Source organism: Hevea brasiliensis, unplaced genomic scaffold, assembly GCF_030052815.1.
Source record: "Hevea brasiliensis isolate MT/VB/25A 57/8 unplaced genomic scaffold, ASM3005281v1 Scaf260, whole genome shotgun sequence".
Classification (NCBI taxonomy): domain Eukaryota; kingdom Viridiplantae; phylum Streptophyta; class Magnoliopsida; order Malpighiales; family Euphorbiaceae; genus Hevea; species Hevea brasiliensis.
This window is the reverse complement of record NW_026614763.1, coordinates 21,209-93,297: the sequence shown is the minus strand read 5'-3', so window position 1 is coordinate 93,297 and position 72,089 is coordinate 21,209. Positions and strand designations below refer to the sequence as shown.

General features: G+C 33.0%; 4 protein-coding genes, 2 long non-coding RNA genes, 1 other non-coding gene and 1 pseudogene across 14 annotated transcripts; 7 read left to right on the top strand and 1 right to left on the bottom strand.

Annotated features, from left to right (window-relative positions):
* Window positions 1–3,159: 3,159 nt before the first annotated feature.
* On the top strand, window positions 3,160–6,340 carry LOC131176857 (transcription factor bHLH112-like). Its single transcript, XM_058141889.1, has 7 exons — window positions 3,160–3,710; window positions 4,026–4,647; window positions 4,730–4,837; window positions 4,965–5,030; window positions 5,158–5,223; window positions 5,376–5,426; window positions 5,552–6,340. The coding sequence occupies exons 1-7, from the start codon at window positions 3,361–3,363 to the stop codon at window positions 5,696–5,698; spliced, it is 1,410 nt and encodes a 469-aa protein (XP_057997872.1). The 5' UTR covers window positions 3,160–3,360; the 3' UTR covers window positions 5,699–6,340.
* A 13,740-nt stretch (window positions 6,341–20,080) lies between these two features.
* LOC131176861 (small nucleolar RNA R71) lies at window positions 20,081–20,187 on the top strand. The gene has a single exon (XR_009146715.1). It is a non-coding gene; the product is annotated as a small nucleolar RNA R71 (small nucleolar RNA).
* Window positions 20,188–35,714: 15,527 nt separating this feature from the next.
* LOC131176858 (putative disease resistance protein RGA3) lies at window positions 35,715–39,881 on the top strand (annotated as a pseudogene).
* A 4,375-nt stretch (window positions 39,882–44,256) lies between these two features.
* LOC131176859 (uncharacterized) lies at window positions 44,257–46,819 on the top strand. The gene is made up of 5 exons (XR_009146713.1): window positions 44,257–44,889; window positions 45,085–45,272; window positions 45,577–46,013; window positions 46,087–46,196; window positions 46,279–46,819. It is a non-coding gene; the product is annotated as an uncharacterized LOC131176859 (long non-coding RNA).
* A 2,403-nt stretch (window positions 46,820–49,222) lies between these two features.
* Window positions 49,223–52,934, top strand: LOC131168899 (putative disease resistance protein RGA3). The gene is given in 2 exon segments (XM_058141882.1): window positions 49,223–51,063; window positions 51,105–52,934. Coding segments are annotated over 2 exon segments (3,273 nt in total). The 5' UTR covers window positions 49,223–49,387; the 3' UTR covers window positions 52,702–52,934.
* A 3,318-nt stretch (window positions 52,935–56,252) lies between these two features.
* On the top strand, window positions 56,253–58,280 carry LOC131169239 (uncharacterized). Of its 8 annotated transcripts, none has more exons than XM_058141884.1 (5): window positions 56,253–56,324; window positions 57,063–57,167; window positions 57,323–57,599; window positions 57,708–57,936; window positions 58,043–58,279. In XM_058141884.1, exons 3-5 carry the CDS (start codon window positions 57,483–57,485, stop codon window positions 58,225–58,227), a joined length of 531 nt encoding a protein of 176 aa, XP_057997867.1. In that variant the 5' UTR covers window positions 56,253–56,324; window positions 57,063–57,167; window positions 57,323–57,482; the 3' UTR covers window positions 58,228–58,279. The 8 variants fall into 8 exon arrangements, 4 of the variants coding, with proteins under 4 accessions (XP_057997867.1, XP_057997866.1, XP_057997868.1 ...); XM_058141885.1 differs by lacking the exon at window positions 56,253–56,324 and adding an exon at window positions 56,443–56,891; XM_058141883.1 differs by having other exon boundaries at window positions 57,063–57,599.
* Window positions 58,281–58,305: 25 nt separating this feature from the next.
* Window positions 58,306–59,267, top strand: LOC131176854 (uncharacterized). The gene is made up of 2 exons (XR_009146710.1): window positions 58,306–58,434; window positions 58,681–59,267. It is a non-coding gene; the product is annotated as an uncharacterized LOC131176854 (long non-coding RNA).
* A 1,700-nt stretch (window positions 59,268–60,967) lies between these two features.
* LOC110663041 (cysteine-rich receptor-like protein kinase 44) lies at window positions 60,968–64,036 on the bottom strand. Its single transcript, XM_021822254.2, has 7 exons — window positions 63,060–64,036; window positions 62,803–62,925; window positions 62,488–62,609; window positions 62,179–62,389; window positions 61,829–62,066; window positions 61,586–61,742; window positions 60,968–61,437 (listed from the first exon to the last, which is right to left on the bottom strand). Exons 1-7 carry the CDS (start codon window positions 63,868–63,870, stop codon window positions 61,120–61,122), a joined length of 1,980 nt encoding a protein of 659 aa, XP_021677946.2. The 5' UTR covers window positions 63,871–64,036; the 3' UTR covers window positions 60,968–61,119.
* Between the last annotated feature and the right edge of the window lie 8,053 nt (window positions 64,037–72,089).

Here is a 72,089-nt window from a genome sequence, read left to right as displayed (position 1 = left end):
GCTGATCTCAAATTTTTGAGATAAAGACTTAATTGAGATATTCCAATCATTCAATTAAATAAATTCAAAGAATTATTAAATTTAACTTTATAATTTCTTGTCTTACTATTTAATAATAATAATAATAATAATAATAATAATAATATATCGCAATGGGAATGGAATTTGAGATAGGCAAAGAGGACAGACAGGAAGTTGATAGATGGGAAGGCAAATTAAGGTCAAATGAAATTTTAATAATAAGGAAGAAGAAATTGTCACAATCGCCTCCCCTTTGACTCCTGGCGGTGCTCAAGAGGCCCCAGGTGCCCTCGCACGCGCGCGTGCCCCCTTGGGTCCCACGTTGACTCCAATTCAACGACTACTAGAACTGAGCGTTTCACACTTATCTCTTTCTCAGCCAATAGAGGGCTTAGAAACTAGCCTTTAATTTTTCCTTACTGATATTTATTGTTAATTTATAATTTACTCATTTTAGGATTTTGGACTAATATTCAATTATTAAATTTTAATTTTTTTAATATAGTCAAATAATTAATTTCATATACGATAACCTTTATTTCTCTAAATTAAGAGGACATTTATAAATTATAAATATAGATTAATTTATTTATTTATAATTATTTTTATATTTATAAGTTGAGTTTATAATTAAAAAATTTAAGTTAAGAGACTTAACTTTTTACTTTTTTACTTGTAAGTTTTGCGCTTATAAGTTAATTTTATCAAATATTTTACTATATTATTTTCATTTAATTTTTAAAAATTCATCACAAATCTCATTTTAATAATAAATATGCTTAAAATTTTTTTTTATTAAATGCATTAATTATTTATCAATCACTTATAAGTACTTTAATCAATTACATAAATGTCTAAAATTTTAAATATTTATAAGTTGAAATTAGATATGTGTTTATAAGTTGATTTTTATAAATTAAGTCAAACACTTTTTAGAAAGAAAACTTAATTTAATAAATGCTAAGATTGAGTCATCATTCTCTTATAAAAAAAATAAAAGTAAAAAATAACATTTAAATCTATTGATAAGCATTTGTAATTGACTCGTGGGTGTCTGTGACACAAATTCTATGAGTTGAATCTAATCGCAGACTAATACTATGACTATACGCTTGAACAAGTATATAAATATGATTAAATCATCGTCAACTGAGACTTTTAAGTGCTGAAATAAATTAATCATATACAAGAGTCTCTTTCTTGCTTTCTTAATTTTCCATTTTCAAGAATCCTCATGGATCTCGCCTAACTTACCTGTTTCATTCTTCCAAGTCAACTCCCGTCAGCAAGCTTTCCCCTGCAATATCAGTTGTTGAACCTAATTTTTTTCCTCACTACAGTTGCTTTGGATGATCTAATGGATGAATTTGGTTTCATTGACTATAGAATCCATTAGGTGAGTTTACTTGTGTTTGATCAACTGTGCCACTGAATTAGATCACAATTATTTTTAGGGTTAGCTATACAAAATCCCTGAGGATTGCTTGGCAGGCAGTTGTATGCTTATCGTGCTTTATGTGATAAGTTTAATATATGGCCAAATTGAGAAATTAACAGCATAAGCCATCATGGTATTCAATTAATCCAGATAATGAAGCAGATATTATATCTTCTCTCACGCAACTCTTCATCAATTGTAACGTGTAAAAGATGTGACATGCTTAATCATTCCTAAATTACAATTAATTAAATAAATTACATGTAGCTTTTTATTTAAATTTTTTTTATATATTCATAGGAGCTGCCCATTGTATGTATAAAATACGTGTGGCCATGTCTCATAATTAAAAAAGAGAAACAAGCATGATTGACTTTGATTGCTATAAGAAAGTGATTAAGAATTTCTAATATATAATACAATATAATTATGCCATTAATTGCATAATTAATCATAAATATATTGTTACGAAATGTCTCGACATATCATAATTTTTGACATATTATAAAAATTATTCTATAATATACTTATTACTACTTCTAAATAGAGACTTCATGTATCTATATTGTATCATTTACGTAGCCAATTGCGTAATAATGCAATCCATATTACTTCTACTACTACTAATAATAATAATTGCCATTCGTGTCCTTTGGGATTCTAATCATAAGTTTCTATATTCCACATAAAATTTATCCCAATGTGCACATTTTAATCAAATCTATCATATTATTGCAATAAAATAATAATGAAAAAAAATGTTTTTTACATAATTTTTTTTTATAAAAGAAAGGGTTAAATTTAAACATCTAATCTCTTGTCGTTTATGATAAATTTTTGATTATTAAGCTATTAATTAAAAATAAAATTGACGTGCAATACATGTTATATTATAATTGTATGAGAAATAAAATTCAAGTTCAATTTATTAGAGCAGAATATATTATCTCCTTTATGGCAGCTACCTTACAACACTAAATTATAAAAATAAATTAAGAGTTTATCTAATGAATGAATATTCTTAGAGCACTAAGAAGCAATTATTTGAATTTATTAACTTCCGTTTGCTATAAAATTCATTCATCATTATAAGTTTTCATTATGAATTATTCACATTTAATTATAATTTATTTTTAATCATGATAAAATTTTATTAAGTAAAACTATATAACAATATAAATGGTTAAAATAATTTAATTTTATTAAGTAAAACTATATAGCCAAAATCAACCAATTTTGCAACGCAAACCGCGTAAACCAAAGAAAGGGGTTGTCTCAGCAATTGAGTCTCACGCTCCAAGGAATTAGAGTATAAAAACTCAACTTTCATATTTTAGGATGGTCCCATTTTTACTATTGATATTAAAATTATTTTTAAAATTTAAAATTAAATTACAATTAAATAAAAGGACCTTAAAATAATCAATAAAAAATAAGAGCCACTAGATTTAAATTAAATATATTATAATTAAGTCCAAATCTTTGACATGGCATCTTGATTAAAACCCATATATCATCATCTCTCCACATCCCTTTACTTATAAGGAACAAGAATTTTCCAAGAAAAAAAAATATTTTTATATATATTCTAAAAATTAAAAAAAAAAAATTAATTTACAAAAGATTTGAAGTAAAGAAAATGAAGAAAAATTCGATTCAAAATGTCTCTTCTCATTTGTCCAATCCCCTTTGATTTGTCAACTTAGTGTCTGGTGAATTCCTTTGTCCGTACCCTTCAACCGTTTCATGTATATAAATTACACTAGCTCATACACCGGTATATTATATTAATATATATAGAGAGAGAGACAGAGGGAGAAGAGAGAGATATATAGAGCGCTCAAGGTCACAACAAGGAGGAGGAAGATAAAAGAGAAAGACAGAATACAAAGTTCTTGGCCATGGCAGAGGAGTTTCAGACCGGGATTTGCGGCGGGAACTGGTGCAGCTTGTCGACTAGTGTGTTCATGGGTGGCTCATCACCTTGCTCTACGGGGATTAACGCAAATGACATGGGAACATATGGATCATGGATGGAGCCAAGATCATGCAAGCTCGATTCCAATAATATTAGTAATAATAGTAATTCACTCTCTGAGGGCTCAGTTATTTTGCAAGATTCGCAAAAGCCTCAGCAGACTGATTCTGATAGCGCTGGTAGTAGTATTTTGATGGATTCCACCTTGCAAATGATGGGTTTTGGGTTATCATCTTCATCATCATCCTCATCAGATTGGAGCCAAACTTTACTGTAAGTCTTTTATGGATCAAGATTCGAGATTAAGCTTCGTGATATAGATATAATGTTTGGTGTGTTTTTCCCTTCTTTTTTTAAAAAATATTTTATTGTTCTAATTATGGTTGAATTCAAGTATTTAAAGACCTTAAAAGTCCAAAGCTTCAACTACAAGTTAGAAGAAGAATATCAAATGACTTGGTTTATAATTTATGTTTAGAAAAGGAAGTCAATATGATCATTAATTTAGTTTCTTTTTTTTTTAATTTTAATTATCGAGTGGCAAAAATTTTATATCAATCAGATTCGTTTTTGTTTTCTTTTTTGCAGTCGAGGAAATGGAAGAGCTGAGAATTACAATTCCATACTGCAAGAAGAAATGAATTCTTCGGGGATAAACACTTGTTCTCAAATCCGAAAAGATTGGAGTCCAAAGAGCTTTACTAGTACGGGGGAAGATTCAGCCATTAACGCCTTTAAAGCAATAAATCAAGATTTCTCTTTAGAGCAACAAAGGCTAAATCCTTTAAGCAGCCCCGGGAATTCTACAGCAGCAACTTGCCAGGGCTTATCCACAGGATTTTCAATGGGGTCAGCATCTTATGGCTACCCTTCAGCATTGATACAAAGTTTATTTGACCCTGATCCTCAGCCACAGCAATCTCTTTTCAACAACCGGAACATGAACTATTCATCCCCTTCAAATTATGGGAACATCTTGAATGAACTATCCCCTTCTTGGCCTAAACTTGCTCCTTTTCTAAAACCATCATTGCCAAAGCAGCAGCAGCTCCCTGCAGGTGGCTTACACTTCTCTAACAATACACCCTTTTGGAATGCCTCAGCAACTGCTCTAAATGATATTGGAGCCAGTTTTATACCCTCTTCTCAACCTCAATTTCTTGTGCCAACTTTTGATGAGAAACCCAGTTGTCCCAACTTCAACCCAAAGGTAAAGATTTATGATGATTGTTCATCAATAGATTTATAACTAGGGTTTGAGCTAAATCCTTTTGTGGGAACTTATGTTTCAGACTAACAATGAAGAAGTTCGAGATTCAGGATCAGTGGTTAAGAAAGGAAGTGAACCAGCATTCAAAAGGCCTCGAATTGAAACGCCATCGCCGTTACCAACTTTTAAGGTACAACCTATTTGATCCGGCTTTTCACTAGTGGGAAATTTTAGCTTTTTCCTATAAATTTTTTGTTTTCTTATGCTTTTTCCTTTTGTATTTTAAATCAAGTGAATGATACCCTTGTTATGATCAGGTCCGGAAAGAGAAGCTTGGGGACCGAATAACTGCCCTTCAGCAATTGGTTTCACCTTTTGGAAAGGTGAGTCTCTGGATTTATTTATTATTTGTATTGCAAAGAGTACCCCAATGGCCATTCACTTTGTGGCTTTAATTGAAAGTTCAACACTTTGTTTAAAAATTAAACTGATAGTGTCTGTTTCTTTCAGACTGATACTGCATCTGTTCTCCATGAAGCCATCGAGTATATCAAGTTCCTCCACGATCAAGTCAGCGTATGTTGCCTAATCTTCTGCTTAGAGTTAAGATTCAACAAGTTTAAGCGAAAAAATCCTATAGCTACTTAATTTAAACAAGATTATTACTATAGGAACTATACGATTAGCTAGTTCTGATACATCTGCTTTGATTTCGCCAATGCCTGCAGGTTTTAAGTACTCCATATATGAAAAATGGCAGTCCCATTCAACATCATCAGGTGCTTCACAGATCTTTTTCCCCCTTTGGTTCCTGACATTTATTTTATATTAACTTGATGATTGCTTAAAGATTATATATTCTATTTATCACATTAGAATTTGACAGGGTATATTGATATTGCAGGGTGCTGAAAATTTGAATGACCCAGAAGGGTCAAAAGATCTAAAAAGCCGAGGACTGTGTCTTGTGCCTATCTCAAGCACATTCCCAGTAGCCAATGAGACCACAGCAGATTTCTGGACGCCAACATTTGGAGGTACTTTCAGGTAGAGAGAGAGAGAGAAAGAGAGAGATGAACAAAATTAAAGAGTTTGAAACCCTATTGGAATTGGTTTTCTACATATCTAGTATAGTATCATTTCAACCAATATGGGATTGATAACTTCAATACAAAAGAGAAGATTATTAGGAGCTCAATTGTTGTGCTAGCTGTACCAGTCTTGAGCGGAAAGCTAAAGAAAACAAAGAAAAAAGAGAAAAAGAAGAGAGGTAAAGAAAAGGAAATCACCCTTCAAAGATGGACAGGCAATGCTGGGACAGCTGCAAGCAGAATGATGTAGGGCTAGCAAATGATTAGTGACTCTTAAAGATAAATATATAAATATATTTTTATATAGATTTTGTATCCCAAGTATTATTTATATTATGTATAGGTAATTAAGAGGTGGGTTAAGCACAGGAACAAGTGTTAAATTTAGCTTAAAAAAATTAACATTTATAGTTAATTGAGAGCTGAATTTAGCAGATGGGGCAACAATATTAATAATAATAGTTGCCTTTTGTTCCTGTGGATCTGGCACACCACCACCTTTTAATTTTTATTCAAGAAAAAGAAAAAAAAATTATAATTGTACTGATTGGATTCTAATTCAAAAATATAAGTGAGTGGAGCTCATTCGATTGCTGTTATAACTTTTTCATTTGTTTATATGTTTAGAATGTGCTAGTGGAAGTCAGAGGCCAAGCCCACTGTTCCCGCTTTTAAGGGTGTTTTTTTTTTTTATTTTTTTATTTTTATCTGTCTTCCCTTCTGTATTCACAATGAAAAAGAACCTCCATGCTCACGCGTGTCTGTAATGCGCATTACTGATTTGCTCAATAGGAATTCGAATTTAATAACTTACAGTTTTATAAACGACTTCAATACTAATAAGCTAATAAGTTGGCTACTCTCCATCAAAGGTTGTTTTAAAAGTTTGCAGTTAGACCCTTAATTGCTGCTAAATACCCTCTTAATCTCAAACTAATCATTTGCGTTTTGTGTTAATTAAATTTAATTATATAAGAACTTATCCTTAAACAGAGGATTATTTATAATAGTGTACAACTTTATCAAGCATCAATCTGCTGCTGCCTGTGTTTTTTTACCATAACTACTGTTGTCATAACCTATTCTTGTTTTCTTGTGTTCATGATCTGCAAAGGAAATTAATACAAACAAACAATTAACATAATGATTATTTTACTATGCATTTTTGCAAATAAGATGTTTGTCTATTCATTTATTAATTTCTAGACAATATATAAATTAAAAAATCATTTCTCATAAATAGCGTAAAATTAAATTAATTACCTTGATATGATCTAATTATAAATATTTAGGATAATATAATCTCTGTCTATATATATATTAAAAATCAAAATATTGTTTATTAATAGTAAATCTTGGAAAGAAACTTAATAGATTAAGCCATTTAAAATCCACAATAACAAAATCAATTAACTAGGATACACCTGAAGTATTAAGTGAAAACCTCATGAATACAACACAGAAAAGAAAAGCTAAAAAAAACATGGTTCAAGAAACATAACCCATAAACAAGTAAATCGCCAAATTATTTTTGGAAAGAGATCAAATGATAAGTAGTCCAGTTTTAAATAAGTCTAAAATTAATTTTTGAGTCAAATAAGGATAAAACTTTTTAATTAAGTCAAATAAATTATTCTTTTTAAAAAATTAAATTTTTTTTTTGATATTTTTAATAATAAAATATTAAAAATAATAATTTTAAAAATTAAATGATTTTTGTTTATATGTCCTTCAATTTCTTTTCATTTTAAATTTTATTTTAATTAAAAATAAAAAATAATTTTAACGTTTAAAATTAAGAAAAAAATTTTTTTCTTTAGTGAGAATCTATTCATTAATAAGTACAATATTTTCTTTAGTGAGAATCTATTCATTAATAAGTACATGAATTCATTTGATCTAAATTTAAACTGAAATTACGGTTTATTTATTTATTTTCTAATGTTTTTTCTTAGTTATAGAGCTTTATTGGGTTAGCTTTTCGCCAAAGATTGAGATATCTGACACCTTTTCTTATTAATAAATTTTCTTTTCTGCCTATATAGGAAAAGGTAAATAGCCAAATCTTTTTCTGTAAACCCCATTTTTGGATACAGGGAGGACTTTATTAACCCAACAAAAGAAAGAGACTTTTCATCCAATCAAACCAAAACAAAACAAAGCTATTAAACACAAAAGCCATGACAGTATGCAGTTACCTAATTTCAGTTTGGAGCTGCATACTGTCTTACATATATAATGGAACATAGCAATCCAGTTGAATCAAATTGCAGTTTAACCAAAAGCTTTGATTTGCAACTATCTGCGTGCAAAATTCATAGAAAATTAAGTTTAGAGAGGTTTGAGGTCCAACCAATTCCGAACCCATTTCGAAAACATAACACAAGCGCAGTGATTCTCTAACTGTTTGATATAATGAAATATGAGAGTCTTAGTATTTTGAACGATACCCTATTAAGAAAAGGAATTTATAAATTAATATGGTACTTTGAGACGTGCATATAGCAAAGCCATCCTTTTGGTCAATTGTTAGCTTTGTAAAATTCATAGTCATGGATTCCATATAGCTTTGTGCCTTGAAAGTTGACTACACCATTTTGTAGATGCTCTTGATTTATTGCACTTTAAGTTAATGTTTTAATAATTTTAGGGTTTTAGCACATTAACTCAAATGCAATATATAAACTAAATTAATTGTTGAAGAGAAGCCTTATGCAAGATTCATCACTTCATAAATGTAGAAGAGAAGCATTATATCACAGCGAGAAGAAATAACTTAATTTTTTTAGTACAAAAAAGTTTAGGGGTGGGAAGATATCCCATCCCCGAATCACAGAAAACTTACAAACCATTGGGATTTACGGTAAGGTTTAAGTATCGCCTACCTATGAGGAACTCCAACAGCAGCCAGTGAGATTTGAACTTGAGATGAAATACATCAAGAACTGAATCCTTAACTACTGAATATTTCGTGAGCAGGATGCACTTAATTTGTGTCAATGATTAGCATTTTCTTCTCTTTCTATATGTGCAATCCTTGAACAAGTAGTTAATTAGAGTCATTAATTAAGTTGCAATAATTCAAACCTTAAGTCTTATTGGCCTTTTTTTCAACCGAATGAAAAGATACGAAAAGCCTGTAAAGCAAAAATAATTCATTTGAAATGGGTAGAGTTCAATCAAGTATGAAAAAAATAAAAATAAAAAATTCAAAGAAAGCTTAATATTGAAGAATCCCTATGACAAGTGACTAATCATGAAAAAGCACTTTAATAGCTAATATCTTAGCTCGTTGATTGGTAACCCTTGGCATTTTTCTTTATTATCTTTTGTGAGTTTGAAATTGATCGGCTGATGGGTATTATACCATAGCTTCAAGCATCAGTATCAGCACTTGTTGCTCTCGAGTACTCGATGGAGAGAATTCAATTCTTAATAATTTTTCAAGAAAAATAGATAGGAGAGAATACTAAAAAGGAAAAGCATCTGGGTATGGCATCATTGTGATATTAATAAAGCTTATATGTTTTGCAAGCTTTGCTATAATGGCATACCCCTTTCTTTTTTTCTTGTTTTGGCTAATCAAGGACAAACCCTACAGTAGTTGTCTTATGCTTCAAGCTTTCTCATGCTTAAAAAGGGATTTTTCTTTTTGCTTCTTTGAATCTAATCTTGTTATACATTAACGTACCAAAATATATAGCTTAAAGACTTCAAAAGATGATTGAAAGTACCTATGTTGGTTCTTTCATGTCTATGTTGGTTCTTTCATGTGGCCAGGATCTATTTCTATGGTGAGCTTTCTCTCCAACTTTTGTGCCATTGAGTTGTCAAGCTCTTTGACTTCATTGTTATTTCCATTTCAGAACAATATATTCTCTTATATTATTGTCTAGAGTTCCAATTCATCCAAGACTCACAGTGCATGATTTTAATGATAAAGATGGATTTTTTTTCTTTATCACTGTTGTAAAGGTAGCATCAATACAAGAAATGAGAATTTCCTGACATCAAGACACTTGATAATTTGATTTCACAAGGTTCTCACTTCACCACAATTTTGATTCCAAAATGTGTAATCTGAGGATCATTTGAGTAAAATATAATCAAGTTTCTTTTACATCAAGAGTGGGCTTAAAGTTAGATGTTTGAGTGAGACGATTAATTCAAGGGCAAGCCCATCCAATTACTTTAATGGATATTTGAGTTAGATTTTTTCATTTGCCTGCAAAAAAAATTGATCCATTGAATGTTTTTAATTATTTATAACTATATATAAATATTAAATAATAATTTCTATAGCATGTATATATTTTAAATTTGTAATTCATTATTGTTATATAAATATTAATATTTCAAAACCTTTTATAATTATATTAATTTTATTAATAGAAATTAATTAATTAATATAATATAATTTATGTTTTAATTAACTGATTCAATTGTATTATTTGTAAGTCCTTGATTAGAATTATCAATAGTTACTAATATTAATAAGTTCATAATACTTATTTTGTGCTAATAAAATTATATGGAATTTATAATATTAAATTACTTTAAATTACTTTTAATTAATATATATTAATCATAGTTTCACATGTATAAATATGATGTGTAAATAAATAAATAAATAAATAAAGTTATATAAATACCAATTAACAAAGTAGAAAATAAAAAAAAAATCAATTTTATAGTTTCACTAAATTTATATGAGAAACTTTTTTGACCTAGTTGTAGCGAAATTAGATAAGTTAAATTAGTCAATTACGAAATTAGTCTTATACAAATTGAATTAAAATTTATTAATTCAGAAAAAAATAAGATATATTTTAATTTATGATGAAGAATATATAATATTGTTGATTATATTCATAAATACTGAATTTAATTAATAATGCTTTAATATTTTATTATTTGCATAACTTCTTATGTCACGACCCAAATTCTGGACCGGACCGGCACTAGAACTTGGGTTAGCATAAGATTCCCAAAGCTCATAGTAAGCCTAACTATCCAAAACCCAATCATAAGACCCATAACTGTAGTCCAAATTCAAGAAATCAAACAGATAGAGTCCAATCATAAATTGAACTACCCAACGGCGAGTATTAACTCACTCGACCTGTAAACATAAAATAACTCAATTTGGGGAGCTCAACTCACCCTCACAATCTTCAAAACAATAAATAATCAGCTAAGAGCTCAACTCTCTCATCCAAGTAAATACTCATCTCAAACATTCCAACATACACATATAATATGTTTACAACTTCAAAGAAATAAATTATTATAGTCCCAATCAAGATTAGAATACTACTAACACATGCGGAGTTCTAGATTATAAATCAAGGAAATGAAATATAACTAAGTTGCTGCAAATAAACCTGCGAGAAAGGAAGCAGGTTATTCACAAAAAGAATCAACTAATCACCTGAGGAAAAATGGTTGAACAAGGATAAGCGTTCGACTCATAGAGTAAGATATTGATTTTAAATATAATTTCTATAATTATCTAAGTCTAATGCATTCTTATGTATGAAATGCAACATATTCACATAGTTTTAAATAATTCAAACAATATTCACACAAAAGATAATTTGAAGTACTCACACACCCGTGTATCACATCAATAAATATATATGGGAGCTGATCCCTATACAGCTCTCTTAATTTCAATACCTGTCAGTGAGGTTAACTCAAGCCAGACTTTCTCTTAATAATCCAAGTGCGGAGGTTAACGAGATCAACTCAAAGCCATACTCACCCCGACTTATCCACATATAAGGATCGGGTCCCAGTTGATACGGTGTCCGCAAGTGCACGGGTCACAGTAGTATAGTTTTAAAAATTGATATCGATCCCACAGGGAATTGTGCTTAAATTGGAAATAAAAGTATAAGCAAATTAGAATGACAAAAATTAAAAGATATTAAAAATAAAATCTAAAAATTAAAATTAAGACAAAAATTAAAGATGTAAAATGAAATTTGGAATTAAAATTGGTATTTGAGGAATTAAAACTAGATCAATCAATTAACTAAAATTAATTAAACTAGATTACCCAAAAATTAATTTGAAATATCTATTTATGAAATTGAGAGAAATTAAATCTAAATTCAATAAAAATAAAAATAAAGTGATTATAGAAATTGGATTTAAATTGGATTTAAATTTAAATTGCTATTTATGAGGTTTGGAGGATTTATATCTAATTTCAATGAAAAATAAATTGATTCTAGAGATTGGATTTTCAATATTGTTTGCATGTGGTTTTTCCTAATTTAGCCAAACACATGAGAATTGCAATTTTGAGGAAATAAATTATTAAATTTTTGAAACCTTTTTCAAGCATCTCAAAATTGGTTTTCATTAAATCAAACCCTGTTTTCACGGTATTTCAAATCTAACAAAAACCCAATTAATGCTCTAATTGATTTTTGGAAAGTTCCCCTTAATCTTCTTAGCTTATTTCTAACACCAAGAAAATAAAGTTTATTGCAAGATTATCCATCCCCAATATTCACTTTTCAGTCCATCTATTAAGGATTAAAACTTAACTTAATGAGGGCCCATTCATCAAGCAAGGAAATAAGCACACAAGCAATAAATCAAAATATAACAATCTTCATTTAAATGGCTAAATCAGTTCAAAACCACAAAACAAATCAATATTTACAAACCCATCTCTAGAATCTCAATCAACTACTCACAAATCATTGTTTAAAGACAAACCCAAATGAAGAAATGAAGAAATAATGGAAATGTAAGCTAAAGGGTAGAAAAACCCGGCAAATTTGCAGTGAGGATCTCTGTGAGAAAAGTCTGAAACTTGATCTTTCTTCTTCTTTGGAAGAAGATGCAGAAGATGCTCCTCCCTTTCCATCTTTCTATCTTTCTAAAATTGCCTCCCTTGCTCTCTATGCTCTCTATATCCCCAGAAAGTGATAAAATGGGTCTTTATATAGGCTAAGGGATTGTTCTAGAATGGGTAAAAGGGGGAAGGATCTAGAAAAAGTGAGGTAAAAGGTGGAGTAACTGAATGCCACGTCAAAAAATTTTCGATAAAAACGACATAAGCCAGTCGGTTGTGTCATGGGTTGTGTCGCTCTCGGCCATTTTTTTCTCAACTTCAAAATTTTTTTGCAATTCGATTTTAATCTCCTCCAAATGGCTACTCGATCAAAATACATCAAATTTCTCCAGATTTAACCTACAAAACAAATAAATTCCAAAAATTAAACTAAGAAATGTGAAAATTGTAAAATTGACTAAATATATACTAATATCTAAAATAATAGCTATGAATAAGGGTAAATTATGTGCAAAAATTACTCCTAAATGATGATATAAAATGCATGCATCAAATTCCCCCATACTCAAACTCTTGCTTGTCCTCAAGCAAAATTTCATTAAAACTCATTTGGAAGGGAATAGAATCAGTCTTTGAAAACACAAAATTCACTAATCCAAACCACCAACTTACCTCTAGCCACCAACATTCCAAATTCTCACCAGCAAAGCACAAAGAATGAAGCAAGCACTCTCAACTATTACAGAATAGCTAAGAATTAACCAATCAACCCAAGCAACAAATACCAACCAACTACAAGAGTCAATTGTGCCAAAACAAACCTAAATGAAATAGATAGCCAATGTGTCTCAAATAGATGGTGAGTAATGTATGGAAGATTATATTGCCAAACCCATATGCAAGCATAAAAGATCTAACTCTACTAATGTAATAAGCATTTTTCAAAGAATCATTAGGTCTTTTTAAGGGTTGTAATGGGGTCTAATAGGGTAAAATTGTGGTTAACAAAGAAAGGGAATAAGGTAAACAAAATATGAGAATAATATTAATCATGAAACTCAAAGTGCATCCAATATTTTTTTTTTTTTTTTTTTTTTTTTTATATCAAGAGGAAAGAAATTCACAATGAATCTCAAGTGCTATCACAATGATTATACAAAGGGACTATTTTTTTATGCTTATTTTATTTTATTTTATTTTTGTATGTGTCCCTATTTCATGTCACACCCAAAATTACCTTTGGGATATTTTGGTGACCTTTTCAACTTTTGACAATTACTCTAGCACTTTTCAAGATGTTTCAATCCTCCGAGATTTTTTTTTTTTTTTTATTATTATTATTATTATTATTTTTTTTTTATATCATTATCATTTTTTTATGCACTTAATTGCTAAAATACTATTCTCATAGATAGGTGGTAGTGTTTAGGTTTAATGGCTAGGTAAATGATTTGGGTTCCAAAGAAATTAGGAGATTAAGGTTCAAGGGGGTTTGCAAGGGTTAAAATGAAATTGAGGTAGGTTAAGGCTAAATGTGAGGTTTAAAATATGAAGGAATGCCTAAATCATATTCTTATCAAATGCAAGTTAAAAATTTCGCTTTGAAAGATCTAAAATGCTTGTTCTAGGAATGGTGAGACGACAATAACCATTTTCTTCCTTAAAGGCTTATCGGACACTCAAAACTCAAAATAACTAACTAGCACTGCATACCTAAATTGATATATTAATTTTCAGCTATTAAGTAAGAGAAAGAATAATGCTTAAGACTTTGTACCCAGCTGGAACTTTCATTCCACTAACCATCTAAAGGCAAGCTGGATTGCTTGAATAAGTGGCTTATGGAATTCAAAGACTGGTTTAAAAATTCAAAAATTTTAAATGAGTGAATGATATGCATGAGTGTAAATGTATAGTCAACCTAATTGCAACTAAGTATGCGTAACTAAGTATATGAGGCTATATGCAAGTGTATATACGTAGTAATGAATGTGTCACTATATGCAAATGAAAAGGAAAAATAATTTTTGCAAAAATTTACCCTCTCCCCATACTCGGAATGAACATTGTCCTCAATGTTAGAAGAGTGCATGGAATGGGATAATGTGCAGAAAATGGGTAGATCATATGTGCATAAAGAATTATTACCTGTTGCATAGCGATAGCACAACTTGTGTTGACAAAGTGACACAAGTGAGATGAGAATTGTTACCTCATTGAAGTGCAGCCAATTTAATTAGATAAAATTTGGACATTCTTGCACTCATTGCAAAAGAAGCGATTGCAATGGAATCCATTAATTAAATCGATTAATCTCAAAAATGGAATAGGAAGTTAAGCTCAAAAATATAGCCATCAAGTGTAAATCAAGTAGCACATAAAAGCAAGTGAGCAATGTACTAAAAATATAAAGGAAAAATGTATTTTATGAGGAACTAAAAAAACTGAATAAGTAAATGGTTCAAGTAAAATAAAAACAACACAAGCAAAATAAGTTCAAAATATGAAGTAATTAAGCAATGAAATTAAAGACATGAAATGTTTTTTTTTTTTTTTTTTTTTTTTTTTTTATATATTATAATTTGCTTGCAATGCATTGTATCACAGATGCAAAATGAAAATAGAAAAATGTTAAAATCTGAATAAGGAGTATATAAAAAACTTAAAACAAATGAAAGAAAAATTGGGAGTTATGCACAAAAATGCTAAGTTTAGGTCTTTAGCTTGACCATACTTACTCAAAATTTCATGGAGAATGAGAAAGATAGCAAGTTGCTATTTTCTCAATTGGCTCACCGGCTAAATAATGCCTCAACCTTTGTCCATTTACCTTGAAATTACCAGATTTTTCACCAAAAATTTCCACAGGGTATGAGGTAAAACTTTCACAATTTTGAATGGACCTGACCACCTTGATTTTAATTTTCCTGGAAAAAATTTTAACCTTGAATTGAATAAGAGAACCAAATCTCCTTCTTTTAAGTCCTTTTTCTTGATATGCTTATCATGCCATTTTTTAGTTCTTTCTTTATAGATCCTAGCATTTTCATAAGCATCAAGTCTCAATTCTTCTAATTCATCAAGTTGCAAAAGTCTTTTATGTCCAGCAGCTTGCAAATCAAAATTGATTGCTCTAATGGCCCAATAAGCTTTGTGTTCTAATTCTACGGGCAAATGGCATGATTTCCCAAAAACTAACCTATAAGGTGTAGTTCCTATGGGGGTTTTAAATGCTGTTCTATATGCCCAAAGAGTGTCATCTAATTTAAGGGACCAATCTTTTCTGGACTTATTGACAGTTTTCTCCAAGATTTGCTTGATTTCTCTATTTGTGATTTCTACTTGGCCATTTGTTTGAGGGTGATATGGTGTGGCAATCCTATGCTTTACCCCATATTTTCTCATCAACTTTTCAAATTGGTGGTTGCAAAAATGGCTACCACCATCACTGATTATGGCACGTGGGGCACCAAACCTGGTCAAAACAAATTTTTTCAGAAATTTTACCACAACTTTTGCATCATTGGTAGGTGTAGCTATAGCTTCTACCCATTTAGATACATAGTCCACCCCTACCAAGATATATTTATTCCCATATGAAGATGGAAATGGCCCCATGAAATCAATTCCCCACACATCAAATAATTCAACTTCTAATATGGACTGTTGGGGCATCTCATCTCTCTTGGAAATGTTGCCTACCCTTTGGCACCTATCACACTTGCTTACAAAGTCTCTCACATGTTTAAACATTTTAGGCCAATAGAAACCTGATGTCAAGACTTTTTCAACAGTTTTTGAGACACTAAAATGACCACCATATTCAGAGGAATGACAATGGTAAATAACATCATGCATTTCTTCCTCTGGTATACATCTTCTAATTATTCCATCATTGCATCTCCTAAACAAAAGCGGTTCTTCCCAAGAATAAAATTTAACATCATGCAAGAATCTTTTCTTTTGCTGCCAAGATAAATCAGGTGGCAAGACACCACAAGACAAGAAATTCACAATATCGAGAAACCATGGAAGTGAATTCAACACATACAATTGCTCATTCATGAAAAATTCATCAATTGGCACAATTTCATCATCTTTATTTTCAGTTTTATCCTAGAAAGGTGATCACCACCACATTCTCAACACCCTTTTTATCTCTTATTTCCAAATCAAATTCTTGAAGTAATAAAATCCATCTAATCAACCTAGATTTAGCTTCTTTCTTGCTCATTAAGTACTTTATTCTTTGCATGATCGGTGAAAACAATTACCTTTGAGTTGACCAAATAAGAACGAAATTTATTGAGTGCAAATACTACATGAGGAACTCCTTTTCAGTTGTGGCGTAATTGACTTGAGCTTCATCAAGGGTTCGCTTGCATAGTAAATGGCATAAGGTTTTCTATCTTTTCGCTGGCCAAGGGCGGCTCAACGACAAACTCACTTGCATCACACATAATTTGAATGGCAAAGTCCAATCTGGGGGTTGCATGATAGGAGCTGTTGTTAATGCCGTCTTTAACCTGCAAAAAGCAACCATACAATCTTGATTAAAATCAAATTTAACATCATGATTCAAAATATTTGTTAAGGGTTTAGCAAGTTTATAAAAATCTGAATAAATCGCCAGTAAAACCCAAAGATGTCCAAGGAAACTCCGCACTCCTTTGTGATGGTTGGAGGGCATTTTTCAATAATTTCTATTTTGGCTCTATCCACTTCAATTCCCTTTTTGAGATTAAATGCCTAAAACGATTCCCTCTTGGACCATAAAGTGGCATTTCTCCCAATTCAACACCAAATCATTATCAGCACATCTCTGCAAGATTTTAGACAAATTAGTCAAGCATGAATCAAAATTAGTTCCATATACTGAAAAGTCATCCATGAAGACCTCCATAATTTCTTCAATAAAATCAGAAAAAATAGCCATCATGCACCTTTGAAATGTGCCAGGCGCATTACACAATCCGAATGGCATCCTTCGATATGCAAAGGTGCCATAGGGACATGTAAAGGTAGTTTTTTCTTGGTCATCAGGATGTATTGGAATTTGAAAGAAACCAGAATATCCATCTAAGTAACAAAAGAATGAATGCTTGGCTAATCTCTCTAACATTTGATCCATAAAAGGAAGAGGAAAATGGTCTTTTCTTGTGGCATTGTTCAACTTCCTATAGTCTATGCACATTCTCCAACTCATGATTCTAGTGGGTATCAATTCATTATTTTCATTTTTAACATTGTCACCCCACCTTTCTTTGGTACAACATGCACAGACTAACCCACTCCTTTATCGGAAATAGGGTAAATAATTCCAGACTAGTAATTTTAGGATTTCCTTTTTCACAACATCCTTCATTGTAGGATTCAATCTTCTTTGATGTTCAATGGAAGGTTTACTATTTGGCTCAAGGAAAATCCTATGCATACAAACTGTTGGACTAATTCCTTTTATATCATCAATTGCATAACCCAAAACTCTTCTATATTCTCTCAATACTCTCAACAATTTGTCATTCTCAATATTAGTCAAACATGCATTAATTATAACAGGATATGTTTCATTGGGTCCAAGAAAAGCATACGAGGTTGGAAGGAAGAGGTTTAAGATCTACCTTTGGGGCATCCTCTACCTTTAATGATGGTGGTTTAATCTCCAAATTTTGCACTCCTTCAAGTTGAAAAATTGTGGCTTGGGATGTGGTGGAGAGCTTTCCAAGTATTGCAAAAATAGCCATGTTATCATCATCAATGCTCCCACCATGGACTAAGCAATTTTCAAGTGGGTCTTGTGGATAGCTTTTCTGAAATGCTCTTGAACAATCTCATCAATAATGTCTACCCGCAAACAAGACTCAACTTCTTCATGTTTTCTTTTCATGGCTGGATTGATGTTGAATATCATTTGATCATCTCCCACTCTAAGTGTCAATTGCTCACCCTTTACATCAATTAATGCACCAATTTGTTGCCAAAAAGGGTCTTCCCAATAAGATAGGAACTTTTGTGTCTTCTTCCATATCCAAAATGACAAAGTCCACGGAATATAAAATTTTCCAACCTTGATAGGCACATTTTCAAGAATGCCTTAGGATACTTAATTGAGCAGTCACCAATGAGAGATACATGTTTGTGGGCTTCAACTCTCCCATATTCAATTTTTCATATATTGAAAGAGGCATTAGGCTCACACTAGCTCCAAGGTCACATAAGGCATTTGCCACCTGATTATCACCAATATGACAAGGAATGGAAAACACACCGGATCTTTGAGTTTGGGAGGTAACTTCTTACGGATTATAGCCGCATTGCTCTCCCAAATTGATGGTGTCATAATCTTCTAGCCTTCTCTTGTTGGAAAGAATCTCCTTCAAAAACTTGGCATAACTCGGCATTTGGGATAGTGCCTCGATGAATGGCACATTGATATACAATTTTTAGCACTTCAAGGAACTTGCCAAATTGCTTGTCTAGTTTGTGCTTGATGAATCTTTGAGGGTAGGGAAGGGTGGGTTTGTAAGGTTCAGGTGGGATGTATGGTTTCTCTCCCTCATCTTGCTCACTTTTGCTTTCTTCTTCTTTTTCATTTTCTTGCTCTCAACTGAATTTTCTTCTTTTGTGCTTTCTTTTTCTTCTCTCTTGTTTTCACTCTCTTGACCTACTTTCTTACCACTTCTCAAGGTCACCAACTTACATTGTTCATGAGGTTTTTGTGTTTGGCTAGGTAGTTTCCCATAGGAATTGCTTCCTAATGAGCTTGCTTGTTGCGCCAATTGAGTCTCCAACATGCAGTTGTGGACTTGTAATTGATCCATGGTTTGTCTCATGTGTTGCATTTCTTCCTCCAATTTGATATTCATCTTTATTTGTTCAGCAAAAATTTCTCCATCATGTTCTCCAAGGATGGCTTGGTTCATGGGATGGAAGGGATTGTTGTGCTCTTGCTTGATATCCAGGTGGTGTCTGCCTTGTGGGCTGAAATTGAGGCTGAAATTTAGGCTTGTTCTTCTGCATAAACTGCTGGTTATGAGCATAATTTGAGCTTTGGCCTTGTTGAGCAAAAGTTGATTGTGGTCTCCATGTTGAGTTGTTCATATTAGTATAAGAATTTCCCATAGGTTTTAGTAGATAACCTCCTGCATAAGCAGCTTGCTCATGCAAATAATCAACACCATAAGAAGAATAATTAACTCCACAACTTTGAGTTCCATTTGTTAAGGCAACTTGTTTCATAGTTGTATGAGTTGAGGTTTTTGACTTTGTGCAAAAATCACTAAGAAGCTTAGTCAACTGATCAAATTTTGCATTCATGTTGTTATCTGAGTCAAGTTCATAGATCCCTGCTTTCTTTGGCTCATGTGCTCTACGATTTCCCCATAATTGGGTATTATGAGCAATCTTCTCTATTAGATCATAGCATTCTTCACTTGTGATTCTCATGAAATCTCCTCACCTTGTGAATCAATTGTGTTTCTTATGGTGGAGTAACTCAGTGTAGAAATTCTGAACAATCATCCCTTTGGGTATTTCATGATGAGGACATTGCCTTTCAAGCTCCTTAAATCTCATCCAAGATTCATACAAAGTTTCATCATCTCTTGGTTTAAAAGCTACCATCAAATTCCTCAAATGAGTAGTTTTCCTGTGGGAAAAATTGAGATAGAAAAGCTTGAGATAGCTGCTCCCAAGTAGCTATAATAGCTTGTGGGAGTGAGTCATACCACTCCAATGCTTTGAATCCAAGAGAAAATGGAAATAATGTGAGCGAATAACTTCATCGAAACTCCAGGTTGTCTTTGTGTACCACATATCATCAAAAATTTCTTCAAATGAGAATGAGGATTTTCAAGTGGGCTACCTCCAAATTGTGAATTCGAACCATTTGAATAAGACCAGTTTTTAATTCAAATTGATTAGCTCCAATAATAGGTCTGTTATCTCTCACATCAGTACATCTAGGAAAAGCATAGTCTAACATGGATCTTCTTTGAGGATCATTTTGATTAACCACAGCATTTTGCCCGTTTTGCTCATTTGCTCCATTGTTTCCACCAATAGCTCTATTTTGATTCTCCATATTTTCTATTGTCTCCTCTTGCTCAAATATTTGTTGTTCTTCTTTTTCTGCTTCTTTTCTTCTCTTGTACTCCTTTTTGTTGGCTCGATGAATTTTTCAATTTAGGTTGAACAACAATTCGATTATCACTTGTGCTTTTCGATCGTCTCATAAACAAGAAAAGTACCTGAAAAACACAAGGAACAATAGTGAAAATAAAAGAAAATAAAAATTCTAATTAGCTTAAAACAATTAAAATCCAACTTAAAAACAAACAATTCCCCGGCAACGGCGCCAAAAACTTGATACGGTGTCCGCAAGTGCACGGTCACGAGTATAGTTTTAAAAATTGATATCGATCCACAGGAATTGTGCTTAAATTGGAAATAAAAGTATAAGCAAATTAGAATGACAAAAATTAAAAGATATTAAAAATAAAATCTAAAAATTAAAATTAAGACAAAAATTAAAGATGTAAAATGAAATTTGGAATTAAAATTGGTATTTGAGGAATTAAAACTAGATCAATCAATTAACTAAAATTAATTAAACTAGATTACCCAAAAATTAATTTGAAATATCTATTTATGAAATTGAGAGAAATTAAATCTAAATTCAATAAAAATAAAAATAAAGTGATTATAGAAATTGGATTTAAATTGGATTTAAATTTAAATTGCTATTTATGAGGTTTGGAGGATTTATATCTAATTTCAATGAAAAATAAATTGATTCTAGAGATTGGATTTTCAATATTGTTTGCATGTGGTTTTTCCTAATTTAGCCAAACACATGAGAATTGCAATTTTGAGGGAAATCAATTCTTAAATTTTTGAAACCTTTTTCAAGCATCTCAAAATTGGTTTTCATTAAATCAAACCTGTTTTCCACGGTATTTCAAATCTAACAAAACCCAATTAATGCTCTAATTGATTTTGGAAAGTTCCTTAATCTTCTTAGCTTATTTCTAACACCAAGAAAATAAAGTTTATTGCAAGATTATCCATCCCCAATATTCACTTTTGGTCCATCTATTAAGGATTAAAACTTAACTTAATGAGGGCCCATTCATCAAGCAAGGAAATAAGCACACAAGCAATAAATCAAAATATAACAATCTTCATTTAAATGGCTAAATCGGTTCAAAACCACAAAACAAATCAATATTTACAAACCCATCTCTAGAATCTCAATCAACTACTCACAAATCATTGTTTAAAAATAAACCCAAATGAAGAAATGAAGAAATAATGGAAATGTAAGCTAAAAGGGGTAGAAAAACCCAGCAAATTTGCAGCAGGATCTCTGTGAGAAAAGTGCGTAAACTTGATCCTTCTTCTGCTTTGGAAGAAGATGCAGAAGATGCTCCTCCCTTTCCCTCTTTCTATCTTTCTAAAAATGCCTCCCTTGCTCTCTATGCTCTCTATATCCCATGAAAGTGATAAAATGGGTCTTTATATAGGCTAAGGGATTGTTCTAGAATGGGTAAAAGGGGGCAGGATCTCGAAAAAGTGAGGTAAAAGGTGGAGTAACGAAATGCCACGTCAAAATTTTCCGATAAAAACGACATAAGTAGTCGGTTGTGTCGCGGGTTGTGTCGCTCTCGGCCATTTTTTCTCAACTTCAAAATTTTTTTGCAATTCGATTTTAATCTCCTCCAAATGGCTACTCTGATCAAAATACATCAAATTTCTCCAGATTTAACCTACAAAACAAATAAATTCCAAAAATTAAACTAAGAAATGTGAAAATTGTAAAATTGACTAAATATATACTAATATCTAAAATAATAGCTATGAATAAGGGTAAATTATGTGCAAAAATTACTCCTAAATGATGATATAAAATGCATGCATCACCAGTGAGTCAAGCTCCAGCCGCGACTACCCATCCTATCCATATCCACGCACGTCGACACACGCACACCGCTCCAAATTATCTTAAGGTGACATCCATAATGGTTTCATTAAATAAAATTACAATACAAGGTATGCCTAGTATTTAACTATATAAATATCTTTATAAGTGAATGCATGAGCATGCCTTGAATATATAATAATATTGAAATTATAAATAAAATCAATATCTATTCACATATTATCTAAATATCACTGGGGAGACTGAGAAGATGAGGAAGGTTGACTCGGATTACCTAAACAATCACATTCAAAAAATTTATCAATATTAACTCAAAATAAAGAATTAAAGAACCTAAGACATCCTAGGTTTATGCCAAAAATCTGGCAGAATTTTTCTTATAACTAGGACCTACCCAACCTGCAAAATAACTCAATCAACACTTTTTAATCCAAAGGCCTCAGACCACACAACACAACAATAACACAATCTCCCTCCTGGGCCTACCAAACCAGTCAATTCTCACATAATTACACATGAAATAATTATTTAAAAATTCAAGATGTTACATTCTTCTCTCCTTACAGAAAATTCGTCTTTGAATTTTATACAAGGCAGAATAAATACACTGAGTTACATACTAAACATGTATGGGTACTTTTTACGCATATCCCACTCTGACTCCCAGGTGCATTCCTCTACAGATTGACTTCTCCACAGGACTTTAACCATAGAGATCTATTTTGACTGAAGCTGCCTCATTTGATAATCTATTATGGCCACTGGTTGTTCCTCAAAAGTGAAGTTCTCATTTAACTCCACTGTGTCTGATTGCAACACAGAAGAAGGGTCGAGAACATATTTCCTGAGCATGGAAATATGGAATACTGGGTGGACATGAGAAAGGTTTGGTGGCAACTCCAATCGATAAGCAACTGCTCTCACTCTATCTGTGATCTCAAAAGGTCATATGTAACGGGGTGCCAACTTGCCTTTCTTTCCAAATCTCATAATCCCTTTCATAGGAGAGACCTTTAAGAACACATAATCACCCACTGCATATTCCACATCTTTCCTCCTTGGATCTGCATAACTCTTTTATCTGCTAAAGCCGTCTTTCATCGTTTTCTGATCAAAGGAACCATCTCTGAGGTGTACTGCACTAGATCTAAATCATGTACTCTTGCCTCTCTAACTTTTGTCTAACATAAAGGGGACTTACATTTCCGGCCATATAATGTCTCATAGGGTGTCATTCCAATACTAGAATGATAACTGTTATTATAAGCAAACTCCATTAATTGAAGCTGATCATTCCATTGACCTCCAAAATCCATGACACACATGCAAAGCATGTCCTCCAATATTTGAATTATTCTTTCAGACTGTCCATCTGTTTATGGGTGGAAAGCCATACTAAACTTTAGCTGTGTGCCAAGTGCTTTATGAAGTTTCCTCTAAAATCGAGAAGTGAAATGGGGCCCTCTATCAGATATTGTGAAAGTAAGAATCCTATGCAATTTGACTATCTGACAGATGTACAACCTTGCATATTGAGGGACAGAATAGGTGGTCCACATAGGCAAAAAATGAGTTGACTTAATCAAACCATCCATAATCACCCATATAAAATCATATCCTTGGGTAGTATGAGGTAACCCAGTCACGAAGTCTATAGTGTTCATTTCCCACTGTCACTATGGGATGGAGATCTCTTGTAACTTTCCTGATGGCCTCTGATGCTCAAACTTTACTTTCTAACAAGTTAGGCACTAAGATACAAAGTTTGCTATGTCTTTTTTCATACCATTCCACCAATACCTATCCTTCACATCATGGTGCATCTTTGTGCATCCTGGGTAAACACTATAAGGTGTATAGTGTGCCTCTTACATAATTTCATTTCTTAGGTCGTCTACATCTGGCACACGTACCATGGAGCCTTACATAAGGGTACCATCTTCATCAAACCCAAATTCACAATCTTCTCCCTGCTGCACCCTTTTTACTATCCACATTAATTGTGGGTCCTCGTGTTAGGAAACTCCAATTCTGTCCCGCAGATCTAGCCGTTGATGTACGAAAATCCGCAAGTATACGAGTCGTCTCAAGTAATAAAGTAATGAATCAAGTATCGTTCCCACGAGGATTTGTTGTTTGATTACTAAACTATGAATGAAGCGATTATTTGGGCTAATGATTAATGAATAAAAGGTAAATGTAAATGAGCAAAGTAAATGAGCAAGGTAAATTGATTAATCTAATTGAAATGGTAAAGAGCAAACAAATAAATTCTAATTCTAGCTCGCAATTAAACTAAAATTAACAATGGGTAATTTAAACGAAAGTCTAATTATGGTAAAAGTGATTCCAGAGTTGGGGGTTTATGCATAAATTAATTGGGATTTGTCTTGCGTTCAATTTTTAGGGAAAAATAGAGTTTGAAGGAAATTGGTTCTAAATCCCTTTGATATCTTTTTCAAGCAAATCAAAGCGTATTCTAAAATAACCAAACCTACTTTCGTATGTATTTGATTATTTTAAAACCCATTAAGTTTTATAACCAATAGTTAATTCCTCTTAAAGTCCTAGTTTATTTCTAAATCTAGGTGGTTTTAAGTTCCAATCCTTGATTAACTATCAATGACTTTCACCTTTCGGTCCTTCAATCAAAGATTAACACAATACCCAATGGGTACCAACATTAGGCAAGTAAATCAAGCACACAAGGAAGGAATCAAAACTCATATTCATATAAAATAAGGAAATACCCAAATCCACAAATTAATCTAAAACATATTTCCCAACTCAAATCTAAAGAAATTACTCACTCATTATGGTATTTACAAGAAATATAGATGGAAGAATAAAGAAAAACATGATAAAAGGACTGAAATAGGAAAACCCAGGTGGAAGAACCAAGGTCTCTGGTTTCTGGAGCTCCAAACTCGTGCAGCAGCTCCTTCTTCCTAGAGAATGGCGTCTTCTCTCTCTCTTTCTATATAATTTTCTTTCCTTTTTGTTTTTTTTTCCTCCCTTCCTCTTGTGGCAAAAATAAGGAAATGATGAATTTATATGGTCCCAAAAAGCTGCCCTAAAAGTAAATAACAGCTAAGGAGTGGATAGGAAATGAGGTGTAAAATTATCCAAGTCAAGACACTTTCACGTTTCGGGCATTCTCGCAGGGTTAGGCTTAACCCTAAGCAGCTTCTTAGCAAATTTAGCCTCTGGTCGCACTGTCTGCTTAAGTTTAAGCAGACCTTCAGCAAATCTCGGCAGATTTATAGTAAAATGGACTTTTCTGCTCATGCTTGACTTGTGTTGCACCTTAAGCATTGCCGCTTTACCCTGAGCATGACCTTAAGCAAGGTCTCAAGCAAATTTCGGCTGGTTTGCTCTTTCAAGGCTTGATTTCTTCAATTTTCCTCTATGGTTAAAGGATTCCAAATTTCTTCAAATCACTCCCTAATGCACTCATTGATCCTTGATTTGCCACAAAATCCTATCAAAAACAACAAAATTACAAAAATCAAATATAAAGTATCTAAAGTTAACAAATAAACTAAAATAAAGCTAAAAACATAAAATATACTAAAATATAAGGGCAAAATGAATGCAAAACTACCCTAAAATGCCTATATGAAATGAGTGTAACAGCCGTACTCTAAAATGTACCAAAAGTGCACCCAAAGCAGTTATATCCAACATCAATCCCTGATCCATCAGTTCATGCAACTCCTGTATCAATGGTCTCCTCTTTGTTGTTATATGTGCCAAGCTACCATAAGACTTCATGCTCAAAACATCTACCACCACATTACCATACTGCATTAAAACACACCCTAATTCAACTTTAAAAACATATACTGTATACTCTTCTCCACTCATAGGCAAAGTTAACACAGGAGCAGAAATTAAATAGTCTTTAAGCTTCTAGAATGTCTTGTTTTTCTGGTCAGATGACTATGAAGAAAGCTTCTAGAAGCTTTCTTCATAGTCATCTGACCAGAAAAACAAGACATTCTTTTGAGCCAACCGCAGGTCGGAGGAGCTACTACTCGAGAAGATGCATGTAAAGTGCCTGTAATAACCTACTAGGCCTAGAAAAACTTTGCACTTCGATGACTATAGTAGGCCTAAGCCAATCAGTTACTGTTTCAATTTTCTTGGGATCTACTTGAATGCCTTCACTAGAGACCACATGTCACAAAAATGAAATACTTTCCAACCAGAACTCACACTTCAAAAACTTAGATACAACTAATACTTCCTCAAGGTTTGCAACACCATCCTTAAATGCCAAGCATGTTCTTCATCAGTCCAGGAATATACTACAATGTCACCTATGAAAACAATGATAAAGCGATCCAGAAATGGTTTAAACACCCTGTTCATTAGATCTACAAAGACTGCTGGTGTATTAGTGAGTCCAAATGACATCATCAAGAACTCATAATGACCATAACTAGTCCCGAATACTATTTTTAGCACATTCTCACTCCTTATTCTCAGCTAATGATAGCTCAATCGTAGGTCTATCTTAGAGAAGTATCTTGCTCCTTACAGCTGGTCAAACAAGTCATCAATTCGAGAGAATGGATACCTATTCTTAACTATCACTCTGTTCAGTTTGTTTGTAGTCAATGCACAACCTTAATGACCCATTCTTCTTCCTTATAAACAAAACAGAAGCACCCCAAGGTGATGTGCTTGGCCAAATAAAACTCTTTTCCAGAAGCTCCTGTAGCTATTCTTTCAATTCTTTTAACTCCACTGGTGCCATTCTGTAAGATGGTACAGAAATGGGGTTTGTACCCGATATAGTGTCTATGCAGAATTCAATCTTCCTATCAGGTGGCATCCCAGGAAGCTCCTTAAGAAAAACATCCATAAATTCCCTAATAATAGGTACATTTGTCACACAAATACCTTCAACAGATGTGTTCCTCACTAGTGCCATATAACCTTGACAACTATGGCTGACACTAGATTGTATAGAGCTACACTCCTGTCATTATCAAAGCTAAGCTCTTCCACGCCAAAAATATGGAAATACACCTTTTTATTATTTCTTAATCCTAACTCTGTGATTGGTTTCCACCAGCATATCCACTGTAACACCCCTATATTCGGTAGTGTGTTCTACTGTTCCGGTGACTAGTGTCTGTTCGGATAGCTAGAATGCTTGGAACTACACTTAAATATTAGTGAGGAGACATGAAATAATGAAATACAATAGAGAAAAATACAAGAAAAACAAAGGAAAAAAAAGAGTAATGAAATGTAACTAAGTTAATCGAGCCAGAAACAGTAGCGGTGGGTGACCGCACCAGGAAGTTGAGGCGAGGACTGTTGACTAGCCCTGGACAGCGGGAAACCCTGAGAAATATTTTTAAGACTTAAATAAACATCTATTGAAGTATAAATAACATAGGAAATGTCAAAAAAAAATTAATTAATTAGTACAAAGAAAAACCAGAAATCGAGAAACCGACAAAATCGTTACCAGAAAAATCGAATACAACCCGAATAGGGGCATTGTGGTCATTTGACATCCCGAGTTGCCTTTTGACCTAAATTTCCATTAAAAATAAATGATATTAAATTTTGAAAATGTCATGAAAATTAAAATTGTAGTACATTATAGGAATAGTAAAAGAATTGAGGTAAAATGTGTGAATTGTGAAACTTTGATTTATTAAATCTTAAAACTAAGTTAGTGCTCCACTAAGGAGAATAAATGGACATTAAAATAAAACATTTGGGATAGAAGATATCATCATCTTCAACCTCTCACCATTCAACCGAAACCAATCCTCCATGGAAGCTCCATAGCCAAACCTCACGCAAGCCACATGCACTCCCATTCTAAGCTCCATTTCACCATAGTTTCTTCACTAAAGTTGGTTTATATACCTTGGGAAGAGATAGGAGCAAGAAAGAAAGGTTTTGATGAGTTTTTAACAAGCTTCAAAATAGGTAAGTGCTTCTTTTCCATTTTTGCTTCATTAAAGTTTGTGTAGGTGTTGTAGTGAGTTGATTTATGAAGAAAATTTGAGGTTTTAATGAGTTATTGGAAGGTACTGTTTTTGGCAACCATGGAACATCATGGTTAATGAATTAATTTTCATGTAAATGGTATTTTGAGGTATTGATTTAAGTTCTTAAATGTATAGGAGTTGATTTACTATGTATATAGTTTGAATTGTAAGTTTAAAAAGTTAAAATAGAAGCTTGATGTATATGAACAATTGGGCAGCCTTGTGATGCATGGTAGAGTGTTTAAATTCATAAAATATTTTATTGAATTATGGTATCAAGGATGGCAGCATATGCATATGATTTAGTAGAAAATATATATGTAATTTGATGATAGAAGTTATGTGTAATGGTTAGGAGTGTTATGTGTATATGTTGTTATAAATGGACTTTGTAATTTGGGATTTGTATTTGGTGTATTTAAGGTCATTGAATTCTGCCCAAAGTGATGATAATATGAAGTGATAAATGGTTGTGGTATGAGACAAATGTAGAATTTGGTTTGGGAATAAAGTTATAGCTAGTTGAATATGTGATTGGTTTGGTGCTTTAAATATGTGTTAAGGGAAGTATGTGTTTTAGGCTATAAATGGAATTGTGTGACTCCAACTGGAATGAGGCCAATTGGAGGTGAAACTAGGCACAAAATGTGCCAACTTTCATGAAGAAAGCCTATCAAAATTCTGTCCAAAAAGTGACATGAAAATTGACCAAATCCGGATTAGTGACATTGCAAACCTGAAAATTGACCATTTGCACAGCAATCAGTATTTTGGCCATAACTCACTTAAAACAGGTCCAAATGACCTGAAATTTATATGGTTGGAAAGCTTAGACATAGGGCTACATCTTTTGTAGAGATCACAAAATCCAGAAATGACCATAAGCAAGACAACATGCTTGCACAACTTCGGGTATAAAAACTACCAAAATCGGAAATGACCTAAGTTTTCCATTTTAGTGCAATCTTTCCAGCAATAGTAAAATGACCATAACTTGGTCTAGTAAACTCCAAATGACCTAAAATTTGTGGCAAAAGTCCACTAAGACATAGACCTGCAAGTTTGTAATTCTGACTAGAACCCGAAAATCGAGGAAACTAGGTCATCCTGCTAGGTCAAAACAACATACCAAAATTCAATAAATTGCAATAAAATGCAATACACTTGAAAATGAAATTGATAACATATACCAATACTAAAGGACTTTAAAATGTGACATATTGGTAATATTAAAATTTATTCCCCTAGAGTGCATCAAAGGTCAACATTATAGGTTGACTAATGAAAGCAATAGTTTTAAATAAAATTAATTATTGAACCCTATTGTTAGAGACAATTTAAGTGAGTACTGAAACACTTTCAATTGTGTGTTTCAGTTAGCAAAGACTCAGGGAAGGTGAAGTAGACGCTGAGTCAAGGCCAAGAGGCTACTCTTCAGAGGTTTGTGTATAACAGTTATTTATTTTGAATTTTCAATTGAAATAAATTATGACAAATTGTATGTTATTGTTTAAATTGTGAAAAATTTGTTTGAATGATATTTGATGGATACTTATTGCTTGAAAAATATTGCAAATGGTTTGAAACTAAAGCTATCATGTATATTTGATTGAATTCCTCACTAGCTTGTCTAGTGTGTGAAATATTTGAATTCCCTCTCTGAAGTGTTGGCGTGTGTGCCATTGAGGACGAATAGGATGAGTACTCATATAATTGCTAGCTAGCTATGTTATTCCTCATTAGTCATTGGCTTTTAGGAATTGGACTTTGGAATCATAATTAAGCTATGTGTCTGATTTATTGATATTCATTTAGACATTGTGAAATGGAGTTTAAATTCTTTATGACATTATCTATCTTTTGAATTTAACTATGATTTTAAGTATCCACAGTTTATATGATTTATGTTTTATGGTTTTAAATTGCATTTTCTTAATGTTGTGAACCACTGAGACATTGGCTCAGCGATAGTCGCAGGTAGACAGATAGACAGAGCAGCAGAGTAGGCTGCTTGTGTTACTCTTTTGGGATTCTTCCGGTATATTGAGTATACCACCTTTTTTATAGTTTTGTTGTAATGTATGTTGTAAGTATATATAGTGTACTTGGTCTTGAGCAGCTGTAAACTAAAGTTATAAATTATTTTGGCCTATAAAAATGTTGTAATATATTTCTCTTATCTCAGCTTTTGGAACTACTGGAAATTGATGTTGAATTGAGTTTGACAAATGTTGAGAAAATTGATTTGTGTTGAGCCATATTGAGTTTGGGATTGAACAAATATATTGGAAGTACTTTTCTGAGTTTTTAAAGAAGCTATTTTGTTCAAAATATAGATGACACTCTGTCAAAATTTTTACAGAAATTATTGATACTCCACATTTTTTATTTGGTTTCACTTCAGTAAAAAAAAAAAAAGAAAAAAAATTTTAACACCTGTCAAAAGTGCTCACCATTGTAAAAAGAAATAAGAAAAGATTTAAAATCCCTTGTAGTGTATTTAATGGGTTATCAGCAGATGAAGTTTGGTAATTCATTAGGTATACTATGGGATCATGTTATGCCTTACGGAGGGGTAAGGTGTGACATGTTTTAATGGTATCAGAGCTAGTTTTTAAATTATGTTTTGACCTGTAATTTGAATATTCTTTCTTTATAATACAACTGCTCAATGTCATGGTTTGATACATACAGTACATTACATTATAAATATGCACTAACGGGAGGAAATCTCCTTGTGTTATTTGTTCAGGAGGTATAATATCCTCTAATTGATTATGGAAGAAGGGGATCGTTCAGTCGATCAATCAATAGAGGCTGAGGTATAAGCGGAAGCCCCAACCCTTCATAATGTAAATGGATAAGCCGCACCAACCCCTTCAGTACCACAGTTTCCTGCTCAGTTTGCTCAGCAGATAGCTGCAATGTTCTAACAGATGGCTGGTAACATGCCTACTCAAGCCTCACTGCAGACACCAGTGGTACAACCATAGCCTTCAGCTAGGCAGTACGATAAGCTGATTAAATATGGGGCTATTGAGTTCAAGGGGATAGTAGAGCCACTAGAGGCAGAACAATGGTTGGAGAGAATGGATAAGGTGTTCAAGAAACTACACTATGCAGAGGAGCTCAGATTTGAGTATTCAGTGTCACTACTACGGGGGGAAACAACAGGGGTGGTAAAAAGTCTGGTAGGGGAAGATTTTTGGGACAGAAACCTCCTCCATCTGGTCAGACTACCGTAAGTTCCTACCCTCCTCACAATGTGAAACTTGTGGTAGAAATCATGGTGGGGTATGCTATAAGGCCATAGGAGCCTTTATAATTGCTTAGGCATAGGACACTTTGCTAAAGCGCACCAAAGGTGCTGTAGAGTTGGGCCACCTCCTACTCGCAAAAGAGTCGGTTCGAATCCGCCACCAGAGGTTCACAACCACCTAGCAGAGGTAGAGGCAGGGGTAGAGGTAGTCCAGTAAGCAACCAAGGCACAGTGAATCAGTCAGAGCAAGGCAGTGCTTTAGTCAGAGTCTACGCAACGAGACAGAGAGAAAAGGCTGAGACATCTGATATTGTGGCTGGTACCTTCTCAACTTTTAATCAAGATGTGTTTGTGTTATTTGATCCAGGTTCTACCCACTCTTATGTGAGTGTTAGCATCATTGATTGTATTGCTATTTCGTGTATAAAAATGGACTTTGAGGTGCTAGTAACAAGTCTGCTACGACAAGAGGTCAGGGTCAATAGAATGTATAGGGATTGTCCTTTGGTGATCCAAGGACATACTTTTCTGTCTGATCTTATTGAAATTCCCTTCAGAGAGTATGATATCATCTTGGGCATGGATTAGTTAGTCGCATCACGCTATGATTGATCAGAGAAAACGATTACTTTTGGTCTCCTCAAGATGCTGATGTGGTAATACAGGAAGAGCGATTATTACCATCAAACATTATTTCGCACTAGCCTGAAAAATGATTAGAAAGGGTATAAAGCATACTTGGCACATGTGGTAGACACCCAAGTGGGGAGTTTAGCATTGAGAGACATCCCTACAGTATATAACTTTCCAAATGTGTTTCTTGATGAGTTGCCAGAATTACCTCCAGAAAAAGAAGTGCAGTTTGAGATTAATGTTATGCTCGTGTGGATCCAATCTCCATAACACCATATAGAATGGCACCAGAGAATTGAAGGAGTTGAAGGCATGCAGTTGCAAGAACTATTTGAAAAGGCTTCATCCACCTAGTGTGTCACCTTGGAGTGCTGTATTGTTTGTTAAGAAGAAAGATGGCACTCTCGCTATGTATTGACTATAAAGCTTGCTACTCTTTGTTGTGGTTCATGCATGGACATGAAATGGTAGTTATCACCTATTGTAAAACAGAGTTTATCATATGGAATTTTTTTCTTTTTTTTTTTTTTATGGATGTGGAAGTTTTCTTAAAACTACATTCTCCCATATTTTCCGTAAGTGTTTTGGATCATTTGTTCTTTCATAGAATTGGAAAATTCCTGTAAATAATCACTTTTGAACGTGTTTTCTGTGTGTCCAGCCATCAGGTTCAAGCAAATTTAAGGATCATAATCATGCAAGGATGATGCTTAATTACTTGCAAAACCATTCTAATGGAAATATCACAGAAAAGATGAATGTTTCTTGTAAATAATTAAAAGTTTTTATTCTTTTCATTTAAAACTCCTGGCTTAATTTCTACTATTTTCCATCTATTTCTATGTCACATAAATGTTGACGACAAAAACAAGTGCAAAGGTCGTAAAGTTTCTTTTCTTATCATTTTATAAATCTGCTTTAGCTAAAGTTGATAAAGAAAATAGTTTTAGGAGAAAGTGAGGAAAAGGAGCTCACCAACCTTGAATTTTCCATCTCAGTGATTGAAAAAGAAGAAAAATAAATTAATGAGCAAGTGCCTTTCTTTTTCACATCATTATTCAAAGGAAAGAGGAAAAGCAAGTAGGAATTGAGGGGTCATCATAAGAGGCACCCATTATAAGCATTTCCTGCCAAAGAGATGTTAGTTCAACTCTTATATCATCATCATATGATAGCATCTTGGGAGAGCCTGTTATAAAATGTTTCCATAGCTTTGGGCTTCGTAACACTCTCTTCAATTGTGCCTTTATTTTACTTTCTCCGCTCACTTGAAAACCCCAATTGGCAGATGCAATTCTATTTTACAGATGTACTTCTTTTCGATGTGTTTTTCTCAAATATTGCAGAAAGTTGAACCTTTGCCCCTTTTTTTTTAATGATAAAGCGATCGTAGTAAAGCCCCATTGGCATTTTATTACATGTGATATGACCCCACAAGTTGTCCTTTAAAGAAATGAAGAGAGTATCAAGAAATTATTATATATTTCTTTTTATAATAATTAACCGTTGAATTAAGAGAGTTGGAAGTGTGTGAATAAATTTCAAACCCAAGTCTCATACCTTTGACATAAAATCCAAATTTCATGCATATTTGCAATTACTATCATAACAATTACTGAGAGTGTAGCGATCAATGAGCTTTACCTCAACGATATTGTAATTATATACATAATTACATCATTTTAAATTTATGTATAATCATAATTAATTATATAAAAAAAATTATCAATAGCATAGCTTCTTTTCTCATGACTTAAATATGTTCAATAGAGTATATGTTGGCGCTGAAACGCTACAATCAATAATTAAGAATTTAATATTCAATGCTTTAAATAAGTAATTAGATTTTAACTATTTCCTCCCTGCAATAATAATTCAAGTGCAGGACATGAGTAGTGATCCAAAGTCACTTTACTATAATTGCATGCCATTTTCTAATGCAATTATTAAGATTCTCCAATCCAATGAACAAGTTTAAATTTTTTGTTTTGTGGATAAAAAAAGAAGTTTTAAAGTTTTTTTGTCTCATTCGAGGAAATAATTTAAATCTTTACATATTTTAATTATAAATCTTAAATTATTAGTTTAATTATTTTTAAAATTAAAGTTTCAATAAAATTCCCAATTAAAAGAAGAAAAGCTAAAAACAAAAATTTACTACTTGTAAACTATTCATGCATTTTCTTTTATTTCCATTTTACCTATTTTTCCTTATTCTTTGTTTATTAAACAAAAGTTGGCTTATCAAACACCAATTTTGACTTAGTGATCTAAAAACAAGTGATCTGATAGTATCTAAAATGTTATTTTTTCTGAAAAGTACTTTTTTAATGCAAAACCTTAATACCAAACAGGCCACAATCGTTCATGACAAAAACAAGTGTAAAGGTCGTAAAGTTTCTTTTCTTATCATTTTATAAATCTGCTTTAGCTAAAGTTGATAAAGAAAATGCTTTTACAAGAAAGAGTGAAAAGGGAGCTCACCTTGTGAATTTTCAGCTGAGTGATTGAAAAGAAGAAAAATAAATTAAATTAATGAGCAAGTGCCTTTATTTTTCACATCATTATTCAAAGGAAAAGTGTAGTAATTGAGTGGCCATAAGCTAATAACATCATTAAATATTTATCTTTTGGGGATGATGGGTAATTTTAAATTAAATTTAATATTTCAATCTCTCAAATTTACTATTGGTGCTGGATAATTATATATGCTATTTGCTGGTGGATCAAATTATATAAAATGAATCATTTGCCTTTCATTCAGTCAAGAAGATAAATTTATTATAACTATATATTTATTATTCATTCAGTCAAGAAGATAAATTTATTATAAATATAAATTTATTATAAATATTCATTCGTCCATTGAAAAAATTCAGGTAAACTATTAGATAATCCGATAGTTTATTAATGCAAACCACCATAGTTTATTGTTTCTCTGCAATAATTGATTATAGTTTTTATTTTGGGAATCCCAATTGAGGTATAAACGAACCAAGCCAAATTTTCCTTGTATCTATGTTTCCTTTTTCTTTGTTTTTTAAATAAAAAATTCCCCTTTTGGAAGGGCTTCACACGGCTTACCATATCACCAATTTTGACTTAATGGTCTGAAAGTGGAAGATTTTTTCATGAAAAAAAAAATTATTTACTTAATTTATCACCAAGTTTAAATTCCCTTGTTGTTGTTATCTCCACTTTGTAGTCTCCTGCTTATTCCTACTTTCCTACTGTATATGAACTAAGTGTAACGTGTACTTATATATATATATTATCTAATGCAAACAGAATCATCAAGTTGGACTAATCATAATATGGCATCAGAGCCTTTCATGGCACACCATGTCATCCTCTGAAAGTGTTGTTTCTTCTTCGAACACTTCAACCATGTCACAGCCTTTCCCGAATGTCAATCAATATGGAATACTTTGCTTTAATATAAGAGAATTTTACTTCCTTTCCCCCTCAAATAATTCAGTATTAATTGGATTTTGTTTTCATGGAATCCACACAGTTTGCAGTGCCAAATAATTCATTCATTAAATCTGCTTTTACCAAAAGTTGATAAAGAAAATGCTTTTAGGATAAAGAGTGAAATATTTTTGTATTTTGCTTTTTTAATTATATTCTTTCGCACCATAATTTTACTTAAAAGCTGCTGGGAGAATTTTACTCTCTTTGTTTCTAAGATTTATTTCTTTCACCTTCATATAATTAATTCAGTATGTATTGAATTTTCTACTTCAGCTCCACATGGTTTGCAGTACGTTGCAAACAGAGTGGGGTCATTTTCCCTTTTTTTTTTTCACAAGACCCCACACGGTTGTCCTTGAAGAAATGAATATGTCCTTCAAGAGCCTAAATCCTTTTTATATATATTTCCATAGCATTTTAATCCTCCAGACATCTTCATAATCCTTCTCTTCAAACCTTAAACACTTCCCAATTCTTCCTTGCCTTCACTTTTCACTTACTTGAAAAGCAATGGCAGATGCAATTCTCTCCAGCATTGCTTTGGAAATAATTAAGAAGCTGGGTTCTCGAGTTCTTCAAGAGACTAGGCTTTGGTGGGGTGTCAAAGAGGAGCTTGAGAAACTCAGGAGGACAGTTTCAACTATCCAAGCTGTGCTTCATGATGCAGAGAAGCAGTACTTGCAAAATCATCAAGTCAAAGTTTGGGTTGATTCACTAAAAGAAGCATTTTACGATGCTGATGACTTGTTAGATGAGTTCTCCACAGATGTTTTACTGAAGCATATGATGACTGGCAATAAAACGGTGAAGGAGGTACGCCTTTTCCTTTCAAGCTCAAACCCATTTGTTTATGGCCTTAAAATGGCTCAAAAGATTGAAAAAGTTAGAAGTAAATTAGATGAGATTGTTGCAAATAGGAGGTTTCACTTAGATGAGATCACAGCTCCTATGGTTGAGGAAAGAGAGCAAACTCACTCATCTTTACCTCTTGTAGTTGTTGGTAGAGAAGATGAACAGAAGAAAATCATTGATTTTCTTCTGTCTTCTAGTTATGGTGAGAATGTGTCAATCATTTCCATTGTGGGTATTGGAGGATTGGGAAAGACAACACTTGCTCAACTTGCATACAATGATGTGAGGGTGAAATCATATTTTGAGCTCAAAGTGTGGGTGTGTATTTCTGAAAATTTTAATGTAAAAATAGTTGTTGAAAAGATTTTGGAATCTCTTGTTGGTAAGAAACCTAAAAATCTTGAAATGAATACCTTGAAAGATCTACTTTGGGAGAAAATTAATGAAAAAAAATATTTGCTTGTTTTGGATGATTTATGGAATGAGGATTCCAAAAAATGGTTTGACTTGAAAGATTTGTTAGCCAGAGGTGCATGTGGAAGTAAAATAATAGTGACTACGCGTCTTGAAAATGTTGCAAAGATGATAAGATCAGATGAAACAAGTAAATTACAAGGCCTATGTGATGCTAAGTCATGGTTGTTGTTTAAAAAAATGGCTTTCAAGAAAGAGCAAGTAACAAGCGCAAAGCATGAGATAATTGGAAGAGAAATTGTGACAAAATGTGCTGGAGTCCCTTTAGCCATTAGAGCAATAGGAAGTTTATTGTATTATAAAAATACAATAAAGGAGTGGGAATCGTTCAAAGAAAAAGAGTTTTTATATTTGAATGAAGGGGAGGTTAATATTATGAAAACTCTTAGGTTGAGTTATGATCATCTGCCTTCTCATTTAAAGTGTTGTTTTGCCTATTGTAGATTATTTCCAAAAGGTTCAAAAATTAAAATAGGATATTTGGTGAATCTTTGGATGGCACAAGGATTGATTAAATTATCAGATTCAAAACAAAGTTTCAGAGATGTAGGCTTAAAATATTTCAAAGATCTTTTATGGAGGTCTTTCTTTCAAGACGTAGAAGAAGATATATTGGGTAATTTAAGGAGTTGTAGAATGCATGATTTGATGCATGATCTTGCCGTGCAAGTAGCAGGAGATGAGAACATTTTATTAAATTCAGATGCAGAACTTGTTAAAGAAGGAACTCGACATGTTTCAATTGGTTTTAAAGTTGAGTCATGGCAAAAAGTTGCAAGTTGCTTACCTATTGTGACAAAGGTGCGAACATTTACATCATTCAATTGGTCAAAAATGCATGATATTAAAGAAGTAGAATGTCATGAAATTTTTTCCAAATTAAGTCGTGTAAGGTTATTGAATTTATGTGATTTGGGGATTGAGAAAGTGCCACATTCCATTGATAAATTAAAGCACATAAGATTTCTCGATCTTTCTGATAATAAAGGCATTGAGTTCCTTCCTGATTCCATAATTAAACTTCAAAACTTGCAAATTCTACGCCTAGTCAACTGTGAAAGGCTTAAACAGTTGCCAAAGCATATCAAAAAGTTGGTCAATCTCCAGCAACTTTTTCTTAAGGGATGTGTTAGTTTGACTCATATGCCACATGGGATCGGTCAACTGACTTCTATTGAGAATTTGACACTATTCATGGTAGACAAAGATAACGGTGTCTCCAAATATGGCGGTGCCCTTAGTGAATTGAGTAACTTGAACAATCTGAGAGATGTGCTTCGAATCATGAATCTATGGTATGTGAGAAATCCAATATCTGAATTTGAGGCAGCCAACTTGAAAGAGAAGCAACACCTTCAATCCTTGGGATTATCCTGGAAATTGGCCATTCCCTATGATAATAATAGTGATAGTGGTCCAGATGATGTTGAAAATGATGAAGAAATGTCACTAGAAGAGCTGCGGCCACACCTTAATCTAAAATCGTTGTTTGTGTTTGGGTGCGGAAGACTCTGGTTTCCGTGCTGGATTTCTTCCCTTACTAATTTGGTGGAACTAACAATTGATAACTGCAAAAAATGCTAGCATTTTCCACCGTTGGATCAGTTCCCTTCACTTAAACGTTTGACGATTGAGTATTTAACTGATCTGGAGTATTATTCTTCCAATCCTTAGAGGATCTCTAGCTAGCAAATTGCCCAAATCTGAAGGGATGGAGGAGGCATACATCCACGCCTCAGTTGCTACAATTTCACTGTTTCGATTATTTGGATATCAGTTCTTGCCCTAACCTCACTTCAACGCCTCTCATTCCATCTGTCCAACATTTGGTATTGAAGAATGCCAGCAAGAAGTCACTGGAGGACATTCTGAAGATGAAGATTTCGGTGCACCCCTTCTTGTTCTTCGATTTCCCCTTCTCAATTGAAATTTCTGCAAATCGAGAATATTGAGGATCTACAATTTCTGCCAGAGGAATTGCTGACAAATCTCACATCACTCCAACAACTTTATATTCGGTATTGTCCACGAATAACAAAAGTGTCTTCTGCTTTTCGGCATCTAACCTCCCTCGAGCATCTTGTCATCTTGGCTTGTGAGGAGCTTGATTTATCTGATTCAGAGGATCATAGTGATATGCGGTGGCAGTACCTTAGAAGGCTCCGGGTGCTTCAATTGGTAAATTTGAACAAATTGGCGTCCATCCCAAAGGGTCTTCAACATGTTCCCACTCTGTGCAGACTCGTAATCAAAAGTTGTCCTAATTTGATATCTTTACCGGAGTGGATAGGAAGCCTTACCGCATTACAAGCTTTTAGGATTCATGAATGTCCTCAACTGTCAGAAAGATGCAAAAGCAAAATGGGGGCTGATTGGCCCAAGATTGCTCACATACCAAAAATTTATATTGAGGGAAGATTGATTCAAGTGGATGGCATATACAAGCTATAATCAGAAGAATCAGACTTTTCTTCGGGTACATTTTGTCTCTCTATTTTAGAAGCACGCGCTAGTTTTTGTGGTTAATGCGTTTTTATGTTTGGCATTCAATCAAATGCTTACAAGATTTGTGGTCCTGAATGCAGAGGTGGAAAATTTATTTGTTCTGAAAACAAAATGAAATTCAACTTTTCACACTCATTCAAATCTTACTTATTCCTTCCATTCAATTGTGTGGTAAGTCTTATTGCTATCATTTTATTGTTATGAACACTTTCCCTGAAATTTTGTTGCCCATGAACAAGTTAAATATCAAAAAGCTCACAGTTTTGCCTTCCTTTGAGCTGGTTTCCAGGAAAAGAAAATGACAATCTAAAGCATTTGCACCAAATTGAGGTCTAATCTCCGGGCATGTGATCTGGAAGGTACTCACCACCAGAAATGGTGCTTTGTTTTTTTGTAATCTTACATTTTTATATATTATTTTCATATGTTTATTCACCTTAGAAATCATTTATATGATTGCAGAATTGTTTGGAAATTTTGCCACCAGATGCATGTTCTGAGTGTTCAGGACTTCAGGTTGGGTTAAGATTGCAGTTGAAGATCAAATCTAATAAGAATTATATTTTAAGTAGGTGTTCCATTTTTCTTGTCTTGTCATATTTAGCTTTCCTATATTACATTAAGTAGCAGAAGCTCTACCAAAGTATTCTCACCTCTTACAGATTGGTTTTAAAGTATTCTCAGTCTCATTTCTGATTTTAAAGACTGGAAATCATTTCTTCTTCCTCCACTTGAACAGGTTGGCATCTTGGTCACAATGTGTTCTGTGAATTTATACTATTGGGCAGTACTAAATCAAACATGGTTTGCGATCAATCAAATGAATGGAGGAACTTTGGCCACTGTTTATCCTTTTAATGGTAGTTTGAGGCTGTTCTGCTGATGTTGCGACTCAGTAGATTGAAGCATTCCCATGTAATTTTAATTGAGCTATGGAATTTCAATTAAGCATTGCAAATATGGTCTTCAATTTCAGAGTTTGGAAATTGATAATGGTTCTATCTTGTTGAAAGAAGCCAGAAAAGAGCAATTGTGAATTGGCCTTGCAATTATTAGAGAACACAAGGGATAGCCCAAGAATGCTCACCTCCGAGAGGTTGTATTTGGCATAAAAAGAAAAGATCCTACAGTTCACTGCTTTACAGTTACATGAAAGCAAATCTTATCTCTTGCGTATGGCTCTGTTTTGGAGATCTTGAAGCCGGGAATGCATAATTTTCCCCCTCTTGAGCTGGTTGGCATTTTAAGTGGCAATATGTTCTGTGAATTTATTAGCCTTCAAAGAAATTGAAGCATTCCCATATAAGCTTATGTGAGCTTTGGAGTGTCAAACGAGCATTCTGCAACGCGTGCTTCTTCACTTTTAGACTTTGGAAATTGATGATGGTTGGTTCTGTCTTTTTGAAAGATAACAGAGACGAGCAATTGTGGATTGGCCTCTCATGTGCCAGTAAGTGCTAGTTTATTGCTATGACTGGTACATGTTTATTTCTGCTTCTTTTGAGTGACTGGTACATAATATCTTATAGTTTCCATCAATCTTAATGCTTGCTGCTTTTGCTGTGCTTGCATGTCTGACGGCATGAAAATTAAGGGGCCATTGCCTATCTGGTGGACAACTGATCGTCTAACTTATCTGCAATCATTTGCTAAAGGTATGGAGGTTTTTAGAGACCGTATTCTCTTATTTACTTCTACAAAATTGTGAAGTGTTGAAAAACTAAAACTTGTAATGTGTGTCATTGTGTCTAGGCCTGAAGTGAACATCTGATTCAAGTAAATTTAATAGTCACAATCAGGAAAGGTTCAATGATGCTGACTAGCTGAGACCTGCACAATTGATTTATATACATGGACTTGCAATTTAATATTGCACAAGAAATTGCAGTTTTTTTTTTTTTTTTTGCAATTTAATATCACAGCAAGATGTTTCAGAACTAGGTTGAATTTAGTTCTGGCAACTTAGATAACAGAGAAATTAACTATGATCTTTGAAGGCACAAGTAAGAACTAGCAATGTGGGACATGCTCATGGAATTTCCTCATTCTTTAGATTTAAATGAACAATTAATGGTCTTTTTTCCTCAAAAATTAATGTGTGTGTGTGTGTGTAGATATATATGGGATCTAGAAATTCTGCTTATTTAGTTGAAAATTCTGCTTATTCAGGATCTAGAATTTCTGCTAGAGAACTTGCTGCAAAACCTCACTTCACTTCAATGCCATAATATTTGGGATTGTCCTCAAATAACAACCTTGTCTTCTGATTTACGGCATTCAGAAGTGGAAAAATCATTGGTTCTGGAAAAAAAAAAGAAAAAAAAAAAAGAGATTCAACACTTCATATTGCTTCAAATCTAACTTATTCCTTCCACCAGTTGAGTGGTAAGTAACATTACTGGGTTGATTTTCTTTTCTATCATTTTACTGTTATATTTTCTTGTACATGAATAATTAAATCCCAAAAAGCCCACAGTTTTACCTTTCTTTGATTTGGTTTCCTGGAAAACAAAATGAAAATCAGTAGTTTCTTCGAGAAAATGTAAAGCATTTGCCAAAATTGAGGTCTAATCTCTAGGCATGTGATCTAGAAGAAACATGCTCTGTTCAATGCTCCTCTGTTTCATTTTTTTTTTTCCTTTTTTATGTAACTTTTACATTTTTATATATTATTTTCATATGTTTCTTCACTTTAGAGATCATTTATGTGATTGCAGGATTGTTTGGAACTTTTGTCACCGAATGCATGTTCTGAATGAGATCTAGAGTTTGGGACGTAAAGTTGTTGAAGATCAAATCTTATAAGAATAAGATTTTATGTAGGTATTCCATTTTTCTTGTCTTGTCATATTTAACTTTCCTGTATTACGTGAAGTAACAAACTTAAAACATAATATCATAGAAGCTCTATGAAAGTATTCTCACCTCTTACAAATTGGTATCAAAAGAATCCTACAGTCTCATGCTTTACAGTTTCAAAAATCCACATCTTCTTTCTTGCCCATTCTCATTGTCAAATTTTAAAGACTGTAAATCTTTTTTTTTTTTTCTCCACTTGAACGGGTTGGCATCTCAATCATAATGTGTTCTGTGAATTTATACTTTTTGGCAATATTAACTCAAAAATGGTATGCGAACAATGCAGCGAATGGTGGAACTTGAGTTCCTATTTGTCCTTTTAATCTTAGTTTCAAGTTGTTTTACTGATATTGTGAATCAGTAGATTGAAGCATTTCCATGTATTTTTAATTGACCTATGGAATTTCAAATAAGCTCAACTCAACTCAACTCCCAAAAATTTATTGGGGTCGGCTATATGGATTCTCTTTATCCACTCTAAACAATTTTGGGTTAAATCCTCGAAAATGTGTAATGCTTCTAAGTCATGTTGTACTACTCTCCTCCAAGTCAGTTTAGGTCTACCCCTTCTTTTCTTTCTATCCTCTAACCCAACAATGTGCTTTACTTGTCTAATTGGAGCCTCCGTATGTCAACGCTTCACATGACCAAACCACTTCAATCTCCCTTCTCTCAACTTATCCTCAATTGGCACCACTCCTACCTTTTCTCTAATACTCTCATTACGGACTTTATCTAGTCTAGTATGGCCACTCATCCACCTTAACATTCTCATCTCCGCAACTCTCATCTTAGATACATACGGCTCTTTCATTGCCTAACACTCACTACCATATAACATGACTAGTCGTATAGCTGTACGGTAAAATTTTTTTTTTCAACTTATTGGGAATCTTGCGATCACATACCCATGACACGTCTCCACTTCAACCATCCAACTTTAATCCTATGACTGACATCCTTCTTACATCCCCCATCTACTTGAAGGATTGAGCCGAGATATTTAAAGTAATTACTTTGGGGCAATACCACTCTATCCAAAATAACTCCTTCCCTATCACTAGTTCGGCCTTCACTGAACTTGCAATGCACGTATTCTGTCTTCGTTCTACTTAACTTAAAGCCCTCTGACTCTAGAGTACTCTTCCAAATCTCTTGTGTCCCCTCTCATTGTGTGCACAATAGCAAGTGCTCCTTCATACATATCTTTCAACATTTTTATGTACCTAATAGATTCCCTCTTTTGTTCTAACACTCTCCATAAGACATCTCTTGGAACACTATCATAAGCCTTCTCCAAATCTATAAAAATCATATGTAGATCTTTCTTCACATCTCTATATTTCTCTATCAAGCTTCAAATAAGCATTCTGCAATTATTGTCTTTAATTCAGAGTTTGGAAACCGATAATGGTTCCGTCTTGATGAAAGATGCTAGAGAAGAGCAGCTACGAATTGGTCTCTCTTGTGCAAGAAAGCGTTTGTTTTGGTATGTTCATCACCTTCACATGCCTTACTATGAATATAATCCAAGTATGTTCCATTTTTTTTTTTATTCCATTTTCTATTTTTTGACAGTCTGGTAGATTGTGCAAAAATTTCAGTCTTTATTGACCCAATTTCAGTTTAGACTTCAAAGGAAAACCTGTGGGCACAACAATCATGCAGACCTACATGGTACTCTCGTTTCTTTGTGTTAATTTGACAACATTGAATGAGCAGCGTGAAATCCAATCTGGTGGACTGATTTGCTTTTCCAATAGGCACAAAAACAATATGACTGTCACTCTTGATTATAAAACTTAAGACCTTGATTCCTACTTAATTTTGCAATTTTGTTTTCTTGACTCTCTAGTTTTAACTGGAGTTGCCACTATGAAGAGGTCCCATAATCCCTTGTAGTTTTAGCTTCTACCCTTTGCAAGAGACTTGGTTTTCTATGCAGAAACTGACAAGGTGGTAATTGCCTCTGTTAATAAAATGATGAACCTCCCTATATCCAAATTTTAAACTGAAGCATTATTTGTTGTTCTCAAAATGAAATGCTGTGCCTGTCTCTAAGTGTAATATTCTTGTTCATTGTGAATTTGATGTCATTACCTCAATGAATGCCAAACTCACCTCAAAGCAGTTGTTTATAGATGTTGATTTTGACAATTGGTGAGTTAACTATGACAATTTTGTGTAGTTAAATTCGTTTGTAAGAGTTTATTTCTGGCTTCTTATTTTTTTTTCCTCTCATTATGCGGCTTCTAAAATGTAGGATGGAAATCATTGTGATGAAGGTCATTTTCATCTATCAACTCTCTTCACCTCATTCCTTTGTAAGTTAAATCATTTATGAACAATATTTGTGCTGCTAAATGCAGAGGTGGATAAACATTGGTTCTGAAAGCAAAATCATATTCAACAATATTTTCTCCCAATCTAATGTAAACATTCCATCAAACAGTGGATTTTTTTTCCAACATTTTTTTTTGTTATGAATTCTTTCCCTGATATTTAATTTGGTTTCTCAGCAACATTGGGATTTATGCACGATAAATACCTGAAGTTGAAGTTTCATCTCCCTTGGCTAGAGAAACTGCTGATTGCAATGACTTTCATATGTGCAATAATGAATGGCTGTGGATGAACTTCGACTTGCCGTCACATTTTAACATCTTGGGACTGTAGAATTTCTTTATTGATGGCTTCTTCAGATAAGGTACAACTTCCAATTTTCTCCAACAAGTTAAGAGTAGATAATAGGGTGAATTATGCTCCTGTGGAAAATGATTTCTAGCTGAAAACCCTTAAAATTGGGATCTGTCCGACTGACTACTTAAGGAGACAACTTTGAAGCAAACTTGTTGCCGAATTTTCTGAAACCAACTTTCTTCTTATATGTCATTCACAAGTGAAACTATTCAATTTATTATTGCACTGATAATATTCCTTTGTGAGTGTGATTTATGGGTTTCTTGTTCATATGAAATAAGGTTAATATGTGTGTCCACATTTTTATGTAGTGAAAGAAAAGCACATCCATCAATCATAGCAATTCTTGCACTTGCAAATAGTTGTAAAATTCCATCTCTTGTAAGGCAAGTAAATCCTGCTCTCTTTAAATTTCTCAAGTTACTGTACATGATTCCATAGCTTTCCTTTGATGCTTGAGCATGTTGGATTAAATGTATAATACATTCAAAGGAAACTTTATAATGCTCAAATTTAGTTGTAGTCCTGAAATTACATTAAACCTATCAAATCAGATTCCTTGTTTACTTTGTAAACTGACTCGAAGATTTTTTTTTTCATTAAGGTTTGACTGTTCAACATTCCCAATGATGTTCATGTGCATTACTGTTGTTGTTGAGTGATTGGTTCTCTCCCCATTTACATCATCATTTGGGCAGTAGTCATTCTATGTGAATAATGGCATGAATCATTGACCCATAATTGAAAGGTATTCCTATTGTTTTGTCAAAAAGAAATCTTCCGGTTGCTCGCAGCCTTAATGCTTGCTATTCTTTTTGTAGTTAAATATGGAGTGACTATGAGTCTCTTCCATCAAAGCATCGACCTGTATCTTCGTGGATCCCTCTGCCGCTAAATCACCTCAAGTGGAACGTTGAAGGTTCCTCCCTAGGTAAGGCCGGCCCTAGTGCTGTTGGTGGAGTTTTGAGAGATTTAGATGGTAACCTTCTCTGCTTGTTCTTCTGCCCATCTAGGATTGATGATTCAAGCGCCGCAGAGTTAAAGGCCATTCAAAAAGCGTTTGTTGTCTGTTTCTCCTCCTCTTTACCCTACTAATGCTGTCGGTATCCTTATTGAAACTGACCCTAAGATCGCTGTGTCTTGGGTGAATAACGATGACACTAAGACAGTACACCTCGGCGTCTCTCCTCTGTGCTGAACTCTATTAGCTGCAACCTAAAGCGCCTCCCTAATGCCGGGGTGAGTCATGCTCCTAGAGCAGTGAATTGCTTCGCTGACTCTCTTGCAAACAGGGATTGTACCGCAATTGTATCTGTTAGCTTTGTTATAATTGCTTTGCGTCACTTTCTGTTGACATAGGTAGAAGGTCTTGCTTCATTAGGTTGGGTGTAAGGGATATGCCTGCTGGCATGGGTTTAGTTGGACGCAGCCTTCTATCCATTTCTCTTTTCATTAATAAATTGCATTTTGCTTGTATATAAAAAAGGGAAGTATTATGTATTGATTTAAAATATTATACACAGTTTTCAATTGTATGAAGCGTTTTTTGAGAAACTATATATTAACCATTTTTGAGAAACTATATATAAGTCATTAATCAATAAAATAAAATTATAACTATAATATAAAATAATTTTCATTTCTTAAATTTTTAAACTTTCTGAAAAGATATTAACATCTCAAAATCAAAATATCATATTTTAATATCGTTGGTTTCTCCCAAAAACTCAATAAATAATTTATGCTTCATTAAATGAAATTAAAACCTAATGTTGACTTTCAAATAAGGTTCACATTTCAACTAATATCCTCCACACATCTTCATAATCCTCCCCTTCAAACCTAAAAGTGAAGTTTGGATTGCATTTAGGCTTTTGAGTTGGTGGTACTAAAATATAAAGAATTTATATTTACATGGAAAGGGATCGTAACCTTTCACACAAAGGATTCAATATTGGAGTCAGGAAGTTGTTCTGTTTCTATATCATCTCATAACAGAGTATATGGAACTCTGCTTTTGATTTTATTAGCAAACAGAAAGAATTGCAAAGCTGCTCTAGACAATATCGATCTTAGATTTTGTAAATTATGAGCAACTTTGCAGTTTGCACCGCCTTACAAGCCATGTAGGCTTATACAAGCAGAAGTAATTAAACTTGTAAAGTGGATTATTGACCTTGACTTTATATTTCATTGTTTGTTTACATTCATTCATTTGATTGGATTAATAAGAAGATTTTTTTTTTATCAATAAATTTTAATCTAATTATAATTAATAAGAAAATAACATGGAGAAATGTTAACCAAAATCTCAAAATTTAACATTTCTTTAAGAATATCTAATGAAAATGCTAAGAAAAATTTGTCAGAAAATTAACATCTTGTGTCAATGACTTCAAAGTTTACTGCATCTTTTCTTTGCCATTAAAATATAATATTCACTTTCAACTGATGACATTCATGAGTGAAAATACTAATTTTTTTAAATAAAAAGAAACGGAGTCCTAAGGTCTCAAAATAAAAGTAGTAATTTTTTTAATAAAAAGAAAAATATAAAAAAAATTACGACTTGTAAACTATTCATGCATACTAGGGGTGAGCATTTAGTTCGAACTTAATCGAATTAAATTATAAAAATCGAATTATATCAAATCGAAAAAAAAAAAAAAAAAAACTCGTTCGATTTTCGATTTAAACTTTTTTTTTTTTTTTTTTTTTTTTTTTTTATTTGATTTTTTTTTATTTTTATTATTTTTTTATTTTTAGATTTATTAAATAACAATTAAAAAATAAAAAAAAAAATTAATATAATATATATATAAAAATATAATATAATAAATTTATAAAATAAAAAAAAATAAAAAAAAAAATTGATCGATTGATTCGATTGATTTATATATAAATTACTATATTCGGGTTCGGGGTTTATTGATTTTTTTCTCGTTAAAATCAAACCGAACCAAAATAAGCGAAATTTTTACAATGTAAAATCAAACTGAACCGATTAAATTTTAAAATCAAACTAATTAAATGAAATTGACTCAATTCAATTCAATTTTTAAATTTGAACCGAAATTTGCTCCGCCGTAATGCATACTGTTATGAACTGTGTCTTACTTTTTCTTTTAGCCTTTCTTTTTATTTCCCTTTGTACCTATTTTTCCTTATTCTTTGTTTTTTAAATAAAAAAAAAAATCTCTTTATAGTCTCTTATAAGGGCTCCACACAGCTTATCAATTTTGACTTAGTGATCTAAAAACAATAAAAAGAAAATTGATTAGCAAGGGGGGAGATAAATTTTTCATGAAAATTTTATTTACTTAATTTAAATAATTTATAGAATGAAATTCTTAATAATGATTTTACTTAAAGTATTTATTATTAATATGAAAGCATAAATGGAAGCAGACTAATAGTGTTTATATATTTAAAAAATTGTTAAAAGTATTTATTATTAATATGAAAGCATAAATGGAGGCAGACTAATAGTGTTTATATATTTAAAAATTATTAATTAAGTATTTACTTAAAAGTTTTTTTTATTTTTTATTTTATTTTATTTTTTTTATTGTTGACTATCGTCGAGATTTTATAAGAAAACTCAAAAAGATTATTTTAAATTAGGCTAAGAAGATGAATTTAATTTTTACTAATCATTCATCCTAACATTGTGGGAATAAAAAAATCTAAATAAAATATTTTTGTATTTTGCTTTTTTAATTATATTCATCCGCGCCAAACATTTTCATATTTTGCTTTAAGAGATGCACGCTTATGTTTCTTAAAAGCTGCTGGGAGAATTTTACTCTCTTTGTTTCTAAGATTTATTTCTTTCACCTTCAAATAATTAATTCAGTATGTATTGAATTTTCTACTTGGGCTCCACATGGTTTGCAGTACGTTACAAACAGAGTGGCGTCATTTTCTTTTTTTTTTTTTTTTTTCACAAGACCCCACACGGTTGTCCTTAAAGAAATCAATATCTCCTTCAAGAGCCTAAATCCTTTTTATATATATTTCCATAGCATTTTCATCCTCCACACATCTTCATAATCCTTCTCTTCAAACCTTAAACACTTCCCAATTCTGACTTACCTTCATTTTCCACTCACTTGAAAAGCAATGGCAGACGCAATTCTCTCCGGCGTTGCTGTGGAAATCATTAAGAAGCTGGGTTCTGGAGTCCTTCAAGAGACTAGGCTCAGGTGGGGTGTCAGAGAGGAGCTTGAGAAACTCAGGAGCAAAGTTTCAACGATCCAAGCTGTGCTTCTTGATGCAGAGCAGCAGTATTCGCAGAGTCATCAAGTCAAAGTTTGGGTTGATTCACTAAAAGAAGCATTTTATGATGCAGATGATTTGTTAGATGAGTTCTCCACAGATGTTTTGCTGAAGCAGATGATGACTGGCAATAAAATGTTGAAGGAGGTACGCCTCTTCTTTTCAAGCTCAAACCCATTTGTTTATGGCCTTAAAATGGCTCATAAGATTGAAAAAGTTAGAAGTAAGTTAGATGAGATTGCTGAACATAAGAAGTTTCACTTAGATAAGCTCCCTGAGAAAACATTTCCTATGAATGGGGAAAGAGAGCAAACTCACTCATCTCTACCTGAAGCAGTGGTTGGTAGAGAAGATGATAAGAAGAAAATCATTGATTTTCTTCTTTCTTCTAGTCATGGGGAGAATGTGTCAATCATTTCCATTGTGGGTATTGGAGGCTTAGGAAAGACAACACTTGCTCAATTTGCATATAATGATGAGACGGTGAAATCAAATTTTGAGCTCAAAATTTGGGTGTGCATTTCTGAAAATTTTGATGTAAAAATAATTGTTGAAAAGATTTTGGAGTCTCTTGATGGTGAGAAGCCTAAAAATCTTGAAATGAATACCTTGAAAGATCTTCTTCATGAGAAGATTAATGGAAAAAAATATTTACTTGTTTTGGACGATTTGTGGAATGAGGATTCCGAAAAATGGTTTCACTTGAAAGATTTGTTAGTTGGAGGCAGAAGAGGAAGCAAAATAATAGTGACTACACGTCTTAAAAATGTTGCAGAAATGATAGGATCAACAAAAACACATGATTTACAAGGCCTCCTTGTTGATGATTCGTGGTCTTTATTTGCAAATATGGCTTTTAAACAAGGGGAAGTTATTAGCCTAGACCATGAGAGAATTGGAAAAGAAATTGTGGCAAAATATGCTGGAGTCCCTTTAGCCATAAGAGTAATAGGTCGTTTATTGTATTTTAAAAATACAATAGATGAATGGCAACACTTCAAAGAAAAAGAACTTCCAAATATGAATGAAGAGGGAAATAGTATTATTCAAACTCTTAAATTGAGTTATAATCATCTACCTTCACATTTAAAGTGTTGCTTTGCTTATTGTAGATTATTTCCAAAAGATTGTAAAATTAACATCCCATATTTGGTTAACATTTGGGTGGCACAAGGATTTATTAAATCATCAAATTCAGAACAAAGTCTTCAAGATAGAGGTTTAAAATATTTTAAAGATCTTTCATGGAGGTCTTTCTTTCAAGAAGTAGAAGAAGATGCGTTGGGCAATTTATGGAGTTGTAAAATGCATGATTTGATGCATGATCTTGCCGCTCAAGTAGCAGGAGATGAAATCATTTTATTAAATTCAGATGTAAAGCGTGTTGAAAAAAACACTCGATATTTGTCAATTGATTTTGAAGTTGAGTTGTGATAAAAAGTCGCAAGTTGCTTACGTAATGTGTCAAAGATGAGAACATTTACATCATTGAATTGGTCAAAAAACATGATATTAGAGAAGTAAAATGTGAAGAAATTTTTTACAAATTAAGTCATATAAGAGTATTAAATTTGCGTGGTTTGGAAATTAAGAGAGTGCCACTTTCCATTGATAAATTGAAGCACATAAGGCTTCTCAGTCTTTCTGATAACAAAGGCATTGAAATCCTTCCTGATTCCATTATTAAACTCCAAAACCTGCAAGCTCTGTTCCTAATCAACTGTGAAGGGCTTAAACGATTGCCTAAGCACATTAAAAAGTTGGTCAATCTCCAGACCCTTGAACTTCACGGTTGTGTTAGTTTGACTCATATGCCACGTGGGATTGGTCAACTGACTTCCCTTAAGAATTTATCACTATTCATGGTGGCCAAAGATAACGGTGTCTCCAAACGTAGCGCTGGACTTGGTGAATTACGTGACTTGAACAAGCTGGGAGAAAATCTAGAGATCATGAATCTACGGTATGTGAAAAATCCAGCATCTGAATTTAAGGCAGCCAATTTGAAAGAGAAGCAACACCTTCAAGTCTTGAGATTATCATGGAAATTGGGCGATCCCTATGATAATAATAGTGATAGTGGTACAGATGATGGTGAAAATGATGAAGAAATGTCATTGGAAGAGCTGCGGCCACACCTTAATCTAAAATGGTTGATTGTGTTTGGGTGCGGAAGACTCATGTTTCCAAGCTGGATTTCTTCCCTCACTAATTTGGTGAAACTTCGAATTGATAACTGCAAAAAATGCCAGCATTTTCCACCGTTGGATCGGTTCCCTTCACTTAAAACTTTGGGGATTTATAATTCAACTGATCTGGAGTACATAGAGAGTGGGATTAATTGCGACAATGCATTATTCTTCCCTTCCTTAGAGAAACTCTGGCTAGAAAATTGCCCAAATCTGAAGGGCTGGAGGAGGGATACATCCATGCCTCAGTTGCTACAATTTCACTGTCTTGATTATTTGGAAATCATGTCTTGCCCTAACCTCACTTCAATGCCTCTCATTCCATCTGTCCAAAAATTGGCATTCAAAAATGCCAGCAAGAAGTCATTGGAGGACATACTGAAGATGAAGATTTCGGTGTCACAATCTACCTCTTCTTGTGCTTCGATTTCCCCTTCTCAATTGACAAGTCTGCATATCGAGAATATTGAGGATCTAGAAGTTCTGCCAGAGGAGTTGCTAACAAATCTCATATCACTCCGACAACTTTATATTCGTTATTGTCCACGAATAACAAAGGTGTCTTCTGCTTTGCGGCATCTAACCTCCCTCGAGCATCTTGTCTTCTTGGCTTGTGAGGAGCTTGATTTATCTGATTCAGAGGATCATAGTGATATGCCGTGGCAGTACCTTAGAAGCCTCCAGGAGCTTCAATTGAGAAATTTGAACAAATTGGCGTCCCTCCCAAAGGGACTTCAACGTGTTCCCACTCTGCGCAGACTCCTAATCGAAAGTTGTCCTAATTTGATATCTTTACCGGAGTGGATGGGAAGCCTTACCGCATTACAAGCTTTTGGGATTCATGAATGTCCTCAACTGTCAGAAAGATGCAAAAGCAAAATGGGTGCTGATTGGCCCAAGATTGCTCACGTACCAAATATTGATATTGAGAGAGGATGCATTCAAGTGGATGGCATATACAAACTATAATCAGAAGAATCAGACTTTTCTTGGGGTATGTAGTTTTTGTCTCTCTATTTTAGACGCACACGCTAGTTTTTGTGGTTAATGCGTTTTTATGTTTGGCATTCAATCAAATGCTTACAAGTTTTGTGGTCCTGTATGCAGAGATGGAAAATTTATTTGTTCTGAAAACAAAATGAAATTCAACTTTTCACACTTATTCAAATCTTACTTATTCCTTCCATTCAATTGTGTGGTAAGTCTTATTGCTATCATTTTATTGTTATGAACACTTTCCCTGAAATTTTGTTGCACATGAACAAGTTAAATATCAAAAAGCCCACAGTTTTGCCTTCCTTTGAGCTGGTTTCCAGGAAAAGAAAATGACAATCTAAAGCATTTGCACCAAATTGAGGTCTAATCTCCAGGCATGTGATCTGGAAGGTACTCACCATCAGAAATGATGCTCTGTTTTTTTCGTAATCTTACATTTTATATATTATTTTCATATGTTTATTCACCTTAGAAATCATTTATATGATTGCAGAATTGTTTGGAAATTTTGCCACCAGATGCATGTTCTGAGTGTTCAGGACTTCAGGTTGGGTTAAGATTGCAGTTGAAGATCAAATCTAATAAGAATTATATTTTAAGTTGGTATTCCATTTTTCTTGTCTTGTCATATTTAGCTTTCCCATATTACATTAAGTAACGGAAGCTCTACCAAAGTATTCTCACCTCTTACAGATTGGTTTTAAAGTATTCTCAGTCTCATTTCTGATTTTAAAGGAAAACACATAATTTATAAGACCTATTAAGTAATTAGCGTGTTGAACTCCTTTTAGCCGTAAAAATAATAATATATTTATTACATTTTAAATTTAAAATACAATAAATGAGCACCATTAAAATTTCACATCCAAAATTTTTAAATTCATTTAAAAAAAAAAAGAAAAATTAAGTATGAACAGTACTCTATAGAAATCATTCACATTTCTGTAGTGAAGAATGTTGACATCATCATGAGTAGAGAAAAGACAAGGCAAAATCTAATTTTAAAGAAAAAAAAAAGAAAAAGAAAAAGGGAAACTCACACTGGTTTAATTTATTGATTAACAATTCACACAAAACGTTCATCTAAATTATATGAAATCTAGTAATATATTAATTTCAAGAATTAATCCCAAGAAACAAACAAACCAATATGTCCCCACACGGTTGTCCTTTAAATCAATAATGCACAAATATAAAATTTGTTATTAGTCTTTTCGGAGCAGCATGCAAATGGAAGTGCTCTCCCAGCTTGATCCAACCTCTACGCTGTTATCATCAGAGAAAGATATTTACTCCCTGCAATGATGCAAGTATAGGACATGAGTGCTCTTGATTGAGAACAATAATTCAAGTCCATGCCTCCTGTCACGTTATTAATTATGTCTATTATTCATTAGTTTCATTATTTTTTTTATCTTTTATTTTATTTTTCATCATTATAGTTAATAAACAAATATGGAATAGTTTGCTTTAATATAAGAGAATTTTATTTCCTTCCCCCCTCAAATAATTCAGTATTAATTGGATTTTGTTTTCATGGAATCCACACAGTTTGCACTACCAAATAATTCATTCATTAAATCTGCTTTTACCTAAAGTTGATAAAGAAAATGCCTTTAGAATAAAGAGTGAAATATTTTTGTATTTGGCCTTTTTAATTATATCCATTCGCACCATAATTTTACTTAAAAGCTGCTGGGAGATTTTTACACTCTTTGTTTCTAAGATTTATTTCTTTCACCTTCAAATAATTAATTCAGAATGTATTGAATCTTTCTACTTGGGCTTCGCATGGTTTGCAGTACGTTACAAATGGAGTCGGGTCTCTTTTTTTTTTTTTTTTTTTTTTCCACAAGACCCCACACCGTTGTCCTTAAAGAAATATTTTTTTTTTTAATTTTTTTTTCTTGATTCTCTAGTTTTAACTGGATTTGCCACTATGAAGAAGTCCCATAATCCCTTGCAGTTTTAGCTTCTACACTTTGCAAGAGAATTGGTTTTCTAAAAATAAACTGATAAGCTGGTAAGTGCCTCACTTAGTAAAACGATGAACTTCCCTAAATTTTAGCTAAAGATGATTTATTGTTGTTCTAAAAGCGAAATGCAGTGCCTTTCTCTAAATATGATCTTGACGTTCATTGTCAATTTGATGCCTTTACCTCAGGGGATGCCCAAACTCACCTCAAAGCAGTTGTTCATAGGTGTTGATGTTGACAATTGGTGAGTTAACTATGACAATTTCTTGTAGTTAATTAGTCAATTTCATTTGCAAGAGTTTATTTCTGGCGTCTTAATTTTTTTTTCTTTTTTTTGCATTGAACAATATACAGCTTCTAAAACTCTAGGATGGGAATCATTGTGATCAACAACTTCTCTTCACCTCATTCCTTTGTAAGTTAAATCAACAACATATTTGTACTGCTAAATGCAGAGGTAGAAAAAGTATTTGTTCTGAAAGCAAATTGATATTCAACAATATTTTCTTCCAATCTAATTTACAAGTTCCATCAATTAGTGTGGTAAGTAGTACTCAGTTTTTTCCCAACATTTTTTTTGGTTATGAACAGTTTCCCTGATATTTAATATGGTTTTTCAGGAAAAAATTACCATTTCAAATTTCTTCCAAAAAAATGTAAAGCATTTGCCCATAGTGATGCCTTATCTTGTGCAATGTGTTATGGAAGGTACTGAAAGGTCCTTTGATTCTTCATAATATTTATATTTTCATCTTTTATTTATTTGTTCCTTCTCTTCAATTCATAAATTTATGTAATTGTGGAATTGGTTGTACTTTTTATTACCAAGTCATTTTTTTTTCCTTGTGTTAATTTGACAACATAAAATGAGCAGAGTGAAATTATGCATTGGTTGACTGATATGATTTTCTAACTGGCACATTGGGATTTTATACATGATTCTGTTTTCAATTGAATGTTATAATTATGCCACTCAGTCTATTAAGTTATTGATGCATACTTACCAGTAGGTATTACTATTTCTTAATTTTGTTTTCTTTGTTCTCTAGTTTTAACTGGAAGTGCCACTACTAGAATTTCAGCTTCTACATGTTGCAAGAGAATTATGCAGAAATTGACAAGCTGTAAGTGCATTAGTTGATAAAATGATGAAACTCCTTATATTTAAATTTTTTGGGTAAAGCATGATTCTTACTGTTTCTCTAAAAACGTAATGCAGAGCCTGCCTCTAGCCTGATATTTTTTTTGTAATGTTTATGATGACGTTGATCTTCAAAAGTTTTTTTGGGAAAATTTTTTAGAGATCGGGATGTTTGAGTTTTTTTGTGCTTTGAGACCTTCAAAATCATGCTGCCTTTTATCTGAAATTAATAAACAGTTGTAGATATTCCTTATATTGCGTTCTGTTGAAAGTGTTTCTTTGAGCATTTTCTGTTCTAATTTTGGAGTGTCATTTCTGATGATAATGAGAGAGAGAAAGCTTTTTGACAGATTTGGTTGCTCATTGTGAATTTGATGTCTTTACCTGAGTGGATGGCTGGTTGGCCCAGACGACTTTTTGGATTGGAAAGTATCTATCTGCTTCTGCAAGTTAAGATCTCTGTTTCATCTCATTCATCTGTAAGTTGCTGCCTACCTTATCATGTTCTTTTTATTCTATTTCAAGTGCTTACCACTTTTACAGAATTGAATGCTTTGGTGAAAGAATCATGGGCTGCAGCAGCAGAATTACATTAAAAAATTGAGCTCCTTCAAAATTCATTGGTTTCTAAATTCTAGGTAGGCACAAAAGTTTGATAGTTTATAACCGCTATCACAAGCATGATTCATTTTCTTTCTTTGTTTTTTATTTTCGATAATTACATTTTTCTAAATTTACTTATGAACAAATAAATATATGCATTTGTTCAGATTTCTCCCAAATCTAAAGTTTCTGCCATAAGGTTTTGAAGTATTTATCAATAATTACCCCAAATTGAAGTTTCATCTTCCTTGCCTAGAGAAACTGCGGATTGCAAGGATTTTCATCTGTGCAATAACGAATGCAGCATGCTATATTCCTCTGTTCTCTTCGTAATATTTATTATTTAATGAATGGAACCTATTGGCAGTGGATGAACTTCAACTTGCTGCCACTTTTTAACAACTTGGGACTGTAGAATTTCTTTATTGATTTCTTGAGATAAGGTACAACTTCCAATTTGTCTTTCTGCTATGCGGCATTTGATCTGGAAGAAACATGCTCTGTTTAATGATCCTCTGTTTTTTTCTTTTTCTTTTTTTATATATAACTTTCACATTTTTAATATATTATTTTCATCTGTTTCTTCACTAAAGAAATCATTTATGTGATTGCAGAATTTTTGGGAACTTTTGTCACAAGATGCATGCTCTGAGTGAGATCTGGAATGTTTGAGGACTTAAGGTTGTTGAAGATTAAATCCAATAAGAATAAGATTTTATGTAGGAATTCCACTTTTCATGTCTTGTCATATTTAACTTTCCTATGTTACATAAACAAACTTAAAACAGAGTAATTACGGAAGCTCTATCAAAGTATTTTGTGAATTTATACTGTTGGGCAATATTAATTCAAACATGGTTTGTGATCAATGCAGCGAATGGAGGAGCTTCACTGTTTATCATTTAGTTTCAGTCTGTCCTGCAGATATTGTGAATCAGTAGATTGAGGCATTTCCATGTAATTTTTAATTGAGCTATGGAATTTCAAATAAGCATTCTGCAACTATTGTCTTCAATTCCAGAGTTTGGAAATTGATGACGGTTCTATCTTGTCAAGAGATGCCACAGAAGAGCCATTGTGAAGTGGTCTCTCTTGTGCAAGAAAGTATTTGTTTTGCTATGCTCATCACCTCCACATGCCTTAATATGAACGTAATCTAAGTATAAACTATTTATTCTTCTTTCTCTCTCTTTTTTTTTTTTTTTAAAAAAGTCCATTTTCTATTTTTTGAGAGTCTTGTGCATTGTGCAAAATTTCAGTCTATATGGACCCAGTTGCAATTTACACTTCAGAGGAAACCTTGCGGGCACAACAGTGATGCAAACATGGTACTCATCTCACTTCTTTTCTCCAAATATGTTAATTTGACGGCATTGAATGAGCATGGTGACATCCTATCTGGTGGACTGATTTGCTTTTCCAATAGGCACATAAACAATACGAACATTGCTCAGAGTTTTACAAATGCCTTTTGGAAATTGGGAAAAGGTGTCTTTGGGATTCATATGAGTTTTGGGTTTCAATTATTTAATTTATTTTTACACTAATTTTATGCTTGTGTCTGTGTGTTTATGTGATTTATAAACTTTTTCAGATGAACTAGGTTATTGTGTTTTTCTTTTGTGTGGTGAAAGAGAAGCATATGCACATCCATCGATCATAGCGAATCTTGCATTTGCAAATAGTTGTAATTACTCTCTCTCTCTTACAAGGCAAGTACATCCTGTTTTCTCTTCTTTAAATTTTGTAAGTTACCACCCGACTTATTCAAATCGATAGAGTCTTGAAATCACATTGAACATATTAAACATGATTCCTAGTTTACTTTGTAAACCGACAAAATATATATATATTTTTTTTCATGAAGGGTTAATTGTTCACCATTCCCAATGACTTTACATCATTGGTTCTCTCCTAGTTTACATCGTTTATGCAACGGACATTCTGTGTGAATAATGACATGGATCATTGACCCATAATTGAAAGGTACTTCTTTTGTTTTATCATAAAATCTATCTTGCAGTAGCTAGCAACCTTAATGCTTACTGCTCTTTTTGTTGTTGCACGAGCATGCAACTTGGAGGAGTTATTACCTGCTCTAGCACAGAGTTGATCAGATGGAGTTTTCTTACAGATATGGAGTATTTGCACATATTTTCGATCCTTTGCTCTTCTATTAAATTGGGAAATGCCTAGTGAATAATTACTTCAAATGTGTGTCCTTGTCTCCAGGCCTAATGCAAACATTTGGTTCAAGTACATTTTAAGGATCATAATTATGAAAGGGCTGCTCAATTGCTTGCACAACCATATCAATGGAATATCTAGAGCTTGCGTGCAATTTAGTATCTCGTAAGAAATGGAGATTTTGATTTCAAATTTATTACTTCTCTTCACACTTTAATAAAATTCTGCTTATTGAAAAAGGAAAAATAAATGAACAGCACAGAGAAAGCTTATTGGTAGAAAGCAGTTTCATGCTTGAAAGCATTCTTCTGTCATAGGGTTGTTTGTATTTTCATCTACTGCAGAATTGTTTGGACATGATCATAGGCCGAGTCAAGTCGCATACAAACTAGCAGATAACTATGAACAGAGTTGGAAAACAACTGAAATCTATCATTGTGGGACATGGATGAAGCTTCCTATACTTGGATTTGGACATTGACTATGAGTTGGTGGTAAAATATGAAGAATTTATATTTCCATGGAAAGGGATTGTAACCTTTCAGACAAAATGAATGATTTTTCCTTTTAATTAATTTGTTATTTTCTCTTCTAAATGAATTTCTATGAATGCACTAAGTTAGTTCTTTAAATTATCGGAAAAATTAATGGTTGGCACTAATGGATTTCAAACTGAAGCGTTCTATATTATCTTTTAATGCATGATTCCAACCCAAATGATGTCCATTACCGTTGCCAGATTGATAACTAAGCGTGAAATCTGAGCTGCCTGCACAAGAAAGAATAAGCCTGAAATCGATTGGGTATAGTTCCGCAATATATGTCAATCATTTACCTAACATCGGCAATAATATATTAATATTATGCATTTTCATCACTTTCCAGGAAAATAAGGGCAGGGCCTTATTATATTTGCTACTTGGCTTCTCCACCAACTCTTTGACAACAACATATATATAAAATCATATTCAGATTGACTCAGAAAATTTCCTGATAGATATTCTGAATGAAGAATTAATACAGAACACCATAGAGATAACTCCATATATAGCATCCTCAGCCGCTCAGAATTTATTTTAATTTTCTTCAATATATTCCTTAATGAAATTCAATCAGCATTTCCTGCCAAGGAAACAACTCCATATATAATAGCATCGCCACATGAGGAGCCCACACTGTTTTCCTATAAATTAAGAACTCCACATGTAACACCCCAATTTTTGAAAAAATATTAAATATGGTTATTATTTGAATGGAAATAAAATTTATAAAGTTTTGGGGAGAAAAATTTAATTTGAACTTGGATTTGAAAGAAACATTTTAGAATTTTTGGGGCTGAAAATATAGTTTTGGAGAATTCAAGGACCAAAAGGGATAGTTTCCCTTAATGGGCAGCTGGCAGCTGAGGGTCACATGATGGACTCCTCTAGTAGCTTAAAAAAAAAAACAGGGAGAAACGAATAGATTATGAGCTTTTGGATGGGAAATTAACTTTTGGAAGAGTTGAAGGACCAAAATGAAATTTGGTAAAAAAAATTTGGACAGCAGGTTGCAACCCACGTGACTTGCCAGCAGGCTTTATAAAAGAAAAAAAAAGAAATGGGAAGAATAATTGGGAAAGAGGAGAGGAGGAAAAAGAAAGGAAAAGAAAGAAAGAAAGAAAGAAGGGTAGAAGGAGAAGAAGACAAGGGAAAGGGGAGATGGTGCTCATTTTTTTTTAGTTTCTCTAACAAAAAAGAACATTAACATGGGGAAAAGAAGGATTTTAATTTAGTATACTAGAATTAAAAAGAGAAAAATGTAGAAAAAAGTGAACAGTAGCAGAAACAGGGATTTAGAAGAGGTAGCATGTCTCTCTTCTGTCCAGGTGAGCTCGGTGTATTTTTTACTGTTCATTTTTGGATATGTTGAAGGTATATATGTTAGAAGTTAAAGGTTAAAATTTGACAATTTTTCAACTATTGGATTCGGAGAAATAAATTGTTGAACACAGGCCGTCTACAATTAGAATTCTGAATTTTGGCTACTAAAATTTGAGGAAAATAAGTAGTTAGAATGTTTAGAAAATTATGAAATTTGGTACAGCTGATCTTTAGGATATTGAGGTTTTTATATAAAAATTTGGTTAATTTTAGACTTGTAATTTATGAGATATAAATTATTTTGTATGAATTATCTGATTAGAATGATTTCTAAAAAATTCAGAATTTAAAGGGTTGGATGCATATGCTGAAATCTCATGATGTAGAGATAATTTAATAGTAAATTTTTACTAATATTGTATACGAATGTCTTGAATATATGAATAAAATTTGGGATATATGACACAATATTGTAACCAAATTGGAGTTAACTTATCCGATTCATCCCATAAACTGCTTCTTATTACATAATTGATAATATTATATTATATTACTCCAACCAAACATAGTCTCAAAACAAGTAGAAAAAAATGATTAAAGTAACTGCCATGCTCCTATATTTTTATCGTGGTTCTAACTCTGAAATTGAACACTGATTAGCAGAGAGTTGGGCAGAGCGGCTTTTGGATTGATTACCAGACAGAATTGACATATGTTCGCTATACACAAAGTATGCAGGTTCTGACAATGCTGGTAAAGCAACAGAGCAACTATCAAGCATGAGAACCACCGAAGCCATTGTTGGTCTTTTTCCTGCATCTGCTTGTACGCACAGTAATCCTATTTGGATACACCTCAGGATGTCAGGTGTCGAAGCAGCTCCTATCAGAATAGGATCTATGATATTTGAAGCAGTTCCTTCAATCCAATTATCCCATGCCTACACAAAATTCAAAACAAAATATGCATATATTTTTTTTCTTTTTAATTTGCCCATATCCAATAGCCAATGTAAAGAATTAAGGATAGAAATAAAATTAAATAAAATTGTTTTATTAAATAAAATTAAATAAAATTGTTTCACTTACATAGGTTATAAGGTCCCTCTCTTCTTCTTCTTCACCATTACGGAATTTATTGCACTTTTGGCCACTAATAATTTCCAAAATCAATACACCAAAGCTAAAAACATCTAACTTCACTGAGAGGATCCCTTGAAATGCGTACTCTGGAGCCATGTAGCCGCTGAACTTAACCATTAGTCAACTAATTATACTTTCGAAACACTTCATGATTATAAACAAAATTTAACTGGAGATTCTTATACTTACAAGGTTCCCACAATTTTACTTGTAGCATCCTCAGATTGATCTGTTGGAAACAACCTTGCTGTTCCAAAGTCTGAAATTTTGGGATTCATTTCTTCATCTAGTAGAATATTACTGACTTTGAGATCACGATGAATAATCCGAAGTTGAGAATCTTCATGAAGATAAAGAATTCCTCGAGCTATGCCCACTATAATTTTGTAGCGTGTGCCCCAATTTGTTAGTAAACGCTTCTCTAGATCTACAAATTCACAAACTTGCATAATCAATTTTTTTATTTTTCTTTCATGTTAGAATTATTATTAAAATGGAAACATTAATAAATAAATTAATAATTTGGATTTCAGGAATACCAAATATGTAATGGTCGAGACTTGAATTTGGAACATATTCATATATGAGAAGCCTTTCATGTCCTTCAAAACAGAAACCCAAGAGTCTAACCAAATTCCTATGTTGAAGCCTGGCCACTAGCATGACCTCGTTCTTAAAATCAACTTCTTCTTGCTTAGAGTTCCTTGATAGCCTCTTTACTGCTACTACTTGTCCATCTGAAAGCACACCCTGACGGATAATCATTGAAAAAAGAAAGAGATGCAAATCAATATGAATCGAGGAATTTGGTAACTGATATCCTTTCCTGCACGTTGTGGTTAAATTACCTTGTAAACAGCACCAAATCCACCTTGTCCAAGCTTATTATGATCAGAGAAGTCTTCTGTTGCAAGTCTGATAGTCTCAAAATTGAATTTCAAGCATTCTTTGCTTCTATTTTCATCCAAATCTTCACCATATCAATGAAGAATTATTATGTATGCATGTAACAAGAACATAATTTAAATAATGATTTCACCAGATTCAAATTTCATTCGCTGCCTTAAGAGCAAGGTTAATCATATGGAAAAATGATGATCTTTTGGTGAATCCAGGCTCTTGCTGTGGGAAAACATAATAACTAGTAATTAGGAATAACTTACTTTTGGTTTCTTGCTTGGACTTCCTATGATAGAAAAGGCTGCAAGTGAGGGCAACAAGAGCTGCCAAGACAATTGCAGGAACAGTGATGATAACAACAGTTCGAGTAGTTGCCGTTCCGTTCTCTGTCCAGGAAAAAAATAAATTTCTATATGGATATTTATGCTTCACGCGAAATGAGACTGAAATATTATGGAGTGAAACAATGAAACAGTCCTATTGCTTTTGCCAAATCTTTTGGTAGGATATAAAAGCTTACCTTTGCTTATTGTATTGTTGGTTGAGGGGGGAGAAATACTGGGTGGAGGTGTTGGAGGCAGAGCATCAGCAATAGAATTGTAGAATGGATACAAATCCCACCGGAAAATACAGTTAGGTTTCTGAACATAACCTCCTTGCTTCCCATGGCAACAAGATTGATAAAATCCCACTGCCTCTCGCAGGCAATAGCTGCAATTACTCTGGGACATATCAGGAGTGCACAGCATCAATGCGTATATTTTCTGAAAAGGTGTTAAGTCTGCTTCTTCAGTTGCAAATTTCACCTTAGAAGAGCCCATGGAAGCTTTTGTTACGATGCGAGACATCAAACCACTCCATGTCTGATCAAACTCTTCCATATTAGATGTGATGTTATTGACATTATACCCAGCATCAGTAGGTTGTAGCTCCAGTAATCCAAAAATTGAGCGGTTTGCGTACCGTATAATACAAGGAGGATCCCCACCCCATGAAATTGCTTCTTTCTGGTTAGGACACTTTTCAATTAATTCCGTAATTGTCGTATTGACACACTTGGAACAAGCATCTGATGGAGTGTCCGCTCTGCAAAGCACCAGACCATAAACTTTATCCGTGCCTTGGCCTACTGTGGCGGTGTAGAAACCACCATTTGCCGTGACATTTGAAGCTAGAGAAGAGAGGACCAGAGCCCGGTTCTTTGCATAGGTGCTATTGGTTGTGAAGTTTCCTGTCTTATAACAGTACAGGGCATTGGTGAGGCAGATGCTTATAAGAAAATGGAAAAGCAGAGATACAAAATTTATGAGGCTGATTGAACGATTATCCATGGTAGTTTCTATAAGTCACTGAAATAGGATGAGAAAAACTGGCATTTTGGCGTTGCAGAGAATGGGAAGAAAATAGCCAAATGCTCTGTTTAAATTGCCCTCAAAAGCTCAGATATTTTCCCTATTATTTGACATTGACAGTAACTTCAGTCCACAGCGTAGCAACTACGGCTGCCATGAAGTCAAGGTCTGCGTCCATATCCATCAGCGTGTAGATGAAGTGTAACTAAGCGGAAAAAAAAATTGGCTTGATCAATAATGTTATGGCACTTGGAAATTAAATAATAAATTCTTTGTTAACGTACAGGACTGGATTGTGGTCCACAAAAGACACGAAGCCTGACATAATTGCTTCATTGGCAGCACTAGTCACTAAATGCCTGGTCTAAATAATATCCTGCTTCAGAGTCTTGGTCTAAATTAATAATCACTTATCAGAAATCAATGAGTAGTTAATTGGTTCGAGGACTAGTTGGACCCGTACTATTTTTTCCCAGAGGTAGAAATGTTGCACATTGGACCAACTAGCATAGACCCAAAGCCTAACAGTCAGCTTAATAATAAATAAATGTGAATTACAATCATAAACACCTTCGCATTTAAGATTTTTTTTTATTTAAATTTATGATAAATTAAGTTATATTAGTATAAAAATAAATCTAGAGAGAGCACTGGGATGCAAAGGCAATGGGTTTTTCAAGATTTCTGTTTTTCTTTTATCCCACTTTCATCTAAGGTAAGACAACTTTCTTTGAAAAAAAAAAGAAGAAATTGCTGGTAGAAATGAGCTATAAGACTTGTTGGAAGATAAAGGCTCAAACACAAGCGACAATAAAACAGAGATGAAAGAGATATCGAGTGAAATAAGAGTTTATAGAGATTCAATACTCTTGAATGAATTCTCTATTTCATTTTAGAGTAAGTTTTCCCTCACATTACAGTTCTTCTTCAATGACTATATATACATGTTTAATATATATATATATATATATATATATATATATATATATATATATATATATATATATATATATATATATAAAATAAAGTTTATTTTTTATTTTTCATTTTATATTAATTTTTCATTTAAAATAAAACATAAGTTAATTTTACGGATAATTAATTTATATAAAAAATTAATTTAAAATGTAATTTTTGAGAATATTTATAATTTATAAATAAATCATGCTTTTAATTATTTATTTATAATTATATATGGTCAAAATAAATTATATTAGATCATATAAAGATGATCTTTTTTGTATACTTTTTTTTAAATCATTTTAAAAGAATATTAATAATAATTTATTTATTAAAAAATGTTAGCATAAAAAATAATTTTTTTACAAATTATAGGTTATAATATAAAAAAATTAAGAATTTAGTAAAACGTATTGTTTGTTATTAACTATTTTTATTATTTGAGAAAAGTATATTATTATTCAATTAATTTTTTTTAGTATTTTATATTTAGGTAATTATAAATATAAAAATATTTATATTTGATAAAGAATATAGTTATTTTTATATAAGTAAATAATTATTTAAATATAAAAACTATTTTATTTTTAAAATAAAATTTTAAAAATTAAATTATTTCAAATTAAAAAATGTAATTAAATTAGTAATCGATTTAATAGTGGAGAGTAATCTATCTGTTAACGGAATTAAAAATTTAGATTAAATTATTTCTCATAAAAAAATATGAGAGCTAACTTATAATTTCTAATATGCCTAAAAACGAATTTATAATTTATCCCAAAAAAAAATATTTAAAGAAGTTTGACACGATGACTGATATTGGGACTTGCTTTTGATTCTCTTCCTCAGGAACCATAGGCCATAGCGGAGCAATATTAAATTGATATAATAGAATCACAATTACATTATATTATCAATTATATTTTAATTAATGTAATAATAATTACACAAAAAATAAAGATTAATTATTTTAGTTTACTTATTTCGTTGTCATTACTGGCTTTCGGCCATGGGCCAATGCCGACACTATTCTGTCCAGTTTCGGGTTGAAACAAGCACTTGTCTCTGGAACTAAAGGCTCTAAATGGGCAATTCCAATGTCAATCATTATATTTACTCAAATGGGTTTAGGTCCTTTAATTCCATGGACCATAATTGATGGTTTAGGGCCTCCGATCCTTCAATTCCATGGACCATAATTGATGGTTTAGGGCCTCCGATCCTTAAAATTCGATTAAGTCAACTAATTATTGAAATTGAAGATTTCGGTTTTGGTTTGATTATGGCTCCCACTCGATCTAATTCTAATTAATTCAATGGTATTTTTTTCTTTAATTTTTTTTATTTTGTTTTTAAAGGGAAAATGTTGATTCCAACTGAACCAAATTGGAATAGACTAATTTGATCCGATTCAGTGGAGAGAGAGAATTTGGCTATTTCAATTTAAGGATGGTTTGAAGTCAATAATTTTAGTATGATTTCAATTCCATCATTATTTCATGGAATTCAATGATTGAATTTTTGTCCAAAATTTAATTTTTTAAAAATTAAAATAAAAAAGTAATTTGAACCGAATTGAAATGTTTAACATTCAAGGGGGAGGAGCTGGGATTGGGACTGGGACCGGGACCGGGACGGGGATGCAGGTTTTGACAATGCAGGTAGAGCAACTATCAAGTATGAGAACCACCGAAGCCATAGTTGGTCTTTTTGATGCAACTTCTTGTATGCACAGTGATCCTATTTGGATACATCTCAGGATGTCATGGGTCGAAGCAGCTCCTTTTAGAATAGGATCTATGATATTTGAAGCAGTTCCTCCAATCCAATTATCCCATGCCTAAACAAAATTCAAAATAAAATATGCATATAATTTTTTTGATTTGCCCATATCCAATAGCCAATGTAAAGGAGAATTAGGCATAGAAATAAAATTGTTTTACTTACATAGGTTACAAGGTCCCCCTCTTCTTCTTCTTCACCATTACGGAATTTGTTTCACTTTTGGCCACTCAAGAGTGAATTAAACACAGTTCATCTCTAAGCCTATAATCTGTTGTGTGAAATGTTGAAATTGCTTCCGTGGAATTGTTTTTCAAGGTTTGATTATGTTTAATGTTTACCATGGCATGCTATTGAAGTAAGGTTGAGTTGGAATATAGTGATATGGTGAAAATTATATAGAAAAAAAAATTAAATTAAGCGGAGGACCAAGTAACTGTGTAAGAGTTACCTTTTGGTAGGATATAAAAGCATACCTTTGCTTATTGTATTGTTGGTTGAGAAAGGGATACAATAATATAAATATAGTTAGTTCACTAATTAATTTATTTTAAAATGGTTATGCTATTATATTAGATACTTAATCACGCTTAAGGCACGCATGTATGTAGTTTATTTTAAGTAAATTTTGTTTTTAAGATAATCCCGAAATTAATATATATATTTAAGCTAATAAAATTTAAGTTTTAAATCAAATTGAGTTTGAGTTTGTGCAGAATTGAATGAAAATCTAACCAGCCTAATTTCAACTTTTCAAAACTGGGGTCCGTAAGTTTACAGCCGTATTAAAAAGAAGAAGAGAAGGCACGTGGCTGACTAGACCAGACAGAGATAGCCTCTTTATAGCATTAATTTTTTAAATATTTATTTATTAGTATTAATGTCTGACATTTTATTAGTCACTTTCAGTCCACTCTTTGATATCAACATTGTAATTAACGCAAGATTAATTCATCCTTCTAGATAAAATTGACTACGTAATTACATTTTAAGATGAGGATCACATACTCTTTACTGTGCAACTCACATGATTTAAGTATTATAATATATGGTCAATTCACATTATTTTCAATTAGGAATATGTTATTCAATCTCATACTAGTTATCTGCATGTTATAACTATACCAGTCAGTCTATTAAGAGGAACATTTTGCCCAATTTATGCCTTAAGTATAGAGAACTTAAAGCACTTACCAGCTTCTCAACACATATTCTTTAGGATGGGATATGAGCTTGTTAACCATGTCTCTCTTTGCTTTCAAAAAAAAAAAAAAAAAAGTATCTATTTTTGCTACATAAATAACAATGTAACTTACCAAGCCAATGACTATAAGTCTATAAACACTAGATTAATTAATTTCTTCTTCAAGTTATTACCTCTCTCCACCTCATTCCCTTGTCAGTTACTTCTCTGCTTTAATTATTCTTGAATTCATAAAATTGCTTATTGGTTCTGAATGCAGAGTTGGAAAATTTATTGGTTCTGAAAACAAACTAGGATTCAACACTTCAAATTTATTCAAATCTAACCTATTCCTTCCATCCAATTGTCCAATTGTTTGCTTTCCCTAAAATTATATTAGTATGATCTTTCCCGAATTGAAGTGTTGCCTTTAGGCATGTGAAAAGGATGGTGCTCAAATACAAGAAGCTTGATCTGTTCAATTTTTTTTAAAAATTTTTTTATTGGTAACTTTTGTAGTTTTATAATTTTTACATTAGTTCCTTCAATTAAAATTAATTTTTATAATTGCAGAATTGGTTGGAACTTTTATCACCAAATGCATGTTTTGAGTGAGATCTAGCACTAGTTAAAGTTGGGTTAAGATTGCAGTTGATGATCAAATCTGACAAGCATGCTCAAGGCATTTGCTTTTGTGTAAGTGTCCTTTTTTAATGCCTAGTCATATTTAAGTTTCCTAAATGCAATTATTAGAAAACACAAGGGATAGCTCAAGAATGCTCACCTTCCAGAGGTTGTATTTGGTATAAGAAACATCCTACACTGCTTTGCAGTTGCATGAAATGAAATCTTATCGCTTGCCTATGGTTCTGTTTTTTAGATTTTTCAAGTCTGGAATGCATGACTATTACCCTCTCAAATTGGTTAGCATCTTAAGTGGCAATATGTTCTGCGAAATTATTAACCTGCAAAGAAATGGAAGTGTTCCCATATAAGTTTAAGTGAGCTATGGAAAGTCAAATGAGCATTATGCAACTCTTGTATCTTTAATTTTGGACTTTGGAAATTGATAATGGCTCTGCTTGTTGAAAGATTCCAAAGAAGAGCAATTTTGGATTGGCCTCTCATATGCCAGTGCCAGAAAGTCTTAGTTTATTACTATGAATGGTACATGTTCATTTCTGCTTCTTTTGAGTGCCTTTTACATAATATATTATAGTTCACCTAAATCATAATGCTTGCTTTTTTTGTTGCACTACACATGTGGCTGCTTGAAAATTAAGGAGTAATTTGATCATCTAGCTTATCTGCAATAATTTGTTAAAGGTATGGAGATTTTTAGAGACACGTGCAGATTTTATTTAACATAACTTTTTGGGACCCTGTTTACTTATATAAAATTGGGAAGTGTTCAAAAACTAATCATGTGTGTTATTGTGTCTAGGCCTGAAGCAACATCTGATTCAAGCATATTTAAGGGTCATAATAATGAAAGGTTCAATGATGTCAACTAGCTGAGACCTGATCAATTGATTATTTATATGAATTTGGAATTCCCTATATAGGAATCTTCTTAATGCCTCGCTGCATGAAAGCTCAGTTTCTTTTTCTATGTGGCTTGGCTTAGCCCCACCTAAAGTGGAAGTTCTGGTCTGGTTAGCTTGCCGGGGTTGTTTGTGTACAAAAGATTGGCTGTGTAATATTGGCATCATTCCCTCTTCCTGAAATCAATGCACTCGTTGCCTGGTCAAAATTGAGACAGTTTCTCACATTTTTCTTGGCTGTCGGCACTCTTGGCTTATTGGAATTGGTTCCTTAACATTATGTTTGTCTTCCAAACTCCTTACCTTCCTTTTTTCATGAACGGGATGCATTAATTCATGGAAGCTTTCAACAGAAATTCTGGATCAGTCTATTCCATGCCATAGTGTGGTCTATCTGGTTATCAAGAAACGGCAAGGTTTTCAATATGGCAAGGACATCCCCACCTCCTTCTCTCTTTGCACTTTAATCCTCCACTGCCTTTCCACTTCGATGAAAGCATTCGATGCTAACTTCCCATTCTCAGGAACTGACCTCCTTATTACTTCTGCCACAATCAGGTCTACCCCGCCCCACCAACCACCCCACCACACCACATGGCTCAAATGGAATGTTAATGCCTCTTCCTTGGGCAAACCTGGTAAAAGTGCTATTGAAGGGCTCTTTCTTTAGGAACTAAAATGCCATGTATTTTCTCTTGTCCTTCGGGGATCTTGGAATCTAATGAAGCTGAAATTAAGGTCATCCTCGAAGCTTTAGAGCTGTCATCTTCTTCGCCAGCACTTGGATGTACCTCTTCCCCAATCCTCATTGAGTTCGACTCAGCACTCAGCACCCAGGGTCTGAATTGTTTGGAAGATTTTGTGGCAATCCTTTAATGGCCACCTTTTGCCTTGCCCCTAGTTGTTATGTTTATTGCCTGCTATATCTTCTTTCTGAATCGAGTGGATGTTGCTTTTGGATTTGACTTACTTTTGCTCTGTGTCTCTTTTTGGAGGATAGTGTCTTCATGTGTCACAGTATCTGTCATGTCTAGCTAGTGTTTTGGTCATTAGATATTTGAAGACTTTTGGACCTTGTGTTGTTTTTATGGCTTGTTTTGGATTGTATTGCATTTTGTCAGTCTTGTTTTGTCCTTCCAGGTTTTTCCATTTAGCATGCCGTGTCCTAGGTCGGGTGCTCTGAGGAGGTCTATTGACCTGGGTTTAGTTCGGACGTGTTTATGCTAAATTTTTCCTGGGAGTTGCTGACAAATCTCACATGACTCCAACAACTTTATATTCAGTATTGTCCACGGATAACAAAAGTGTCTTCTGCTTTGCAGCATCTAACCTCTCTTGAGATTCTTGTCTTTGTGGCTTGCAAGGAGCTTGATTTATCTGATTCAGAGGATCATAGTGATATGCTGTGGCAGTGCCTTAGAAGTTTCCGAGAGCTTCTACTTGGAAGTTTGTTCAAATTGGCGTCACTCCACACTCTGCGAAAACTCACAATAAAAAATTGTACTAATTTGATATCTTTACTGGAGTGGATGGGAAGCCTCACCACATTACAATATTTATGGATTGAAGAATGTCCTCAACTATCAGGAAGATGCAAAAAAAAAGGGTGCTGATTGGCCCAAGATTGCTCACATCCCAAATATTAGTATTGACAATGGATGGATTCAAGTGGATGGCTGCTACAAACTATGATCAGAAGAATCGGATCGACTTCTCTTAGTGTATGTGCCTTTCTCTAAATATGATCTTGTTGTTCATTGTCAATTTGATGCCTTTTCCTCAGGGGATGCCCAAACTCACCTCAAAGCAGTTGTTCATAGATGTTGATGTTGACAATTGGTGAGTTAACTATGACAATTTCTTGTAGTTAATTAGTCAATTTCATTTGCAAGAGTTTATTTCTGGCGTCTTAATTTTTTTTTCTTTTTTTGCATTGAACAATATACAGCTTCTAAAACTCTAGGATGGGAATCATTGTGATCAACAACTTCTCTTCACCTCATTCCTTTGTAAGTTAAATCAACAACATATTTGTACTGCTAAATGCAGAGGTAGAAAAAGTATTGGTTCTGAAAGCAAATTGATATTCAACAATATTTTCTTCCAATCTAATTTACAAGTTCCATCAATTAGTGTGGTAAGTAGTACTCAGTTTTTCCCAACATTTTTTTTGGTTATGAACAGTTTCCCTGATATTTAATATGGTTTTTCAGGAAAAAATTACCGTTTCAAATTTCTTCCAAAAGAATGTAAAGCATTTGCCCATAGTGATGCCTTATCTTGTGCAATGTGTTATGGAAGGTAATGAAAGGTCCTTTGATTCTTCATAATATTTTTATTTTCATCTTTTATTTATTTGTTCCTTCTCTTCAATTCATAAATTTATGTAATTGTGGAATTGGTTGTACTTTTTATTACCAAGTCATTTTTTTTTCCTTGTGTTAATTTGACAACATAAAATGAGCAGAGTGAAATTATGCATTGGTTGACTGATATGATTTTCTAACTGGCACATTGGGATTTTATACATGATTCTGTTTTCAATTGAATGTTATAATTATGCCGCTCAGTCTATTAAGTTATTGATGCATACTTACCAGTAGGTATTACTATTTCTTAATTTTGTTTTCTTGGTTCTCTATTTTTAACTGGAAGTGCCACTACTAGAATTTCAGCTTCTACATGTTGCAAGAGAATTATGCAGAAATTGACAAGCTGTAAGTGCATTA

Bases quoted from the DNA above. Each gene is read 5' to 3' on its own strand.
- LOC131176857 (XM_058141889.1), top strand. From the start codon at position 3,361: ATGGCAGAGGAGTTTCAGACCGGGATTTGCGGCGGGAACTGGTGCAGC. The intron at 3,711-4,025 runs GTAAGTCTTTTA...TCTTTTTTGCAG, and splicing joins GATTGGAGCCAAACTTTACT to TCGAGGAAATGGAAGAGCTG. The intron at 5,031-5,157 runs GTGAGTCTCTGG...TGTTTCTTTCAG, and splicing joins TGGTTTCACCTTTTGGAAAG to ACTGATACTGCATCTGTTCT.
- LOC110663041 (XM_021822254.2), bottom strand. From the start codon at position 63,870: ATGGATAATCGTTCAATCAGCCTCATAAATTTTGTATCTCTGCTTTTC. The intron at 62,926-63,059 runs GTAAGCTTTTAT...TTTCCTGGACAG, and splicing joins CAACAATACAATAAGCAAAG to AGAACGGAACGGCAACTACT. The intron at 61,743-61,828 runs GTAAGTATAAGA...GGTTAAGTTCAG, and splicing joins AGTAAAATTGTGGGAACCTT to CGGCTACATGGCTCCAGAGT.
- LOC131169239 (XM_058141884.1), top strand. From the start codon at position 57,483: ATGACGGTTCTATCTTGTCAAGAGATGCCACAGAAGAGCCATTGTGAA. The intron at 57,600-57,707 runs GTAATCTAAGTA...GCAAAATTTCAG, and splicing joins CCACATGCCTTAATATGAAC to TCTATATGGACCCAGTTGCA. The intron at 57,937-58,042 runs GTGTCTTTGGGA...AAACTTTTTCAG, and splicing joins CTTTTGGAAATTGGGAAAAG to ATGAACTAGGTTATTGTGTT.